Source organism: Lactuca sativa, chromosome 3 (assembly GCF_002870075.4).
Source record: "Lactuca sativa cultivar Salinas chromosome 3, Lsat_Salinas_v11, whole genome shotgun sequence".
NCBI classification, from domain to species: domain Eukaryota; kingdom Viridiplantae; phylum Streptophyta; class Magnoliopsida; order Asterales; family Asteraceae; genus Lactuca; species Lactuca sativa.
Window position 1 is genome coordinate 269259701 of NC_056625.2, and position 72089 is coordinate 269331789.

Genomic DNA, 72089 nt, shown 5'->3' on the forward strand with positions numbered 1-72089 from the left:
ATTTCCTTGGATCCATGGGTACAAATACACCATGGAGCATCCATGGACCATCCTATGGGTTTTAGCCCAACTTGATTATCCATGGAGCATTAGCCCACTATACAAGTATGGATGATTTACACAATCAACCCATATATTTAATTAGTCTTCTTTTGATCACTTAATTAATCCTAGATTAATTCTTGATCAATACTAATTAAATAATCTTATTATTCTTATTATTAATATACTAGAACTTATAATATATTAATAACCATAAGTGTCTTATTTCTCTCATCCAAGTGCATGATGGTATGCAACCCAAATGGACCATGCCGGGTCGGGTCAAGTCTTACCAAATATAGTTATGGACTTAGACATTAATCCAACAGCCGGATCTACTAAAATCCCATTTTGGTTAACAAGGTGCCAAGAAACTGTAACTTGCGCAACCAATAACTCACACTTGGAGAACTTAGCATACAAGTTCTCCCTTCTCAAAGTCTCCAGAACCTCTCGCAGATGCTCCTCCTGCGTCTTGGAATAAACCAATATGTCATCGATGAAAACTATCACAGACTGATCCAACATCGGTCTGCACACACGGTTCATGAGATCCATCAATGCGGCGGGAGCATTGGTGAGCCTGAAAGGCATCACCACGAACTCATAGTGGCCATAGCGCATCCGGAACGCCGTCTTCTGTATATCCTCCTCTATGACCCTCATCTGATGATATCCTAAGCGCAGATCAATCATGGAGAACCAGGATGCTCCCTGTAGTTGGTCAAAGAGGTCATTAATCCTCGGGAGTGGGTAACGGTTCTTCACCGTTACCTTGTTCAGCTCTCGATAATCTATGCACATCTGATGCGACCCGTCCTTCTTCTTCACAAACAGAATCAAGGCTCCCCAGGGAGAACTGCTCGGTCTAATGAATCCCTTGTCTAACAGCTCATGCAGCTGTGTAGACAACTCATGCATCTCAGGAGGAGCCAACCGATATGGTGCCTTGGCTATCGGATCCTCACCAGGGACTAGGTCGATCCTGAACTCCACCTGCCTCTCCGGGGGTATCCCAGGCAACTCCTCAGGGAATACATGTGTAAACTCTCGCACCATGGGTACATCACCCACCGTCGCCTTACCCACCGCTCGGGTGTCCATAACAAAGGTGACATAATCCGCGCATCCCTGTTGTACGTAGCGCCTAGCCCCCACTGCCGAACATAAGGCTGGTCCTCGCTGTGGCCTTTCGCCCTGAACCACCAGTTCTCCCCACTATGGGTCCTAATCCGCACTGACTACTACGCGCAGTCCATCACTGCTCCATTGGGACTCAGCCAATCCATATCAATAATAACCTTGTTCCCCCGCAAACGTATGGGAACCAAGTCCACCAGGTAACGTTCCTCAAACAGCCGCAAAACACAATCCCGGTAGACCTCTAACGCTCGTACAAACCAGTCGTCCTCAATATCGACCTGTAGAGGGCAATCCAACATACCCGAAGACTCAGGAAACTTCTTGCTAAGCGCAAGAGAGACAAATGATCAGGTGGCACCCGAATCAAACAACACCTGAACTGGGATACCGTTCACATGGAATGATCCTAAGCAAGACACATAATATATCAGAATCACAACGACATAACATAAAAGCATAAATAAGAAGTCATACCCGTCACCACATCGGGTGCAGCACGTGCCTCATCCGCTGTCAGCTGAAATACTTGGCTCCGAACCACTGGGAGCCTCCAACTTGACCTTCTAGCCATCCACAACCAATGTTGTGGTTGGAGTCGGCGGCACTACCGGTGCCGCTGCTGCTGTCAATCTAGGGAAACTGGCTTTTTATGGCCCCTCTGATTGCAATGAAAGCAAATCAGGCCTGATGTCTGAATCGTAGGAGTAGGGGCAGTACAATCTCTGCCAAAATTCCTAACCTTGCAACACTTATAGCAGCCTGATCCCGGCCTAGTGCGACAAGCCCCCTCATGTGACGGACCGCATTTCCCATAGCAGTCCCGTCCTGTCTGGCCTTTCAGCCTGCCATCGGATCCCTTGGGCTTCTTCCCCAAAGCCCCCGTCGTCTGCCCCTCCTCTGCCTTCCTCTTCCGGATGTGCTCCAAATCAATCTCCCTCTCCCTATCCCTGGCAATCATGGAATCCAGGGTAGGGGAAGCTGAAAAACTGACATGCTCCCGGATGTCAGCTCGTAACATGTCATGGTAGCGGGTCCTCTTCATGTCCTCATCACCTGCATACTGGGGCGCCAACAAAGCTCTCTCCCGGAACTTGACGGTGATCTACGCCATAGTCTCTATACTATGTCTGATATCCAAGAACTCCCTGGCCAGCTGCTGAAGCTCCACAGCTGGTGCGAACTTGGCCCTGAATCAGGCCACAAAATCTATCCACGTCATAGCCTCAGTGGCTGGGGCTCCCAACATGTCACCAATGTCTGGCTTGGTCCCTCAAACATCCTGCAGCGAAACGGACCTTCGACCCTTCCGGGCAGAAGCTCGTTAGCTGCGCAGACTCAATGTCTGCGATCCATTTCCTAGCATCAATAGGGTCCTCACCCCATGGAAATTTGGGGCACCACTCCCTCTGAAGTCCTTAAAGGACGGTGTACGGGTTCCTGACTGGTTGGTCGCCATGTCACTCCTGAACGCCCTGAGGCGGCCCTCCATCAGTTTAAGGATCCCCTCCTTGATCGAACCGAAGATAACCAGCGTCGCATCAAGGATACCTCTCGTGATCTCAGACGCGATGAACTTGCGTAACCCATCATCCACATGCTCGGATCCTACGCCCGAGCCCGATCCTGACACAGATCACGAACCTCCTACTCCATGTCGCGTGACCACCATTCTGAAAAATAAACACGCGAATGTCAGGCTCACTTATACTTTTTAGAGGTCTCACACACTTTACAAGTTTCCTGGTTGCATCTAGTCCCTCCTTCATTCGAGTATGAATCCTACGCTTTCAGTAGTACGGGCCCATACTACCTTCCACATCTATCCGTACTTTCCTCAATGATTGCTTCGACTTCACCAAGTCCCTTTTACCAATACCCTTTCCACTAACCCCCTCCTAGGCTTTCCTAGGGCACTCTCTGATCCACTCTCCGCATTCATTTGCACTATGAGTTCCCACCACCTCCCCCTAACTAGCTTGTGGATACTGTTGCATATCCGTTCCTTAGTTAGTTGAAGTTGGCCAGAACCCCCATAGCATAAAGCAAGCAGCATTCGTGCATTGAGTAACCAAACTATGCATAACCTACACAGGCCATCCTACTGTTGTGTCACACCCCAAAACCAGGAACGGCGGAAACGTTCTTGGGCGGAGGATGTCATGTACAGTATCACAGCAATGAAAAGTAGTAAACAAGCAACAACATCATACAATGTAATAACAATATAATTTTAATACAAGTGTGTTCTGTCAAATTATGATAACCACTAAAGTATAAATCAAAATGAAATATGAGTCTTGAACGAGCTCCATCTTCTCTAAAACTTATATCGGTACCTATCTACTGTTGACTTGAGGAAACAAGTTATTTTGAAGGAGAGTATCAGCTTTAAAGCTGGTGAGATCATAAGTATTATTGTATCTTAATTTATAAAACTTGTAATGAAAGACTTGAAATTGTTTGGAAAGAAAGCTCGTATAAGTATGAAAATGTTTGTAGAACAATTATAAACGTTTGAAAAACCCTAGAAATCCCTATGATTCCTACTATTATAAAAGGGAGTCTTCTACCAAGACCTAACTGCTCTGAATGTAGCCTTCTACCAAGACCCGACTGTACTACTATTATTATTATTATAAGAAATTGTATCCTTTGGTACTAGGATACTCAAATATAATTCACCTCATCGATTATGTGAATGAGTCACAAGATAAAAGTAATAATATAAATAAGCTAAGTATTACCCTTTGGTACTAGGGTAACAAACGGGTGTTAACTGGAGACATCCGTAGATGTACATTTACCTCTGTTGCTAACAGCTGGGTATAGGAATAGTTATTCCCTTAAATTACACCTGAAATGGTATCAACCGGTTACATCCGTGGATGTGCTTTTACCTCTGTAGCTAACAGGGATTCTAGGAATGGTTAATCCTGCAACGTATCCTATGGTACTAGGATATTAAATCCAATTTATCTCGTCGATTAAGTGATTTTAACACAAACTAAAGATAAGAATGAGGATTATATAACAGAATCTATAGCTATAAAATGTAATGGTAACTCATCATATATTATCTACGTGAAGTTACTCATGTAAGCGTAATCATGTAAACATATCTATGTAACAGTATAATAATGTACGGTAATGTTCTGCATGTGCTAGTTGTAACGTGTTATCTCTCTCTATCTAGCATGTATAGTAATGTATTGTGTGTACTAGTTGTAATGTGTGTTCTCTCTCTATCTAGCAAGTATTGACTCATGAATGAACTGGCTCGTTGGATGATATCGCGTTCTAGTAATAGTTCTAGTATCTTCCTAAACTACCCCTATGGTAGCTCACTAGTAATGAAACTGGTACGTATGAACATGGAAGTATACCCTTGCTACCCAATGGTATTGAATGAACAGGAAGAACCTTTATGACTATATATGTACACATGATATATAACTAATATTTAAACGACCTTCAGACGGATACCCGATACCCCACCAAACCACATCTCAATGGCGAAAAGGAAATAGGGTGGGCAGGCCTTCCTAAGCCTTTTAAACATTGCTAATATAACTATACATACATAGACATGCAATTGATAATATAAAAGCATAATATAAGTTTTGTAAAACCTTTGAACATGATTATTATCTAAGAAAAGATCGACTTGATGTTAGCCTATAAAACGAGTTGAAGGTACTTGTTTGATAAGACAGTTTAAGTATAAAGAACATTTGTTTGAAACACAATTGTAAATGAGTTTGAAATGAAACATACAGTGTAAAATGAACAGTTTAATAAGGAGTTTTTAAACCTATAAAACGTTTATGAAAATCATTTGAAGAAACTGTTTGGTAAAATGGTTAATGAGTAGTAAATCATTTGAATGCTGCTTATTAATCACATGTGATTGATATAATAACTAGCATGATTCTACTTGTATACATTTAAAACATTGATTAAGGGGTATGAACTCACCTGTTGTGAGTGGTACGGATGAACTGAAGAGGTAGGATGGCTAGGTGTCAAGTGAAGTCTTGAACACACTCTATGATCCTAGGTAACGTATAATATCACATATATGTATCAAATTAGTCTAAAAACAACTAATAAACAAAGTCAAGACATCCTAGGACATGTTAAACACCTTTAACAAGTGTTATTAGCCTCTAGGATTGCATCTAGGTGTTGTAGGGACAAGCTAGTGTGTGTAGGGTTCAGGGAAAACTCCCTAATGGAGTTCCCGGCCCTAATGTCACCAACAAATGAGTTTATGGTCGTAAACTCATGAGTTTACGATCGTAAACTCACGATTTTACGGTTGTAATCTCATACTTACTTGGTCATTTGATGTTTTGAGGCTTTACAAGACCCTAAGAAGCAATTCTACTTAATGGCAAGATCTTTGGAAGAGTTTAGGGCATCCTTTAATTCCTTTGATGAGTTCACGGCCCTGGGACCAAACCCCTTGGATATTACAGTCGTAATCTCCCTTGGAAGGGTGTTTTTGGTGATTTCAAGTCCCTAATTCAACTAAAAACGAATCTAGGCTAGTGTCCAAGGCTTTAGGAGAGTTTAAAGCACACTTTGGCCCTTTTGTTTGGAGTTCACGGTCCAAGAACTCCTTGGGCCATGAACAACTTACTCTTGGTGTTCTAGGGGTATTTTCTAGTCCTAAACACATTAGGGTATAAGTCTAAACTAGTTTCATTGCAAGAGGAAGGGACTAGGGCACTTTTTTCCCCTTAAAGAAGGGTTTATGGTCAAAGATGTTCTTGGGCCGTAAACTCTTAAATCTTCTGGTTTTGATATGATTTCTAGGTTATTAAGCACATAATAAGCTTTATAATACAACTAAATAGAGGTACTCACGTTTTGGGACGAAAGTCCGAAGATCCGTGAGAGAGAATTTGGCTTTTCTCTAGTTAGAAATGTAACTAATGAATAATTATGGCTCAAAATCATATATATACTCCTGGGGTTTTTGGCAGAAAATATTTTTATTCAGACGTTGGATTCTAATATCATGAAGCTTTGGAATAACAGTGTTGCACAATACCCTAGTGCATCCACTCTCCTGATATCTCCTTAAGTGTAAATTCTGAAATACTCAAACTTTTACTAAAAGTCTAGAAATTTACTACAACTGTTCTAACTTCTATTGACTTGATATGTTATACAGAATGGAAATTTCGGGTTGTCACATCATCCCCCTGTTAGAGGTAATTTCGTACCGAAAGTAGAATTTATGCAAGGAAGTAGGTAGGAATGATCGAGTCATGAGGTGGGGAACTTCCTAATCGATTGGTTCTCGCGCTCCTAAGTAAATTCGGGTCCTCGGTTGGTATCCTAACGAACCTTCACTAATGGGCGGCGGCGTTGCTTCGTCTTCTTGACCTCTCGGTCGAGGGTCACTATGGTTCTTTCACGAAGGTGAGGATCTCATTAAACTTGATCTCGTCGAGTGGTATTACGAGAGTCCTGACGGAAAGGTATGGTTTCAAGATCGAGACGCAAATGGTAAAATGTACGTTACTACACTCGCGGAGTAGGTCTAGTTTGTGAGATACAGGACCGATTCTGGTAAGAATCTAGGAGGTCCTGACTATCTTGGATTTAGCTTTCCACATGAAGCGAAGCATATTAAGCCATTCCCAGAGTGAGTTTTCCTAAAGAAGTTGGGCTCTTACTTGGAATTTCCAAGGTTTCTTTTCCTTGCTTAACTTCCCAGTCAAAGGCCACCCTCTGCTGGGTCAAAGTCGTACGGGTTTTTGTGATTTGCGAGGAGTTCTGGATGAACTATGACAGTAGGTCTGTAAGACCTAGAATTTGGTGAATTTCTATTGGCGTCTTCGGTGCCGACCAATTCCCAATAGTTTTGGATAAATTGACAGAGTACTCAAGGATTTCCACATCACTAATAGTGTGCCTTCGGAATTTGACTCTCCAATTCCAAAACTCGTGTTCAGAGAACTTTGCGAAAGGTATCTCCGAGGGTAATGTTTCCATGGGTTCCTTCTTACTACGAGGGTAGATAAGTAAGTCATTACAAGGGGAATGACGAACTAATTTATGTAAGAATGGCGTACCCCACTCATCAAGCTCATGAATATTATGGGCGTATTGGTCCTATCCGAGGGGTATCACTATCGACTCGAAGTGTCCGCATCGAGTTCGGAGGGTAGTCTTCAGGACATCCTTCCATAACACTCGAACTGGTGATATTCGGATTTCAGGTCCATTTCTGAAAGTAATTATTTCCTTTCGTGTGCTCAACCGATTCATCTATGCGTGGTAGAGGCAACGATTTCTAATGGAAAATCTTGACGGAGTCCTCGATAGCCGAGCACTACTAGAAAAGATCCCTTTAATGACGTGCAAACAATGACACTCGCTGATAGAGGACGCGCATTCGTGCGTGCCCTGTAAAATAATGTCAGTTTTGCAAAATTTGAAGAATAGAGGACACGCATTTTTGCGTGCCCCTAAAATTATTGTCAAAAAAGAAAAAAAAAAAAAAAAGGAAATGCGGGAGGCGCCTTTATAAAATGTGTGTCGCTTTATAACATTTTAATGAAACACGCGTTTTTAAGGCGGGATTTCACCTGCCTATTGAATCCCAAAAATTAAAATCCCCTGCCTCTTCCAACTAGCAAGAAAAAGTCCTTGGGCCTTCGTCTTCTTCTTCTTCTTCTTCTTCTTCTTCTTCTTCTTTATAGTTATCAATAAAAAATTAAGCAACATTCTCTTCCATTTTGATTTAGATCGATAGTTCACTAAAATGCTGAGTATGAGTTTTTGGATAACGCTTCTGATGATTCCGATGATGTATGAGTTCGTCTGATTGGATGCATATTTACTATTAAATTTGGGGATTTTCTTTTATGCATCACTAACCTCTTCTGTTTCAATCAATCCAAGTTCATCATATAACAAGGCTTTGGTGGTTTTATTAGCTAACACTACTAAAAAAAATCAAAAGACCCGCCTTGTTCTGATCTACCTTCATTTTCATCTTTCTCTTCCTCTTTCTACATGACGAATTCAAGAACACGATTGACTAGTTTGTTAGTCTCAAATCGCAAACCCAACATCAATTTTGACTTATAGAGAACCATATATATATATATATATATATATATATATATATATATATATATATATATATATATATATATATATATATATATATATATATATTTGTTGCTGGATATTGCGCTCTCTCAGTTCTGTATTTTTTAGGGCTCGTTTCATCTGTTCATTGTCGCCCTACCACAGGAGATCTTATAACTCGGACCAATCCACCCCCTTCAATCATCTTTGCTATCAAGATCATATGTGTCCGCCATTTTCTTAAAGGTGCTTTCATTTTCGAGATTTCATTTAGTATCTTGGAGAAATATTACATGATCCTATCGGACTCAGGAAGAGAGCTTTAAAGCGCCGTCAAGATCGCATCCCCCAAAAATAATAGTGCTAGCTGACCTCAACGTTGATCCTCCTACTGATACCGAAGCCCTCGATTGTTTTCCCAGGTCTTTCACATTTCTTTGTTTTCCCTATCTTATATTACCATTTAATCTCTTAAACTCATTTTTTTGTTCTCCAATTTCATGAAAATAGTTAAGTTCAAATGTGTAATCAATTTAATGTTCGGGAAAGTAACTCCATTTTTGTTCCCCAATCTCTTAAACTCATTTTTTTGCTCCCCAACATCAGAGTTATGGACTGGGGAGTTCAGAAGACTATGGTTCAGGGAAAGAACTTGAGGGTAAGGATTATTGGACTGTGAGTAAACCTAAAAAGTTTGTCCAGTCAATTCCTTTTTTATTTGCAAACAAACATGGGAATTGGGATTGGAATGGAGTTGAAGTCCAAATCCCACAAAATCCTATGAACCAATTGCCCCCATAGTTATATTGTAATTTTGTTAGATCTTGATTTATATTATTAGATTATGTATCCATGATGTTGTAGTTTTCCCTTTTATTACTTATATATCGATATGTTTCAGGGGAAAGATTATTGGTTCAAGAAGCAGAGTCCCAACCACCACACAAGCTAGATGAAAACATGTGGAAGAACAGGGAACACATTGAAGAAATTATTTTCTTGCTTCAGAGCTCTCATTGGCCAAAATCTGTGAGATACTAATTCTTTTATTTATTTATATATTTGCAAATCCCATCTCACCTTTTAGTTTTTATATTTTTGTTGCTGTTGGCAGCCTCAAAAACAGTCTACACCAGAAGAAATTGAACTTGGTCAAGTTCTTAGACAACTAAATGATAAATTTGAAGTTGCATTAGAGCTTGTGGAATCCTTCCAAACAAAAAAAATTGTAGTAATGTGTTCAATACAGGTTAGTTTAAGGATGATTAAGGACTGATAAGATATATGATACTGAAATTGAAAACATATGTTGATGAGAATGATCAAGGGTATATTTTTTTTCTTCCAAGAATAGTCAACCATGCATTGACTAGGTCAAAGACCAAAGTCAACTGGACAAAAGTTAAAAATTTTTGTATTGAATGCCCTCAGTAGTCCTAGAAAGCTTGTGTAGTGTAGTTTCCAGTCATGTCATGCGTAACAAAAGACATGAATACCCTCATATGCAGTTGGTATCTTATTAACTATCTGAAACTATAGGTTGTTGTTCCAAGCTCAATACTAGCAGAAGCTATGTGTATTTTCTTTGTTTTTAGTTTCTTCCTCAAGAAAACAAAGATCATTTTTCATTTTCACTCTGAATAAATGTCATACACTGTGTACTAACTTGCAAGAACTCCTTGTTAACAATCAAGTCAGGAAGCTTTTGAAGGATGATCCTGGAAATTCTGAGTATGATGATGTGGATAAAGAGCTTGTGGAGGTGATCTAACATAAATTTGTCACATTTTAACTTTTCTCGAATTTGAATTGTTTGTTGCTTTGACTTGGAATTTAACTTTCCTATACATATGTATCTGTTGTCCTCATAAAAAAGTGATGAGCACACTAAACAGACGAAAAAAATTAGCAACTCTCTTAGGTGGAAAGACATCGGTATTGTAGCGTCTCATGTTTAATTTTTTTGTTTTTGTCATGTTGGTTGTTGATAGATTTATACTTTTTTGTGTAGGACCCACATCTTTTTCCCCTTTCATCGTATGTTTATTGAAGTAAAACTCGGCCCCTTTGACCTAGCTAAGGTTCTGTCTCTTTTTTTTTTACTTAATAGGGACATGAATACTATATATGAGTGTTTCTTTTGACTTAATGCAAATACAATGACTTAATAGAAAAGTCTTTCTTATTAAGTTGTATCAATTTTACAAATTTCCCTCGTTTGGTTTTTACTTGAATTTTCCCCAATTTTGCTGTCCTTTTTTAGATATCGTTTATAGACAACACTTAATGTAAATTAATCTTGGATTTAACTCGTGATTCTAATGCAAATTAATCTTTTCTGCAGGTTTTTATTGCCTACATGATTTCTTCCAGAAGGAGAATATTCACCTTCTTTGCATCACTTTGAAATCTTGAAAAATATTACCAGCCCTAGGAATTTCTTTGAATTGCATTTTCATTTTTGAAACCACAAATATGTTTTGTTTATATCTTTAAATGGGACCACGTTCTCAAGCAAAGCCCTGATAAGGGGTTACCAAAGAAGCTTTAATGGATTTGCTGCCTATCTCTCCCAAGAAGAAAAACGAAAGTTGGCTGGTAAGTATCAATGACTAGATTTTGCTTCATTTAGATTTCCTTCAAGTTTTTAGAATTTATCATGAAACAAAAATACAAGTAACAGACAAAATAATCACATAAAATTGACAAAATAATTATACAAAATTAAGAAACAAGAAAGCAACAAAACAAATGAGAAACATTTTCCAAAACAGTTACAATGGTTCAATGTTAGTATTGATCGTACACAGCCTCTTAATTAATTCAGTGAGAGTGCGTTTGTACGACTACTTTTTTCCATCAATCAAAATTTCTTAACCACACAGAATTTGAGATGCAACAAAAATGACATCATAAACTGTGAAAACAAGAACTCGATACGATCCACATGAACTTTTATATATAATTGACTAATTGAGGATGTAGATACACACACACACACACACATATATATATATATATATATATATATATATATATATATATATATATATATATATATATGTAGTATATGCTTTGCTAAGATTGGCTAAAACCCTAATTAAATGCAGGTTATGAAGGGATCGTCTCCGTATTCCCATGTCAAAAGTTGCACCTCCAGACAACGAGGTCGTGGGACTTCATTGGATTTCCAATAAAAATTGAACGAAGTCCCGTTGGTGAGAGCAACTCGATTATTGGTGTCATAGACAGTGGAATATGGCCAGATTCAGAGAGCTTCAGTGATGAAGGCCTCCGACCAATTCCTGAAAAGTGGAAAGGGGAGTGTTGTGGTGGCACAAATTTCACTTGCAACGGGTACCTTTAAGTTGAGGTGGTCTAGATTTCATAAGAGTAGAGAACTGGATCGAGAACTTATTTGAGGCTGCTGTCCGGACATTTTAAGTTACCTTCAGCACTAAGGACACTCAAATATCTAATCCGTAGATACAAGTATGTATTACCATTCAAGCTTCACTTTTTCATGTCATTTCACATTTTCGTATGTCAATATATCAGTTATTATGCTATTCTGCATTTTAATCAACAGGATTCATGTATACAACATTGATGAATTGAATTTATGTGCTCTACCTTACCATGATACACAGGTTTTTGTCCGGATTGTGCAACTTATTGACACAGGCCAGGTAAGAAAAGGGTATATCCCGTTCTTCTTTTTCTATTTTCTTTTCGGAAATCTACTACAATTTGAGTGTCCACACAACTCATTCAAAGATGGCTCTGCAGGTACTTCTTTTTAATCTTTCTAAAAATTCATGTTTTATATTTTTATTCAAATTTTGACACTTTTTCTGAAAGAATATCATGTCTTACATGAATTTTTATTTTCGGATATTTTGCATTGAATGCAAAATTAACTATATCTTTAAAGATGTGTTTTTTTAATGTAAAGTTGTAAATCTCTTCTGTTGAATTTATAAAATTCCTAAAACAGAGAGAGTAGAGTCTCTTGCACGAGCAGTTTCCATTTGAAGTTCTAATTAGACGATAGATTGCTTGTTTACTAGATCCAAGCCTTCAATGTGCAAGATTCATATAATTGGACACTAAGCTGACTGATTTGTTCATGTTTTAGATGGGCCTTCGATGTATGGTGAATGAGTTACAGAGATTTTCTGTTCTCAGAAAGAGAATGGATGATGTCATAGGGAATTTTTTAAGTGATGGTCTTCAGCCTTCTGAAACCATGATTGGGCACATAGTTGAAATGGAGGTACGTATCATTATCTCTATTTTTTATTTTTATCGTGACATGGCTGAAAATATTGCTTTTTTGGGTAGATGGATTACATAAACACATCACACCCGAATTTTGTGTGTGGGAGTAAAGTTGTGGAGGTTACCTTGCAACAAGTGAAATCTTCTAAGCTTGCAACAATAGTGTCGAGGCAAAAGGTGTGGTTAATATATCGTTAATAGCTATAATATTATGTTTTATTGTAAGTTTTGTGGTTTTGCATGTTTACTTATATATTTTTCTTGATTGATGTTGTATTTTGTAGGATGGAGTTGAGTCTGAAAAAGCTCCACAATCTGAAAGGGGTATAAAGTCACGTGCAATTCTTTCTAGGCCTATTAATGGAATTGTCATAGAACAGGTTCTCTTTTTTGCATTTAACTTGTAAACACGTTTTAGCATTCTTGTTGGATAATATCTTAGAGAAGCATATTCTTTTTCTAAATTTTTTAATTAAAAAGATAACATAGCTTTCCAATGGCAAAATAATATCACGTTCTGTTCTTCTTTCTGCCTTTGAAACTGCAAGAGATGCTGGAGCTAGCCCTTACAGAACCTAAGAACAAAATGGAGAAGTGAGTTGAAGATGGAGAAATGAGTTGAAGATGGAGAAGTGAGTTGAAGAGCTGACATGGAGATTGGACTTTGAAAAGCATTTGAGGGTATTTTTTTGATATTTCTTGTATCTAATTAGTTTGTAAATTTTTGTTACAACTATTGATTTGTTTTATCTTTCCATGAAATGTTACATTTGTCTACTATTGGAAGGATTATTTGTATGACATTAAATTTTGTGCAATGTATTGTATTTTTTGTATATGGTATTTTATTTTTTATTATGAAAATGCAAATTTAATTTGAAAACTAGTATATCTATAAATAATTAAAAAAAAAATAAAAATAACGATACGCAAAAATGTGTGTCGTCTTTATTTATGACATGGCCTTTCTTGACAGGGACTTCCTTGATACGCATTGCGTGTCATAAACATGCGCGTCGTAAGATTACGACACGCAAATGCGTGTCGTCTTCCTTTATGACAGGGCCTTCCTTGATACGCATTGCGTGTCATAACCGTGCGTCGTAAATGCGCGTCATAAATGCGTGTCGTAAATGCGTGTCGTCTATAGACGACACGCAAAAGCGCGTCGTCTCTCTTTATAACAGGGCCTTCCTTGACGCGCATTTGCGTGTCGTCTGAGCGTTTTACGACGCGCAATGAGCGTCGTAAAAGGCTGTTTTTCTAGTAGTGGAGGTACATATGATGCAATCCGTTGACTTCTGGAAGAATAAGACCGGAGCTCTCCAGGGTGAGAAGACTGGTCTTCCAATTCTATTGCTGAATAGTTCGCTAAGTTTTCCGGACTGTTCTTGTATCTCCGTAGGTGTTTATACTGTAGGGCGATCTGTTTACATGAGTCATACTGGGTTCGAAGTTTGTTCACATGACGATGCGATTACTCGTAGTCTTAGGTAGTCTCCGTCTTGAAGTTTATATTAGAATTCATACATGGTTCAATGACCACAATCTCGCGTATACGAGTCGTATATAATTAAGGTTGAAAAGATAGTCGAATAACTGATTCATCTTTACATCCACATCCCAACGAGGAAAGGAAGTTACAGCAAAATCATCAATTTTAAACCTGTAGAACCTTGATTATATATCACCCATATGTATACATTCTTCAGTGATAGATCAACCGTATGAATCTTTGGATTGAACTTGACATACTATACGAGTGGTACTTCGGGGAGGTTAGCTGAGTTTTCTCCAAAAGGATAAGAGACATGAGGTACTCTATGCATGATTACTTCCGAGTTTTGAAATGATGGCTTCGTTAAAAAGATGTTTACCGAGAAAGAGATGTACGTACGAAACTGATTGTTTCTTGATGACGACATGATTCTGTTAACAGAAAGATAAGGATTTTGTGAGCGATTCTGGTTGACCCTAGATGTACTTCGATTTCTCAAGAAAAGAGTAAGAGTATGTTCTCGAAAGTTTCACATACATCCCTATGATGCAGTCCTAGCACGGAATGGAAGTGTGTTCGCGAAGGTTTGACTTACATCCCTATGATGAAGTCCTAGTACTGAGTGGAAGTGAGTTCGTAGAATGGTCTCAAGACGTTTGTCGTTCAAGCCGAGGTATCATTGGTTGGTGAATAACATGATCCAACCACTGAAAGAAACTTGGAAATGTCTCCAGAGCTAAATTACTATAGTCCAATGACTTGACTAAAGCATGTTTCAGATAGACTCCAATGAAAGTATGATAAGAGTACTTGAATAAGGATGACACAGGAGTTAGTTGACTGTCAATATCTTTGATATTCATGACGTACAAGTTCGGGAAAATGACTTTGTACAAAGGTCTTACATCATATCCAGGGAAGATAGTTCTTGACAGCATAAGGACCTAACCAAAAGTACTTACAGTACAAGATAGTTTCATAGAAAATGCCACATCAGGCATAGACCGAAAAACGATTCCTTTATAACAAGGAAAAATAAAGTAAGGCATCTACTACTGGCGACGGTCATCCCACTGGTGAAATCTTAGTTCAGCCAGTTGATGTTCCACATCAAGTAGGTGTCTTTCGTACACCCTCTGGCGTACGCGGAGTTCTATGACTTCGGCTCGTGATTTAGCCAATGCTTGCAGCAGGGTTTCATGGTCTCTTTCAGATCTCTAACAAGCATCTTCTAGCCGAATGGTACGGAGGGTATGCATTCTCACATCGGCGACAACTTCTGTGATCTGATGTAGGGCTGTCCTGCCTTGAATCTCATTCTGGGCCACTCTGCGGACCAAGATTGGCAAGATTCTGTCTGCTGAGCCCCCATTGCTCAGTTCATAAAAGCTTTGGTCACCATTAAATGGCATGGGCTGATCTTGTCCTTGGCTCCATGTTTCCAAGCATTCCACTTACTCAGGCGTCGGGCCATGAAAAGCCGGACGAGGGTTAGGAATTGGAAAGGGAGCTGCCTGGGGTAGGTTCTCAACCTCGGGTTCGGAGTTAGCACCGTCCGAAAGGTCTTCATCATGGTAATCATTCAAAAGGATAGGATGATCATTCTCTGGTTCTTCTCCAAACCAACCAGCAATGACTTCGTTCGGCAGGCTGGTTGCCGTGGGGATGGAGTCCAGCCATGTTATCTACGCGAGAATTGGGGTAAGAAAATAATTATTAGACGAACTATCTAGATAATTATTTAGAAAATCTTCATTAGTTACATCACTATTTGTGAAGAGCATACCAGTTATATGTAATCGAAACAGGATAGACCTCCGAATAAGTGACCTTAACTCCAAATTCACAAAGAATAGGGGTAAAGCAAAATTTCACAGATTCTAAGTCTATAACATCTTAGTTACATATAAATTTAGTGTATCCACTTAGCAATTATCAACTTAGTAATGAAGATCCCATTTTAGTTCTCAAGTATAAAGTACTTATAGTCACACCAAATACTCCTATAGTATTTTAAGTTTAATGTTATGTTCTACTGTTCTCATTCTGGTATTGTTGGTAAGATTTTAGAGTTGTTGCGACCACAAAACTACACTTAGGCACATGCTAGTCAACCCTCAGATAATATAGTTGATCGGGCTATATCTTCCCAGTTTTGACTATATGCCGCTAAGTCTACCTGTGTTGCCCAACAATCGTAATTCTTTTGTACTATCCTAGTGACACTGATTTTAGTATGAATGCAGGCACGTATACTAAATTAAATATTTTACTATTTAAAGTATAAACTCTTGGTCAGAGTATTTTTAATCCCTATGTATTTATAGTTAGTATATCTTTTATGGGTTGATATACTTAATTCACTATAAACAATGCTCTGATACCAATCTATCACACCCCAAAACCATGAACGGCGGAAATGTTCTGGGGTGGAGGACATCATGTATAGTATCATAACAACGAAAAGTAGTAAACAAGCAAGAACATCATCCATTGCATTAATAATATAATTTTAATACAAGTGTGTTCTGTCAAATTATGATAACCACTAAAGTATAAATCAAAATGAAAGATGAGTCTTGAACGAGCTCCATCTTCTCTAAAACTTGCATCGGTACCTGTCTACTGTTGACCAGAGGACACAAGTTATTTTGAAAGAGAGTATCAACTTTAAAGCTGGTGAGATCATAAGTATTATTGTGTCTTAATTTGTAAAACTTGTAATGAAAGACTTGAAATTGTTTGGAAAGAAAGCTCGTATAAGTATGAAAATGTTTGTAGAACAACTATAAGCGTTTGAAAAACCCTAGAAATCCCTATGATTCCTACTATTATAAAAGGGAGTTTTCTACCAAGACCTAACTGCTCTGAATGTAGCCTTCTACCAAGACCCGACTGTACTACTATTATTGTTATTATAAGAAATTGGACCCTTTGGTACTAGGATACTCAAATATAATTCACCTCATCGATTATGTGAATGAGTCACAAGATAAAAGTAATAATATAAATAACCTAAGTATTACCCTTTGGTACTAGGGTAACTAACAGTGTAAACTGGAAACATCCGTAGATGTACATTTACCTCTGTTGCTAACAGTTGGGTATACGAATAGTTATTCCCTTAAAGTATACCTGAAATGGTATCAACTGTTGACATCCGTGGATGTGCTTTTACCTCTGTAGCTAACAGGGATTCTAGGAATGGTTAATCCTGCAACGTATCCTATGGTACTAGGATATTAAATCCAATTTATCTCGTCGATTAAGTGATTTTAACACAAACTAAAGATAAGAATGAGGATTATATAACAAAATCTATAGCTATAAAATGTAATGGTAACTCATCATATATTATCTATGTAAAGTTACTCATGTAAGCGTAATCATGTAAACATATCTATGTAACAGTATAATAATGTACGGTAATGTTCTGCATGTGCTAGTTGTAACGTGTTATCTCTCTTTATCTAGCATGTATAGTAATGTATTGTGTGTACTAGTTGTAATGTGTGTTCTCTCTCTATCTAGCAAGTATTGACTCATGAATGAACTGGCTCGTTGGATGATATCGCGTTCTAGTAATAGTTCTAGTATCTTCCTAAACTACCCCTATGGTAGCTCACTAGTAATGAAACTGGTACGTATGAACATGGAAGTATACCCTTGCTACCCAATGGTATTGAATGAACAGGAAGAACCTTTATGACTATATATGTACACATGATATATAACTAATATTTAAACGACCTTCAGACGGATACCCGATACCCCACCAAACCACATCTCAATGGCGAAAAGGAAATAGGGTGGGCAGGCCTTCCTAAGCCTTTTAAACATTGCTAATATAACTATACATACATAGACATGCAATTGATAATATAAAAGCATAATATAAGTTTTGTAAAACCTTTGAACATGATTATTATCTAAGAAAAGATCGACTTGATGTTAGCCTATAAAACGAGTTGAAGGTACTTGTTTGATAAGACAGTTTAAGTATAAAGAACATTTGTTTGAAACACAATTGTAAATGAGTTTGAAATGAAACATACAGTGTAAAATGAACAGTTTAATAAGGAGTTTTTAAACCTATAAAACGTTTATGAAAATCATTTGAAGAAACTGTTTGGTAAAATGGTTAATGAGTAGTAAATCATTTGAATGCTGCTTATTAATCACATGTGATTGATATAATAACTAGCATGATTCTACTTGTATACATTTAAAACATTGATTAAGGGGTATGAACTCACCTGTTGTGAGTGGTACGGATGAACTGAAGAGGTAGGATGGCTAGGTGTCAAGTGAAGTCTTAAACACACTCTATGATCCTAGGTAATGTATAATATCACATATATGTATCAAATTAGTCTAAAAACAACTAATAAACAAAGTCAAGACATCCTAGGACATGTTAAACACCTTTAACAAGTGTTATTAGCCTCTAGGATTGCATCTAGGTGTTGTAGGGACAAGCTAGTGTGTGTAGGGTTCAGGGAAAACTCCTTAATGGAGTTCACAGCCCTAATGTCACCAACAAATGAGTTTACGGTCGTAAACTCATGATTTTACGGTTGTAAGCTCATACTTACTTGGTCATTTGATGTTTTGAGGCTTTACAAGACCCTAAGAAGCAATTCTACTTAATGGCAAGGTCTTTGGAAGAGTTTAGGGCATCCTTTAATTCCTTTGATGAGTTCACGGCCCTGGGGCCAAACCCCTTGGATATTACGGCCGTAATCTCCCTTGGAAGGGTGTTTTTGGTGATTTCAAGTCCCTAATTCAACTAAAAACGAATCTAGGCTAGTGTCCAAGGCTTTAGGAGAGTTTAAAGCACACTTTGGCCCTTTTGTTTGGAGTTCACGTTCCAAGAACTCATTGGGCCATGAACAACTTACTCTTGGTGTTCTAGGGGTGTTTTCTAGTCCTAAACACATTAGGGTACAAGTCTAAACTAGTTGCATTGCAAGAGGAAGGGACTAGGGCACTTTTTGCCCCTTAAAGAAGGGTTTACGGTCCAAGATGTTCTTGGGCTGTAAACTCTTAATTCTTGTGGTTTTGATATGATTTCTAGGTTATTAAGCACATAATAAGCTTTATAATACAACTAGATAGAGGTACTCATGTTTTGGGACGAAAGTCCGAAGATCTGTGAGAGAGAATTTGGCTTTTCTCTAGTTGGAAATGTAACTAATGAATAATTATGGCTTAGAATCATATATATACTCCTGGGGTTTTTGGAAGAAAATATTTTTATTCAGGCATTGGATTCTAATATCAAGAAGCTTTGCAATAACAGAGTTGCACAATACCCTAGTGCATCCACTTTCCTGATATATCCTTAAGTATAAATCCTGAAATACTCAAACTTATACTAAAAGTCTGGAAATTTTCTGCAACTGTTCTAACTTCTATTGACTTGCTTTGTTATACACAATGGAAATTTTGGGTTGTCACATGTTGACTAAATAGTCCGAGCATACATTTCATACATCAGGCATATACGGCATCCTTCCTAGACCCTTAGCCCTTACTAGCATGCAATTTTCAGAATCATATATCAGGCACACAAGGCATCCTCCTAGATCGTTAGTACTATTCTAGCATGCAGTTCTCTGAATCAAAACCATATAACATTGATGGGTTTTGAGCATTCTAACACTTCCTAAGTGTACATGCAACCCTAATAACGTTGGATCTATGTTTGTCTAATAATCATGCAAAGTTGTTTTCCAAGGTTATGAACGTATCTAGCATACATGGGGTACAATTTTATTTGTATAAAAGATAGAACTACATACCTTGTTGTTGTAAGTGTTCCTTGAAACCTTGTGAGCCTAGCGCCTCAAGTGTGATGCCTCGAATGCTTCACACAACACCAAATGCAAAGTATAAACTTGAGAGAATACTTTAACACACTCAAAATCGGCCAAGCCCTCTTGTTTCTCTTGTGTATCACTAGTGTAACCGATTTTGGGGAGAGACATGGTCCTTATATAGTGTGTTGCATTAGGTAAAACCCTAATGTAAAATGCCTCTTCATTTCTCAATCCATGGGTTAACTCCATGGAGCATCCATGGAGCATCCTATGGGTGGAACCCAACGTGATAATCCATGGAGCCTTTTAGCCCACTATATAAGATGTGGCAGATTTACATATCTACCCATATATTTAATTAGTTATTCTTTTGATCACTTAATTAATTCTAAATTAATTCTTGATCAAAACTAATTAAAAAATATTATTAATATATTAGAACTTATAATATATTAATAAACCATATGTGTTATTTCTCTCATTTAGTTTATCCAATTCCATGGTGGCATGCAACCCAAATGGACCATGCCGGGTCGGGTCAAGTATTTACCAGAAATAGTTATGGACTTAGACACCTTATCCAACAGTCTCCCACTTGGATAAGTCTAATAACTATAACTGCAATACTTTAGGAACCGACTGGCAATCGTAGCTCTTTCAAGGTCTCTCGGAACTAAGAATATGTTGATACGCCATTTAAGATAAGTGATCAGATAATCCTCTGTTCTAGATATCAGCTGGACAAATACATGGAACAAAGTCTTACTTATTGTCTAGCAGTTTGTTTCCCGATTTCCGATTTGTTTGACTAAGAACTTAATTTAACACATCAACTTAGTTCTGACCGGGCCCGATACACAAGTCAAAACAAAATCATCGAGGGGCCCAGATATCAGCTTCTAATCCAAGAAGGGACAGATAAACTTCGACTCATATGTTTGTTCTACCACTCATTGAATTGCACACAAAATCACGTTTTATAACATCGAGTTACCAATGCGTTTTCGTACAATCAATGCATAACCAACTCGTAAGTAACAAATCATATCTCTAGGTTTGAAGACTTATATGATATTACCATCTCACGATCACTCGAGATAAAATTCCATGAAGTGATTCCAGTGAGCGTGGGTTGAGTCCAATGCTCAGAACTTATGAGCACTCATGATTGTTGTAGCCATGTCCAACACCTTAGATCTATGCAACCAATCATGACAGTCTTGATTCATACCTACTTCCGACATATGACCGACTGTGGAGGTTTGAATAATATGATATACCAATCATAATTATTCTGAAAGTCAAAACATGCAAAAGAAATATAGTAAAAGATTGACAAAAAGATAGTAACACTTTACTCATAAATAAACATAACTTTTATTCATCATCAAATGTCAATTACACTTTACAAATTTCATAATTTATCTAACTACTAAAACTTATATCATCCTTCAGCCCTATGCTCCGAGCATGCTGGAGATGCTTAACCCTACTCAGTCCCTTCGTGAGGGGATCTACTGGGTTCTCATCCGATGATACCCTCTTTGCCACGAGAATTCCTTCTTCTATGTGATGTCTGATAAAATGATATTTTCTGTCGATGTGTCTGGTCTACCGTGATCCCTTGGTTCCTTGGCTAAGGCAATAGCACTTTCACTATCACAGAAAATTTCCATGGGCTCCTTTATAGCTGGTACAACTCCAAGGTCTCCAATGAAGTTCTTCAGCCATATTGCCTCCTTTGCTGCCTCGCTCCCTGCTATATACTCTGATTCACAAGTGGAATCAGCCACTGTCTCCTGCTTGGAACTCTTCCAAGTGATTGCTCCTCCGTTTAAGGTAAAGACCCAACCCGACTGAGAGCGGAAATTATCCCTATCAGTTTGGAAGCTAGCATCACTATACCCTACAACTCTCAAGTCATCACTCCCACCGAGGGTAAGGACCCAGTCCTTAGTCCTCCGTAGGTACTTGAGGATATTCTTTACCGCAGTCCAGTGTGCCTTGCCAGGATTCCCCTGATACCTGCTAACCATGCTCAAGGAAAAGGCTACATCAGGTCGAGTACACGTCATAGCATACATGATCGAGACTACTGCTAAAGCATAAGGTACTTGACTCATTTCTACTATCTCAGCCTCGGTACTTGGGCTTTGTGTCTTACTCAATCTAGCGTTACTCTGGATGGGTAATTCTCCTTTCTTGGAGTTCTGCATGTTGCATCTCTTCAACACCTTGTCCAAGTATGTACTTTGAATAAGTCCAATTAGTCTTTTACTCCGGTTTCTCAAAATCCTTATCCCTAGAATATAGGCAGCTTCTCCTAGGTCCTTCATAGAGAAACACTTCCCAAGCTAGGACTTAACTTCTTGCAGAGTTGGGATGTCATTTCCTATGAGTAGTATGTCATCCACATACAATACCAAAAAGCTAACTATACTCCCACTAGCCTTGACATACACACAAGATTCATCTTCACTCCTAGAAAAGCCAAATTCCTTGACTTTTTCATCAAAGCAAAGATTCCATCTGCGAGGTGCTTGCTTTAATCCATAAATGGATTTCTCAAGCTTACACACTCTATTAGGGTACTCGTTACTGAAAAAACCTTCTGGCTGACTCATGTAAATATCTTCAGTCAACATTCCATTAAGGAAAGCGGTTTTGACATCCATTTGCCAAATTTCATAGTCATGAAACGCAGCTATGGCTAACATAACCCTAATAGACTTAATCTTGGCTACTGGAGAAAAGGACTCATCATAATCCACTCCAGGAATTTTAGAGAAGCCCTTTGCAACCAGCCGAGCTTTATAAGTGTGTACATTACCATCCATGTCGGTCTTCTTCTTGAAGATCCATTTGCACGCTACAGTCTTACGACCTGGTACATTCTTAACCAAGTTCCAAACTTGATTGTCATACATGGATTGTATCTCACTGTCCATAGCCTCTTTCCATTTAGCAGAATCAAGGCCTGCCATGGCTTCCGTGTAGCTGTTAGGTTCATCCAGACCTACTAGTGTCTCATCACTAATAAGTGTCTCACCTTCCGCAGTAATATGGAAACCACAGTAATGCTCAGGTGCATTCCTAACTCTCGTGGAATGCCTCAGCGGTACAGACTCGTCAATTGGCTCAACAGGAGTTTCATCCTTAAGTTGAGGGCTAGGGTTTGAAGTTCCTACACCGCTTGACTCTTGAAGTTCTTCAAGGTCAATATGCCTCCCACTGTCTCCTTGGCTTATAAATTCTCTCTCTCGAAAGACTCCTCTTCTTGCTACAAAGACCACATTATCACTAGGTCTGTAGAAGAGGTAACCAAATGATCTTTGTGGGTAGCCGATGAAAATACACCTCTCGCTTCAGGGTTCTAGCTTATCATGAGACTCGCGCCTCATAAAAGCCTCGCAACCCCAAATCTTGATGTGGTCTAGTTTAGGTACTTTACCAATCCACATCTCATGAGGAGTTTTGGCAACTTTATTTGTAGGGACTAGATTAAGAATATGGGCGGTAGTCTCTAAGGTATACCCCCATAATGAAATTGGTAGCGAAGCTCGACTCATCATGCAACGAACCATATCCAACAAGGTTTGATTACGCCTCTCAGCCACACCATTCAACTGCGGTGTCCTGGGAGGTGTCAATTGTGAGACAATCCCACATTCCCTAAGATAGTTGAGGAACTCTGAACTAAGATACTCACCACCTTGATCGGATCGAAGCATCTTAATGTTCCTGCCCAATTGATTCTCGACTTCCTGTTTAAATTCCTTAAACCTTTCGAATGTCTCTGACTTCTGCTTGATCAAGTAGACATATCCATATCTACTGTAATCATCAGTAAAAGTCAAATAATAACGATTAGCATCCCTTGTGGCATGTTTGAATGGTCCACACACATCCGTGTGTACAAGGTCCAACAAACCTTCACCCCTCTCACAAGAACCTGTGAAGGGTGACTTTGTCATTTTCCCAAGTAAGCATGATTCGCAACTATCATCTGACTTTAGGTCAAATGACTCCAAGACTCCATCCTTTTGGAGTTTGCCTATACGTTTCTTGCTTATATGTCCAAGACGACAATGCCATAATGATGCTTTATCCAAGTTATTATTATTAACAGAATCAATACACAATACATTATTTCCTAAGTTATCAACCACAGATACTGTTTCATACATGCCATCACAAGGTAATGCTTTAAAATAAAGAACATTATTAAAGAAAGGATTAATCGAACCAACTTCATTATCAAATGAAAAGGTGAAACCTTGTTTATACAATGCATGAAAGGAAATAATATTTCTTGCCATTTCTGGTGAATAACAACACTTATTCAAATCTAAACTAAACCCACTACTTAGCGATATAGTATAAACTCCAATCTTGGTGACAGGTGAAGCTTTCATGTTTCCCATGATCAAGTTTATTCTTCCTTGCTCCACATTCTCACTTCTTCTTAGTCCCTGTAAATCAGAACAGATATGAATACCACAACCGGTATCAAAGACCCAAGAATTAGATTGGGGTGAGTTATAAGATAAGATAGTGTAAATACCTGCATGGTTGGGTTTAACATTCCCATCCTTCACATCTTGCTAGTACTTTGGGCAGTTCTGCTTCCAATGTGCCTTTTCATGACAATAGAAGCATTCAGCCTCTTTTGGGTCAGAAGAAGGAGTGATGAAACCTTTCTTGGTTCCACTTGAAGAAGAGCCATCAACGGTCCTAACCTTGGTACCCTTCGAAGAACTCTTTCTCTTCTTCCCTCGTCCTTTCCCGATTGCCAAGACAGGGGCGGAGTTGGTAGGAGTAGGAGTAGTAACAACCGCCTTACCCTTAAGACCACTTTCCGCGGTCTTTAAGAGTCCTTGAAGTTTGCTGAGAGTGACCTCTTCCTTGTTCATGTGGTATGTCATGCGGAATTGATCATAACATGAAGGTAAGGAGTGCAAAATGATATATATTGCAAGATCCTCGGGGAAGTTCACATTAAGCTTCAGCAAACGGTCCACAAATCTTTGCATTTTCTGCATGTGGCCCGTGATGGGTTCTCCATCCTTCATGCGAGTTGTTATCATGGAGGAGATGATTTCATACCTCTCTTGTCGTGCACTTTGATGGTATCTTTCCATCAAATCTTGGTGCATCTCAAAAGGGTAGTAGTCCTCATAGGACTTTTGAAGATCGGCTGTTATAGTGGCCATCATGATGCATGCCATCTTGGTGGCATCCCTTTCATGTGCCATAAAGTCAGCGATCTCTTGAGGAGTAGCAACTGTCTCCTCAATCTCCTTAAGCTCCTTATCGATGGCATATTCCATGTCCTCATAGCGAGTAATCATTCTGATGTTTCTGATCCATTCATTAAAGTTGGATCCATCAAAAGTGACTTTCCTACACAAGTTCATAAGAGAAAAGGAGCCACTAGGACTAGAGCCGGAAGCAGCATTGTTTGCAGACATCTGAAAAGAAGAAAAGTTTAGTTTAGAATAGAGATAGTCCTTAATAAAACACCCAAATATAGTATTAAGGCTAGGACCCAATCACAATATATTATACTTAGAAGAGGTATGTCGTAATCTAAGTAATAACATATTTGAAAGGTAGGTGAATGACGATTCACCAATTTCCACCAAAAAACGAAATATTAAATATTAAGTTTTAATTTGGTACATAGAAATTCCTAGATTCTTTTTGAGATTCAATGAACTTTTCAAAGGCATGTTTCAATCTTGAGTGTGCCCTCCAAGTTTTGTGACAGGGATGCCGAGGATCACAAAACGAGGTGTGAAGTAACCATGAAAATTACTTGGTACCCTTAATAAATTACCCCTCAATCGATGTGTCGGTTAACCACACACGCTCCATCGATACAATGATAAATATTAAGTCACCCTTTAGCTACCTTGTAAAGTCCAAGTTAGTGTGCCGGTTAACCACACACGCTCCAATAACGACTTAGACAAAGTGTAAAGTGTAATTTCATGGATTAGCACCTTATTCACATTTTTCCTAAAGTAACTAAGATTGGGAATTTAATAAAACATTTAGTTACTTTATAATATTCTTCATTATTTTAATGAGAATTTATAAGTCCTTGTCTTACCCACTCGGCTAACGACCCTCCACCGGTCAAGCAAGCGGTGGGTGAGAGTGGACACCCATTAAGTTGTCATTTTATAGGCAAAAACCTATACCCACCTTATAGACTGGCTTCGTGAATGAACCGTACTAGCGGTAAGATGACTTTAATCTTATACATATATATATATTATTATTAACTTATAATATTATAAGTATAAGGGTTGAATTTTTACTTTTAAAATTCTAAGGGTTGGAACTAAAGTTTTTAATATGACTTTACTTGTTCCAAAACTTGAGGGCAAGTTTTGTAAACTTTCAAAACTTTTCATTTCTTGTAACTTATGAGTTAAATAGAGTAATAAAAATGAAGACTCTTCATTTTCCTAACTCTTGTGTTCTTTTAATGGTTTTAATTCAAGTGAGACTCTTGGTTTTCCATAACTTGAGGACAAGTTATGGACTCCATTAAAACACATTATGATCAAGAATTAAACTACCACATAGGTTACAAATAATTCCTATGGTCATCTAAACATCATAAGATCAAGAACATGAATATGAACACTTTCATGAATCAAAAATTACAATTAAAAAAACTTGTAATTTTGATAACTTGTTGTTGTAAATGGATTAACATGAACATTACACCAACTAAAACAATTTTTAAAACACCAAAACAGTTAAGGGTAATATTCCTAGTCCATTTCCAGCAACAAGAACCGAAATTCTGAAAACTGCAGCCTCTACTCGTCGAGTGCATGAACTGACTCGACGAGTAGCTTGCATTTGCTCATGGACTCGTCGAGTCCCCCCATGGACTCGCGCGAGTTCATACGGGCAGAAAATAGAAAACTCAATTTTTCAAGCAGTTTGCACAAAAATCAGAGGAGCAAGCCTATGCTCTGATACCACTGATGGGTTTTGAGCATTCTAACACTTCCTAAGTGTATATGCAACCCTAATAACCTTGGATCTATGTTTGTCTAATAATCATGCAAAGTTGTTTTCCAAGGTTATGAACCTATCTAGCATACATGGGGTACAATTTTCTTTGTATAAAAGATAGAACTTGAGAGAATACTTTAACAAACTCAAAATCGGCCAAGCCCTCTTGTTTCTCTTGTGTATCACTAGTGTAACCAATTTTGGGGAGAGACATGGTCCTTATATAGTGTGTATCATTAGGTAAAACCCTAATGTAACATGACTCTTCATTTCTCAATCCATGGGTTAACTCCATGGAGCATCCATGGAGCATCCTATGGGTGGAACCCAACTTGATAATCCATGGAGCCTTTTAGCCCACTAAATAAGATATGGAAGATCTACATAATCTACCCATATATTTAATTAGTTATTCTTTTGATCAATTAATTAATTCTAAATTAATTCTTGATCAAAACTAATTAAATAATATTATTAATATATTAGAACTTATAATATAGTAATAAACCATATGTGTTATTTCTCTCATTTAGTTTATCCAATTGCATGGTGCCATGCAACCCATATGGACCATGCCGGGTCGGGTCAAGTATTTACCAGAAATAGTTATGGACTTAGACACCTTATCCAGCAAACATAACATAGCAAGTATGGGTATCTTGCGGAAAACTTACTTGAGCCCGGCCGATCGCACGCATCACACACTTTGTCTTTCTTAAAATTTCTCAATTTAGATTTTTAGAAAACCATTCTCATTGTAAAAAACAATCTTATAGTCCCTCGGTTTGAGTCCAGACACCCTCGAAGGTGTGTCCGGATCCCTCAAACCAGGGCTCTGATACCAACTTGTAACATCTTAAAATACAAGCCCGAAAATTTCATTTTTGAACTAATTTATTTAATAAATATTTTACCAAAAACAATGTCGATAAAACATCACATTACAAAATCATAATGTTGTGTCTCTAACCATAACATCAAAAGTAATGAAAAATTAGAGTACAGTCCCATAAACTCAATGAGGAAACCATGTGTGTGTGATGCATTGCTACCCCGCCGGCTCCTTCTCCTTCGACGAAGAGGTACTTGAAATCAAAACCGAATCTGTAAGCACAAAGCTTAGTGAGTTCCCCCATTATACCACATACCCTACAATATCATCGGTATCTTTCAACCGGTAACCTTCATCGGTATCTTTCAACCGGTAACCGTCATCCGTATCTTTCAACCGGTAACCTTCATTGGTATCTTTCAACCGGTAACTGTCATCAGTCTCTTTCAACCGGTAAATGGGGACTATTTCACCCTACCACTAGCATGCAACAACGGATATAAGCATACAGTCAGGCATATTTGGATACTGACCTAACCCTGGGTCCTAAGGACCTCTATCAGGGAAACTAATCCCTACTACACACTTAACATGCCATACAGTTATATCTCATAATCAAAACACATAACCAAACCAAGATAACTATCACAAAGACAATCATCTTCTAAATACCCCTTTTTGGTGGGCTGGCATTGTGGCCGTATACCCACCCCTACTGGAAGGTAACTCACCCCAATGTCGTGCAGTGTTTGAATTATCCTCGGCACACAAGTCGACTCCCTTCGACTCCTCGATCCCTATACAACAACCTTCAAGTCAACACACAGCACGTGCAACCCTAAACAGGTTTTGTCCAAGTCTAGTCAAAGTCAACTTCAAGTCGACCCGACTCGCCGAGTTGGGCCGTCAACTCGTTTAGTCCCTAACCCATTACTCATCCTTATCCATGACTCGACTTGTCGAGTTTGGCATCGACTCGACGAGTTCCTCTCTCACATGAACATCATACGAACTCATCTGGATCGTCAAGTTGTATGAACACTCGTCAAGTCCACCTTCATCTGATGAACAAGTCCCGTCCTCGACTCGCCAAGTTGTATGAACAACCCGTCGAGTTCATCTTCAATCTTAAGGAGATTTCCTTGGACTCGCCGAGTCCGTTCTAGTACTCGTCGAGTCCCAAGAACTCCAGGTCTAAAATTACATCCAATGCATTGGGTCACTCTTTCTATCCGGTTACAACCCTTCTAACACTCAATTGAGTTATTTTGACCCTCACCAGATATTGGACTCAAAGCCTTGCACTCGTCGAGTCCCAGGAACGGACTCGCCGAGTCGGTCAGGTCCACACTCTAAATCCTCAATTTCTGATGTACAACCTTTGATCAAAAGATAGATCCAAGCTTCTACAATCGATCTAGCATGTAAAGTTACAAACTTTATGTGCTTGCATGGGACTTTGAGCTCAAAAGACATAAAACAAGCTCTTATGATGCATGGGAGCTTTCATGGGTGCAAAACCAACCCCCAATTGCCTTGTGTTGGGTCAAAACTATTGTTTATACTTTGCTTTTCTGGGAAAATATATTTTTATGTAATGTTGTATGTGTTTGCGGTTTGTGTGTACGGTCGCACACCCTGTGTACGGCCAAACACAGGGTGTGCGGCTATACATATGTGTATAGCTGGAGGTCCATATAAATAGATGAGTGCATGTGGGAGTGTATGGTTAAGAGAAGGCTAGAGAAGAGATAGAATGTTAGAGAGAAGAAGTGTGTGTGAGAGAGAATCTATTGTAAGGAGCATAAATCATATTCATTCAATACATCATTAGATTCATCTTAATTCTTCTTCTCCTTCTCTTCCATATTGATCTGACATCATCCAATTGATTGGGATTCCGCACCATCAATTGGATCTGATTGATACACAAGAATTTTGGGGACTTACAATTGGTATCAGAGATCAAAAAAAAAAATTAGAAAATTAAAAAAAAATCACCCTTAAAATCAATTCCTTTTATTTTTAAATTCCATTTTCAACCCAAAATTTTAGTTTTTAAATTTTAACTTTTATTTTTGATTTTTTACTTAAAATTTTGACTTTGATTTTTAAAAGTTGACCTTTGACTATAAATTTTGACTTTCTCGTTTGACTTTTAATTTTTCAAATTTGGCTTTTCGGTTTGACTTTTCAAGTTTAACTTTTGAGTTTGCTTTTTAAATTTGACTTTTAAGGTTGACTTTCTCGGTTTTTAAGTCAAAGGGCAATTAAAAATAATAATAATAATAATAATAATAAAAGGAAATGAGTTCCACATCAATTCAGGTAAATGAATCCAGTTGCTCTCCAACTTGTGTTAAAACTATTAAATTTTTACGAGAATCAATAGATCTAATCAAAAGGGAAAATGAGGATCTAAAATATGAGAAGTACACCATTAGGAAAGAATAAAAACCCCTGAAAACTCAATTAGAAGCCAAAATCAAGGATTTCCGAAAATTACAAGAAGATTACAGCAACAAGTGTGAAAATTATGATCACATTAAGAAAAAACTTGATGCTGTAACTGAAGAACTTGGCGCTTTGAAAATAAAGTGTGGAAAAACAGATGTTAGTTTCAAAAATTACATTGCGTCAAGTAAGATAGTCGAGTCCTTATATGAAACCCAATTAAAATTCAAAGAAAATCAAAACAAGGGTTTAGAGTATGATAGTGTTCCTCCACCTTTCAATCATAACTACACATCCATCCCTATGACACAGGACGAAATTGACAGGGAGGAACATCTTCGATATGGCAAACCAACTGGATTTGTGTCAGGAGGTATTCAAGTTGAAGATACTAATGCTTCTACTTTATGTGCAGGTAAAGTAGCAGAGGATGAGAACAAGGAGAACACCATTGAACAAACCAACATCTCCTTGAACTCTGAATTTGTTGCTTCGAACTCAACTACTTCTGATCAACCTGTCGTTGAGAAATACAGGCCACCAATTCCAACGCAACAGAGTTCTTGTTACAAGTGTGCATGTGCGAACAACAAGAGACAAGGCATGGATACGCCACCAGGGGAAGGAAGAAACAACCTCACAGTGAAGAAAAACACTTGTTTTCACTGTGGAACACCTGGACACATTGCCAGAAATTGTCCTAATCGAGCATACGTTCCCTACTATGCTCAGGGGTGGCAAAACACGCCAAGAGGGAGATACTTCAAAAAAACCCCTCAAGGTCACCTTCAGACAATGGCGACTGTAATGACTCGAAGGGCAAGAGTTCAACTCCCAAGGCCAAGAAATCAAATCCCAAGGTTAAGAAGGGAATGTCGACCAAGAAGTCAAATCCAAGAGATGCACCCATGAAGGCAAAATCAAAGTCATCTCAACGGCCGACATCAAGTACAAAATCAAGTGCTGAGCCACCCATCTGATCGAAAAAGAAATGGGTTAAACCCAACTACAAATGGGTTCCAAAGGCTCACTCTCCCAAATCTTCTAACACTTCTAATACTTTTACATCTTCTATTTGTGATAAGAAGGACATGTCATGGGATAGAGTATCGTGCAAAGATGACAAAGGTCGACCCAGTTTCAAAATGTACTAGGTTCCAAAGACCAACTAATCTCGCTCTGTGTCGGAGCAGCTATGGAGGCATATCATCAGACTTCAGTTTGTTGGTAGTGGCTATTCCTGGCACTTGATAGGAGACATCTCTCAACTATACAACACTCAGAAAATTGTTTGGGAGAATGTGTCCTTTGAGGGAAGGGAATAAAGGAAGTGATCACTCACGGGGTTTGTGCTTAATGGCATGAAGAATTTTCGGATCTGTTCTGAGATTACGCGTATTGTTCTCAGACCTTCCAGATGCAAATTCAATCGGTGACTTATGGTTTGAGTTTTTCTTCTCTGTACTTCTTAGTTTTTCTTAAGCTGATTCGCTTTAAAGACTAATTTTTGTGTTAGGATAGTTTAAATTTGTGCATTTACTTTCGTTTCTCTCCTATGCACAAAGTTAAGGGGAGAAATAAAAATAAAAAAAAATTAGAAAATTTAAAAAAAAAATCAAAAAAAGTAATAATATGTTGGTTATGGAATGTGCTTCAGGGAGATGTTTTGGGAAGTGATATTATCAAGTGATAACGGGCAATCTGAGTCTGCGTAACATACCCAAAGTTGAAGGGTCTATGCTCTGGTTTGATGTGTCGGTAGGCACGAAAGATTCTAAATGGACATGACTAGGTAGAGTTGAACTTAAGAAATCAAATGACTTGAAAAATCTTGACCTAGTTAGATCCGTTTAGCCTGACAATACGACGCTTGGATAGGTTGAGCTGGGAGATATATATGGGAATCTACTCGTCACATTAAATGAACCCGTATCTGGAACCGTGGTTTCACTTTTCCTCCGTGTGCGGATTCTGTCCTTAATTCTGGTATTGATGGGGCAACTGGTAAATTCCGATAAATTAGATCTGTAGAAAATCATTTTCTTTCTTTCTGTCTGTTAGTCATATGTTACCTCCTATGCATGATTGGAAGAGATCCGACCTGGACTGTAACATATGCAACTCTATTTCACTGCATATTATACATATACATACATACATATATATATATATATATATATATATATATATATATATATATATATATATATATATATATATATATGAAATTCCTTCTTATCTGTTAGCCATATGCTGTCTCCTTTGCGTGACTAACAATCCGACCTGGTACACAGCATATGCACTATAAGTGATAATACTCTGAATCTATCTTCTCCCCCTAATGATGGTCTACTCATCCGATGTAAGGAGTACTCTGGAAGTCGTTGATTACCGGGGCATATCTGGAAGCGGGAAACATGTTCCAGTACAATTAAAATTGAACACTCAAAGATTGTCTATAGATCTCGCTGCTCAATTTAGGTGGACAACAATATCCCTGATTGTCGTCAGCTGAATGGTCCTTAAGATATAGTATCTAGAAACTTAGGATCAGATATAATATCTAGGAACTCAGGATCACATTGTCCTATCACTTATAGTATGTCCTAAAAATTTTTACAATTTTTTGTGTTTAAGTGGACCACAATACCAACGATCGACCAGACAAAGACGTGAAGATGGAAGGTACCGACAAGCGGATAAAGGCTGTCTAAAAAACTTTGATCCCAAATCATTCTTAAAGTTACATATCATTTTATTTTTGTTAAATTTGTTCATAGTTTCTTCTAATTTAAATATTAGGGGGAAAATTAAAAATAATTTAAAAATCAAACAAAAATCAGAAAATTAAAAATCCAAAAAAATAGTGTTATTTCTTTTTCCAGAAAATATCAAAAATCCAAAAATATTTTTTTCTGTGCTAATTTTTCTTTTAGTTTTGTTTTGTCTTGAAAAGTGATTTCAAGCGTAGATGAGACTCATGGAGACTGTATTGAAGATCTTCTGAGCCAAGGCTTCATCCATGAGCATTGAAGAATTCTCATTCGAAGGAACAAGAAATGAAGATTATTCTTTCAACATTTAATTTGTCAACCCCAGAAGCAAGGTGAAGCTGAAATTGAAGATTATGTGATGGATTGCATTGAAGCCTCCTCAATCAGTCTGCTGCTATCTTAAACCTGCTGAAGTGATCCAGTAGATTATTTCTCTTCGTTGTTCTCTCTGAAGATTCTCAAGCTGAAAGCGCAATCTTTCAAGAATCAGTACATCAAGCCTCCTCACCAAATGTGCGTTCAATGTCAAATTTTGAAGAAAAACTCAACCGCTCAAGATGAATTCATTTATTGAAGATTCATATGTTCATCTTGATGCTGTGAAGAAATTTGAAGATTAATGCTAAAGCCAAGCTCCCAATGAAGATTAACAAGAAAAGCCAGCTACTTTTTAGGGGGAGTTTGTTGGGTCAATTAGAAAAGAAAGCTATAAACCAAGGGGAGATTGTTAGGTCAGAAATATGGTTTATGTGACAACCCGATAATTCGAGTCAATGTAATGTAAAACCAATCAAATTTAGGTCAAAATATAACCTTCCTAAAATCTTATTTGGGTTAAATAAAGTAGTAGGAATCATATCAAGGTTTGCGTACATAAAAAGAACGTCCAAATCTGACTTCGGATGAGGAAGTTATGAATTTTTGAAGAAATTCCTTAATCACGTCATTATAATAAATAAATAATAAAAATAATTTCGGAATTTGCCAACGGGATCTAAACGAAAGTTGTAGATCTTGGTCTCACCTTCGCGTGGATATAAAGAACGTCAAAAACGGAGTTCGTATGAGGGAGATATGAATTTTTGATGTTTATTTAAAATAAATATAAATTTAATTATAAACTCCCGGTATTATCCGAAGGGGAGTCATCGGATAGGACCGAAGTACGCCCTGCGTACCTTCGTACGCCCCGCGTACTGAGATCAAGGGCCTCGGATCGTCCACGTCGCCCTATCTGAGGTTTCCGACCCGTCCGAAGTGTCCGACCCGTCCGACCCGCTGTCCCATCCGACCCGCTGTCCCGTCCGACCCGCATCCCCAACAACCCGTCCCATCCGAAGCCGAGGCAGTCGAGGCTTCGGTCATGCATGACGTACGCGTACGCGCTGCGTACGGGCGTACGCCCCGCATACCGAGGCGGTTCAGCCTTCCTATAAATAGAATGCGAGGCTTTCCAGAAATTTTGCTCACTTCTCTCTTTTCTCTCACGATCTTGACTCGATTTCCGTGCCCGTTAAAACCCGAAGCTCTGGTCTTTTTGCTCAAATCCCGAGGGTCGACTTTACTCCCGAGATTCCCGAGAATCCCGAGAAAAATCCGTTTTCCGAGACGAAACTCTGCCCGGTTTTCCATCTCGCTTTCTTCAATCAATCAAGTGAGTTCATACCCCTTAATTTACCTTTTAAATACTTTATAAATTCTTTTATATGCTTTCAAGAGGGGGATACAAGTTAAATACTTATAGTTATTGCTTCAATCACATGTGATTAATAACTAGGGAAACCAGTGATTTTATCACTGTTCAAACTGTCTATCAAACTGATTTACTTCAAAATGTTTTCCAAACCCATTTACCTTTCAAATTTATACTACAACTGTGATTTAAACAAATGTTCCTTATACTTAAACTCTTTTAATCAAATCTATGCCTTCAAATTGTTTTATAGATTGACATCAAGTCGATCTTTCTTTAAAAATAATACTTATGTTTCAAATGTCTTATAAATACTTATTTATGCTTTTATATTATAAATTGCATGCCCATATATGTATAGATGTATAAATAATGTTTAAAGGGCATAGGAAGGCCATCCACCCTATTTCCTTTTTCTCGATTTGGATGTGGTCTGGTGGGATTTCGGGTGACCATCCGAAGGTCGTTTCCATATTAATTATATATCAAATATACATATATAGACATAAAAGTACTTCCATAATCATACGTACTAGACGCACCGTTAGCAAGTTACCATCGGGGTAACACAGAATCATACTATTACAACTACTAGATCAATGAGTCAGTTCATTCATGAGTCTATACTAGGAAGAGAATATATAACTATACTATGAGAGCATATACAACTATACTAGAACGAGAAACATTTCTTCACATATGCAAGAATACGATAACAAATGTGATCCACTGTATCGGAGCATGCCTTAAATGTCATGGCCCGAGTTGTAGCCAGAATTCTCTTGGAGGGAGAGCGTTGAGTTTGTGTATAGATCTATACTGGATTGACTATCCTACACCTTGCTGTTAGCTACAGCCGGACCTGCAGGTCTGCGGGTGCCAAACGTCATTCCGTTATTACGACCGTTCTTTATGTCGTTGTTATCAGTCGATAGTATGGTGCAATTATCACATTATACCTTAATATAAATCCAGTTAAGGTAATTAGTACAGCAGTAGTCATTATAAAACTAAGCTACAGTACTACAATGATTTACCCATTACATATTTTTAGTGATAACTTCACTTGAATTTTAATGTACAAACTATATTTTGTTAAAAGATAGTTGCACTTGGGAAATTACACACTTTTACAACAAGTGATCATTCAAAACAGTTAAAGCCTTGGTAGCAGGCTACTATTTGAGAAAATATAGGTTTTTCTGAGAGATTCAAACTTTTACAAACACTTACATACATGAACTTATACTTAAGACATGTTCAAATTTTTTTGATAACAAACACCAACATTAAAGTACTTATGAACTCACCAGCTTAATGCTGATAAACTCTTTCAAAATAACTTGTATTCTCAGGTCATCAGTAGACAGGTACTGATGCCAGCTTTTGAGATGATGGAGCGCACTCAAGACTCATCATATTATTATTTTGATTTACGTTATATTTTTGGTGTCTAAAACTGTACAGAACACGCTTGTATTAAAAATATATATTTAATGCAATGGATGATGTTGTTTGCTTATTTACATTTACTGTGTTGTGATTACCTTACATGACGTCCTCCGCCCCAGAACGTTTCCGCCGTTCTTGGTTTTGGGGTGTGACAGATTGGTATCAGAGCATTGTTTATAGTGAATTGAGTATATCAACCCATAAAAGATATACTAAACTATAAACCCATTAGGGATTAAACTCTGACAAGAGTCTATACTTTAAATATTAAAATATTTAATTAAGTATACTAGTCTGCATTCATACTAAAACCAGTGTCACAATGACAAGAACAAAAGTATTACGATTGTTAAATATCACAAGTAAGCTCGGGGATGTATGGTCAGTCCTGGGAATGGCATAGCCTGATCAACTATGCTGGTCCTAGGAGTGATTAGCACATGCCCTAGAATGGTTGTGATAGGTTAACAAGTCTAAAAACTTACCAACAATACCACAAGAAGATCAGTAAAACATAAACTTAAAATACTATAGGTGTATTTTGTACTACTAGTTACACGTATACTATATTCATATACCTCTCTTCTCGCGTAGATCTAATGGCTAGATTCCATCACGGCGACCCGTACTTTCCAAATGAAGGCAATGCCGGGTGGATCGATGAAGAGCCCGATGATGAGCATCCAATCCCTTTGGATGATCACCTCGCAGAAGGCTTTTCTGATGGATCCGACTCCGAGCCTGAAGTCAACAACCTACCGCTAGTAGGTCAAGCCCCGAACAACAACCCTCGACCAGCGTTTCCAGGTCCTACTCCCTTGTGGGCAAACAACTTGAATCGCTGGAGTGATGAACAGGGTCAACCCTTACCATACTTTGGGGACCGAAGCTTTCACAACGTCAGCGATGGTGGCTCTACTGACCGAACTCTGCCTGTCTTTATCCACAGAATAGCTTGTGAAGTCGAGCAAGGTCGAGCAGCCATCGACCGGGTCATAGAGTTTGATGCCATCTCAGGTGTCAACACAGTCCGCATCCACCGTCTTGAAGAAGACATGGAACGGACCCGGAGAACAAATAAAACCCTGCAGTAGCAGTTGGCTGCCTCACGAGCTGAAATATTGGAACCCCTGTGGAGTCAACACCGGTTGAAACCCCTGTGCGCTCAAGAGAGTGCTCATACAAGGATTTCACAATTTGCAAACCGAAGCCTTTTTACGGCACCGGCGGAGTCATTGCCCTCTCGCAATGGCTCGAGAAGACTGAATCAGTCTTCGAAATCTGTTCATGTCCTGCGGCGAGTAAAGTCAAGTACGCCACATGCACCTTTGAAGGAAAGGCCCTGACATGGTAGAACGGCCATGTTAAGGCACTAACTCTCGTCGTAGCCAACGACATAGGCTGGGAAACAATGAAAGACCTCATGACTGAGGAATACTGCCCGAGGGGCGAGATCCAGAAACTGGAGCAGGAACTCTGGAACCTGACGATGAAGGGCACCAATGTGGTCGCTTATACTGCCCGATTCAGTGAGCTGGTGGCCCTCTGCCCCAATATGGTTCCCACCGAGGGGAAGAAGATCGAGAGGTACATATGGGGGCTAGTGCCTCCGTATCAGGGGAATGTGCTAGCGTCAAACCCCGCTACCTTCGACAGTGCCAAACGATTGGCACAACGACTCATTGACCATGGAGTCAAAACCCCTGCAACCACAACCACCCTAGCCATCCCATAACCCTCCAAACCCACTGATACTAAGCGGAAATTCTGGGATGAAAAGAAGAAGCAGCAGGCTGCCAAAAAGCAGCAAATGGTGGCAATTCATGTCGCAATAACCCCTACTGCTGCTACTGCTGCTCCGGTGAGTCGGTATGCTGGAAGTTCGCCCAAGTGCAACAAATGCAACTACCACCACAACGGCCCCTGCCGTGAAATGCAGTGGTCTAACTGCAACATGAAAGGACACACCGTCCGATTCTGTAAGTTCCCGGTACAACCTATCAACCAAGTCCCTGGCTCTGGCGCGAGCCCAACCTGCTATGGATGTGGCGAAGCAGGCCACTTTAAGAGGGACTGCCCCAAAGCGAGGAATGCGGGAGGAGCAGGGAGGGTACTAGCTATAGGCCACAGGGAAGCAGTTGCTGACCTGACAATGGTGACTGGTACGTTCCTCCTCGATAACTCCTATGCATGCATCCTGTTCGATAGTGGAGCGGAGCGAAGCTTCGTAAACCATAAAATTGCTCGCATGCTTAATCAACCACCGCACCCACTCAAAGAACTATTCACAGTAGAAATGGCTAATGGAAAAACTGAAAATACGAGTAACATATACTTAGGTTGTACCCTAACTCTAGATAACCATTCATTTCCTATCGACCTCATGCCAGTCTCAATAAAAAGTTTCGACGTTATCATTGGCATGGACTGGTTAAGCCTTCATTGTGCCGACATCATGTGCTTCGAGAAAGCAGTCCGTCTAAACCTTCCGTCTAACGAAACTCTTATAGTCTATGGCGACAAACCCGGTGCAAGTCTTCGCATCATATCAAGTATTCAAGCACAGAAATACCTGCGTAAGGAATACCATGCATTCCTTGCTCACGTCGTCGACACGAGCCTCGAAACGAAAGAACTAAAGAACATCCCAGTAGTGAGCGACTTCCCCGACATTTTCCCAAAAGAACTACCCGGGTTACCTCCGCAACGACAAGTCGAGTTCAGAATCGACTTAGTCCCAGGAGCTACCCCAGTAGCCAAGTCGCCCTACCGCTTAGCACCAGCTAAGATGCAGGAACTCTCTAGTCAACTTAACGAACTGCTCAGCAAGGGCTTTATAAGACCGAGTTTCTCACCTTGGGGAGCACCGGTCTTGTTCGTTAAGAAGAAAGACGGATCCTTCCGTATGTGTATTGACTACAGAGAACTCAACAAACTAACGGTCAAGAATCGTTACCCTCTGCCTCGCATAGATGACATGTTCGACCAACTACAAGGGGCAAACTATTTTTCTAAGATTGATCTGAGATCCGGATATCACCAATTACGAGTGCTAGAGGAGGATGTGCCGAAGACAGCCTTCCGAACTCGTTACGGACATTACGAGTTCGTGGTGATGCCATTCGGATTGACCAATGCGCCCGCAGTCTTCATGGATCTGATGAATAGAGTATGCCGACCCTACTTGGATCAGTTCGTCATTGTTTTCATTGACGACATCCTGATCTACTCCCGAAGTAAGAAAGAGCATGGCGATCATCTGCGACAAATTCTAGAGACTTTACGAAAAGAGAAGCTTTATGAGAAGTTCTCGAAATGTGAATTTTGGATCCGGAGAGTTGAATTCTTAGGACACGTAGTAAGCGAAGAGGGAATCCACGTGGACCCATCCAAAATTAAAGCCATTGAGAACTGGTCAGCACCGAAGACGCCTACAGAAATTCGTCAATTTCAAGGTCTCGCTGGCTACTACCGCAGATTCATTCAGAACTTCTCTCGAATAGCGAAACCTCTTACAACCCTAACCCAGAAAGGCGTGGCCTTTAACTGGGAAGAGAAACAAGAAAGAGCGTTCCAAACGCTCAAACGAGCCTTGTGCACCGCACCAATACTATCCCTTCCCGAAGGAATAGAAGACTTCGTAGTTTATTGCGATGCATCGAATCAAGGGCTCGGATGTGTTCTGATGCAGCGAGGTAAGGTCATCGCCTACGCCTCGAGACAATTGAAGACACACGAGGTTAACTACACGACCCACGATCTTGAACTAGGAGCAGTGGTGTTTGCTCTGAAGATCTGGAGACATTACTTGTATGGAACAAAGAGCACTATCTTCACCGACCACAAGAGTTTACAACACATTTTCGATCAAAAGGAACTCAACATGAGACAACGACGGTGGGTCGAGCTACTCAGTGATTACGAATGCGATATTCGTTATCATCCGGGTAAAGCCAATGTAGTAGCAGACGCCCTAAGTCGGAAGGAATATTCTGGTCGCAAGGTCAAGTCATTGTCAATAACCATCCATTCACACCTGACTAAGCAAATTCAGGCGGCTCAACTTGAGGCCATGAAACCTGAAAATCTGTCAAGTGAATCCCTTAGAGGAATGGACAAGAATTTAGAAGCCAAGGGTGACGGAGCCTTATATTTCATGAACCCGATCTGGACACCGAAACACGGTGGTTTCCGAGACTTGGTCATGACCGAGGCGCACAACACTTGGTATTCTGTCCACCCAGGTTCAGATAAGATGTATCTGGATCTTAAAAAGCTATACTGGTGGCCTAATATGAAAGCAGAGATTGCTACCTTCGTAAGTAAATGCCTTACTTGCGCAAAGGTTAAGGTCGAGTACCAGAAGCCCTCTGGTTTATTGCAACAACCAGAGATCCCGGAATGGAAGTGGGAGCGGATCACTATGGATTTCATAACCAAGTTGCCCAAGACAGCGGGTGGACTTGACACCATATGGGTCATCGTTGATAGATTGACCAAGTCTGCACACTTCCTGCCTATCAAAGAAACTGACAAGATGGAGAAACTTACGAGAACATACATTAGGGAAATCGTACGGCTACATGGTGTACCTATGTCCATTATCTCCGATAGAGATAGTAGGTTCACCTCAAGATTTTGGCAATCACTACAACATTCCCTAGGATCAAGGTTGGACATGAGCACAGCCTATCATCCTCAAACCGACGGACAGAGTGAGAGGACCATCCAAACTCTGGAAGATATGTTGCGAGCCTGCGTGATTGACTTTGGGAAGGCATGGGATACTCATTTACCCCTTGTCGAGTTTTCCTATAATAACAGTTATCACACGAGCATCAAGGCTGCTCCATTTGAAGCTCTCTACGGCCGAAAGTGCAGATCCCCTCTGTGCTGGGCTGAGGTGGGTGATACCCAATTAGCCAGGGGGCAAATTTCCGACAGTACTCTCACTGGTCCGGAGATCATTTGGGAGACGACAGAGAAAATCGTTCAGATCCATGAACGATTGAAAGCCTCTAGAGACCGAAAGAAGAGCTACGCTGATAAACGAAGGAAACCTTTGGAACTTCAGGTGGGAGACTGAGTCCTCCTCAAAGTCTCACCCTGGAAGGGCTTGATACGCTTCGGCAAGCGTGGAAAGCTTAATCCGAGGTACATAGGGCCTTTCGAGATTCTTGCAAGAGTCGGCCCCGTAGCTTACAAACTCGAACTACCAAACGCACTTCGTAACGTACATTCTACATTCCACATATCTAAATTGAAAAAGTGTCTATCCGACGAGACTCTTGTAATCCCACTCGACGAGATCGAAATCAACGAGAGCCTCAACTTTGTGGAAGAACCTGTAGAGATCATGGACCTTGAGGTCAAGCAGACAAAGCAAAGCCGTATCCCTATCGTGAAGGTTCGCTGGAATGCCAAGCGAGGACCGGAATTCACTTGGGAACGTGAGGATCAGATGAAACTGAAATACCCTCACCTTTTTGCTTAGTTGTTTGTAATTTCTAACTTGCTTAAATTCTAATTTCGGGACGAAATTCCTTCTAACGGGGGGATGATGTGACAACCCGATATTTCGAGTCAATGTAATGTAAAACCAATCAAATTTAGGTCAAAATATAACCTTCCTAAAATCTTATTTGGGTTAAATAAAGTAGTAGGAATCATATCAAGGTTTGCGTACATAAAAAGAACGTCCAAATCTGACTTCGGATGAGGAAGATATGAATTTTTGAAGAAATTCCTTAATCACGTCATTATAATAAATAAATAATAAAAATAATTTCGGAATTCGCCAACGGGATCTAAACGAAAGTTGTAGATCTTGGTCTCACCTTCGCGTGGATATAAAGAACGTCAAAAACGGAGTTCGTATGAGGGAGATATGAATTTTTGAAGTTTATTTAAAATAAATATAAATTTAATTATAAACTCCCGGTATTATCCGAAGGGGAGTCATCGGATAGGACCGAAGTACGCCCTGTGTACCTTCGCACGCCCCGCGTACTGAGATCAAGGGCCTCGGATCGTCCACGTCGCCCTATCCGAGGTTTCCGACCCGTCCGACCCGTCCGAAGCGTCCGACCCGTCCGACCCGCTGTCCCATCCGACCCGCTGTCCCGTCCGACCCGCCTCCCCAGCAACCCGTCCCATCTGAAGCCGAGGCAGACGAGGCTTCGGTCATGCATGACGTACGCGTACGCGCTGCGTACGGGCGTACGTCCCGCGTACCGAGGCGGTTCAACCTTCCTATAAATAGAATGCGAGGCTTTCCGGAAATTTTGCTCACTTCTCTCTTTTCTCTCACGATCTTGCCTCGATTTTCGTGCCAGTTAAAACCCGAAGCTCTGGTCTTTTTGCTCAAGTCCCGAGGGTCGATTTTACTCCCGAGATTCTCGAGAATCCCGAGAAAAATCCGTTTTCCAAGACGAAACTCTGCCCGGTTTTCCATCTCGCTTTCTTCAATCAATCAAGTGAGTTCATACCCCTTAATTTACCTTTTAAATACTTTATAAATTCTTTTATATGCTTTCAAGGGGGGGATACAAGTTAAATACTTATAGTTATTGCTTCAATAACATGTGATTGCATTAATCACATGGGATTAATAACTATGGAAACCAGTGATTTTATCACTGTTCAAACTATCTATCAAACTGATTTACTTCAAAATGTTTTCCAAACCCATTTACCTTTCAAATTTATACTACAACTGTGATTTAAACAAATGTTCCTTATACTTAAACTGTTTTAATCAAATCTATGCCTTCAAATTGTTTTATAGATTGACATCAAGTCGATCTTTCTTTAAAAATAATACTTTTGTTTCAAATGTCTTATAAATACTTATTTATGATTTTATATTATAAATTGCATGCCCATATATGTATAGATGTATAAATAATGTTTAAAGGGCTTAGGAAGGCCATCCACCCTATTTCCTTTTTCTCGATTTGGATGTGGTCTGGTGGGATTTCGGGTGACCATCCGAAGGTCGTTTCCATATTAATTATATATCAAATATACATATATAGACATAAAAGTACTTCCATAATCATACGTACTAGACGCACCGTTAGCAAGTTACCATCGGGGTAACACAGAATCATACTATTACAACTACTAGATCAATGAGTCAGTTCATTCATGAGTCTATACTAGGAAGAGAATATATAACTATACTATGAGAGCATATACAACTATACTAGAACGAGAAACATTTCTTCACATATGCAAGAATACGATAACAAATGTGATCCACTGTATCGGAGCATGCCTTAAATGTCATGGCCCGAGTTGTAGCCAGAATTCTCTTGGAGGGAGAGCGTTGAGTTTGCGTATAGATCTATACTGGATTGACTATCCTACACCTTGCTGTTAGCTACAGCCGGACCTGCAGGTCTGCGGGTGCCAAACGTCATTCCGTTATTACGACCGTTCTTTATGTCGTTGTTATCAGTCGATAGTATGGTGCAATTATCACATTATACCTTAATATAAATCCGGTTAAGGTAATTAGTACAGCAGTAGTCACTGTAAAACTAAGCTACAATACTACAATGATTTACCCATTACATATTTTTAGTGATAACTTCACTTGAATTTTAATGTACAAACTATATTTTGTTAAAAGATAGTTGCACTTGGGAAATTACACACTTTTACAACAAGCGATCATTCAAAATAGTTAAAGCCTTGGTAGCAGGCTACTATTTTAGAAAATATAGGTTTTTCTGAGAGATTCAAACTTTTACAAACACTTACATACATGAACTTATACTTAAGACATGTTCAAATGTTTTTGATAACAAACACCAACATTAAAGTACTTATGAACACACCAGCTTAATGCTGATAAACTCTTTCAAAATAACTTGTATTCTCAGGTCATCAGTAGACAGGTACCGATGCCAGCTTTTGAGATGATGGAGCGCACTCAAGACTCATCATATTATTATTTTGATTTACGTTATATTTTTGGTGTCTAAAACTGTACAGAACACGCTTGTATTAAAAATATATATTTAATGCAATGGATGATGTTGTTTGCTTATTTACATTTACTGTGTTGTGATTACCTTACATGACGTCCTCCGCCCCAGAACGTTTCCGCCGTTCTTGGTTTTGGGGTGTGAGAGTTTATACTTTGCTTTTCTAGGAAAATATATTTTTATGTAATGTTGTATGTGTTTGCGGTATGTGTGTACGGCCGCACACCCTGTGTACGGCCGTATACAGGGTGTGCGGCTGTACACATGTGTATGGCTGGAGGTCCATATAAATAGAGGAGTGCATATAGGAGTGTATGGTTAATAGAAGGCTAGAGAAGAGATAGAAAGTTAGAGAGAAGAAGTGTGTGTGAGAGAGAATCTATTGTAAGGAGCATCAATCATATTCATTCAAAACATTATTAGATTCATCTTAATTCTTCTTCTCCTTCTCTTCCATATTGATCTGACATTATCCAATTGATTGGGATTCCGCACCATCAATTGGATCTGATTGATACACAAGCAATTTTGGCGACTTACACCTTGTGACTCCCTTAATGACGTGATTCAGAAGCTCCAACCCCAACCATGTTTTCAATCATGATTGTCCCTAAAAAAAATGGCTTATAAAAGCCCTAAATCTCCCTAAAAAGGGATCTAACGAATGAAAGAGCAAGGTTACAGCTTTTTACCTTCAATAAACTGTAGAAGGTGCACAAACTCGGGCTCCCATGGTCTTTACTTGCTTCCTCAAGCTTTTCTCCTTCCTTTTTAAGACCACAAGCACCAAAGTCCACCAACAAGGCTTAGACTACTGCAATAACGGCTAGGGTTTCAGTGAGAGGTGTTATGGGAGCATAAGGGACGTTGTGGCTGACATAACTTTGTTTAAATAGGGTGCAAACCCTTGGATTAGGGTTTTTGTCCAGACAGAGTCTACTCGTCGAGTCCGAGACCCGACTCGTCGAGTCCATAGCTTAAATTCTGCGTCCCATCCTGCTTCTACTCAGCGAGTTGGTCCTTTAACTCGCCGAGTCCAAGGCCAATAATGCAAAATACTTAGATAAAAATAAAAGAAATACGTACCAAGAACCAGGTGCAACAGTATGTCACATTCCATGATCTATAAAGCAAATATAACCTTTAATTTCCATGCAGTGAAGTAGTGTTCATCAAAAGGAGGAATCATGCTAAAAGTAGACGACTTTGGATTATAGGATGAAGACATGATAACTTGAATGTATCGTAAACCCTCTCCAATACCAATTGAAGGTTTGTATCAATTGGATACACTCAAGTATAAAAAATAAATAACAAACAAAGAACAAAGAACGAGATGATCATAAATATACTTTCAATAAGAAAGACGGTTCTCACAAAGAGAATGACTTCACAAAGACGATATCAAGCTCTATTAGGATTTGACCCTAATAGTACATTACATTTGATTACATTAACGAGACACCACTATTTAGCGGATGTATACTAATCTATGTAAAGGTCTGATCCTAATCATTAAGATTATAAATCATACAGATATTATATATATACAACATATAACTGCCGAATATACATATGGTCACTAGGATGATTTAGCTTACGCTAACGATGATCAATATGATGTTGGTGTTGGCGTTGGTGGTCATCGTATAGCGTTTGACTCATCAGATCATAAGGTGTAACCTTACAATTAGATTTTTTGGTTTCTATAAAGTTGGCAACTTTATGGGTCCTTAGAGTCCCTTGGCGGTTAGTTGCTCTAGATCTGAAGTAGGGTGGAGTTTGTGCTCATGCTCGAGGTTTTGACATTATTTTTCTTCATAAGTAAACTAATTTGAAATCAAGACTTGAATTGGGCATGAAAGACCTAAAAGCATGGATTTTTTGGGCCTTTGGGTTATAGGGAAACCTTCTTGATGAGATGAGATCGTGGCTTAATGGATTAAGAGTTGAATTCATTAATATGCCCATCAGCCAGTTCTCACGACGTGACGAGGTGCCTGTAATGTCATGACGATTGAAGCATCGCGATTATTTAGCCCTTATCTGGTCACAACGTGACCAAAATATTTTCACTTCATGAAGAGTTATTGACCATTAACTTTTGTTGACCATTGACTTTGACCAATTTGGCCTTGGTTCAAACTTTAAGGTTTTGGGCTATCAGTTAAGGTTCTACCATGTTTTTGTGCTACTAGGATCATGGGAGAAATCAGTACATAAAGGGAGCATATCGTGGTGTTTTTGGGTTCTCCAAATTAGCTAAGTTTATACACTGTATCAATGTCTCAAAGGCACCAATGTTTGCCCGCTAGATTTTGTGATGTACCCTTGTGCATAGGATGTTGATGTGTTGTAGTGATCTATTAGATATCTATATCATTGTGTGTTAGGATGTTGGTTAGAATACCAATAGACTGGTTATTATATAATGGGCTGCCCTAGGGGTTGTATGTAGCCATGTAGGATAGCCTGGGAACTCTTTATCTAACCTTTCATGCATGTTCCTTGTTTTGTTGTGGCTCTAGAGTAGGATCATCTATTCGGGTGTCTATCTCACATCTTGTTACATATAGATATGCATTCCATGGAGATTTTTCAATAGTAGACTAGTATGTTGTGAGGATCCTAGAACATGGTAGTGAGTTGTTAGGTAGGTACATTTGTGTAGACAGTTGCTTGTACTTATGTTTATACTTGATTACCTTTTTTATTATAAATGTCAACAGATTGTGGTGGATTAGGTTAAGGCGGTCCTGCTTTGTTTTGTAAGCCAAGATACTAGGTGTGGGTCGGCTATGAGTCGTAGGTATGGAGGCTCAGGGGGAGGGGTTGGGTTGAGGTTGCATGCCAACATACATGGGACAATCCAATCTTTGTGGTTGTAGGCCCAGGCAATCCAGTCTTTGTGTCTTTGGGCCCGTTGTGCATGCTTTTTATGTTTGTTGTGCTGTGTGGTATTTTGGGGGAAGTCAATTAGCTTTGTGCTTACCCAACTGTTTATGTTTTGTTCAGGTATCATTGGTTATCGTGGAAAGGCGAAGGCGTAACTGTACACATTCATCAGCAGCATTGGAGATTTCACGTTATTTTAATACTTTGATTTTTATACAAATTTAATTTTAATCAAATGGTTTTCTTGACTTGCATTTACAAATGTGAAGTCTTATTGTAATTAAAAATGAAAAATTATGGTTGTGAAAATGAGACGTTAGAAGTTGGTATTAGAGCCCTGGTTTGAGAGATTTGGATGAACACTCGTGTGAATCCAAACTTAAACTAGGATCCGAGAAATTTTCACAAAACGTTTTCTAAAAAAGAAATTTTAATAAACGGTTATGTTAGAGACATGGGCTCGCTCTCTTGTAATGTTCTTGTTTGATTGTTGCTTGGCATCAGGAACGTAGACCTCTGACGTAACCTTGGTTTTAAAAGAAGATGAAATGTGTACAATCAGCTAGACCCTAAATAGGAAAGTGATTCCAAAATTACTTATATTGGTTGTATATGTTGAATTTGAACTTGCTAATATCTGAATTGTTCGAAATGCATGCTAGTGGATAAGCTAAGGATTCTTTTAGGAACTGTATGATAGTATTGCTTGATTTATGTGATGCGTTATGGTATAGGGAATTACTTGTTATACGCTATTTAATTGTGTGAATTGCTAAGTGTATGTTGTGTAGTGTGACAACAGTTCATTTTGGTCAAACAAAGTCAACAGAAGTCAACCAGGTCAACTCAACTCGTATTAGGATTTTAGGAGAAATATGATATTTCCTAATGTTTCTAATATACTATTGACAAATTAAAATACAAAGTACCTCTCTGCTTGCCAATTATCGAATATAAACCCTAATTAGGGTTAGTAACGTAACAACTCGATAATTCAATCATATATTATTTGGGTATAAATAATATTTGTAACATAATGTAGTGGAGTTCAAAAACCTTACACTACATGACACCTTCATAACAAAGGTTACACAATTATTTGGGGAATTCGTCATCAAATACGACATATTCTATACCCAGCCTAAACACCCAATTTTAACGGAGAGAATTTAGGAATCAAACTAACTTTTGTGTAACGTAATGTGATTTTTGATAATAACGATTTTCATAATAATTTGAATATCTATAATTAAAATTAAATATTTATACATCATTTATAGCATATTCTTCATAAGAGACAAAAGTGTCTCCTTTTCCCCCACCGTACTCTAACACCCAACATACATATGCACAAACTATAAGGTATTAGTAAATTAGTCTCATCCATGTTCCCCCCCCCCCCATACCCCCTAGTCACCCCACCCCCACTCCTTCCATTCCCTCCTTTATTTACAACCGAATCCCCCCACCCACCCACTCACTTCATCTCCTCAATCTTCTTCATCACTTCATTTCTCTCAAGCACAACTCAATTCTCTCAAGGTTAATTCTCCACAAGTTGGTTCTTGATCTTTTGGTAAGTTTTTCCATATTAATCTAATGATTCTACACATATATTTACTAGTTATCTTACAATTACACACATTAATATGTGTTAATATCTGTAAGGTAATTCAATCTTCAAGTGTTCTTCAAGTGTTCTAAGCTTGAACACCTTCATCTTCACCTCTTTATCCACCAATAAACACACTCAAGGTGAGTTCATACCCCTCATTTTTGTTTTTGTCCAAGCTTTAGGGGGGGGGGGGGGGATACAAGTAAACTTGTATAATAACACTAGTTGTTATGCATGCTTTGTCTCTAAGTTCTGTAAAAGTATTATATACATGAAATAATTTTATTGCCTAGTATTATGATCATTTGTGTGTGATATGTTGTTTAAAATACAAACCTATGAAAAATGAGTATAAACATGCTATATGTTCTTGAGAAAAAGTCACAAAAGCAAAACTATAAAAACTGTGGATTTTATGAAATAATACGACTTTTCTAGCAAAAATGGTTTTAACCAAGTTATTAAGCCATTTTTTTGGGATACAAATCAAAATATATTATTTTGAACATGTGTTACAAAAAGGAATCCCCAAAAAAAACCACCATTTTTATGTAAAAAAAGGGTTTTCTAGCAAAAATGGTCGTGACTAGGCTATGGTACCATTGATTTGATATTTGACCTAAAATATGTTATTTTAAACATATAAGTCTAGTTTGACTTGATCTTTACATAAAGGTAAAAATAAATTTCGACAAGTTTATATCTAAATTTTTACCATTTGGTGACGTAAAAAGGGCCAAAACCATTTTTATATACTTGTGTTAGATGTGAATTATATGTTATTTAGGAACATCTAAAAATGTTAGCTTATATATATATATATATATATATATATATATATATATATATATATATATATATATATATATATATATATATATATATATATATGGGCACAACAAAAGCATTTATAATAAACTATAATAGGTATAGTTTATGAGTCATTGACATTATTTTACCGTTTTGTTACAATACGAATAATTATATAAGAGTATAATTGTTTTTACACTATGTAAATACTATGGAAGGGCGATATTTACACTTACAAAGGTTTACATTACACTATATGTAAACTTGTTGAAACAATTATGTGAGACGCAGTCGTCAGCGGACCTAGCAGAGTACACACTAAAGTCCTAAATTATAACCAGAATCTCGGTAAGAGAGTGTGACAATTGTGTATAGATCTATACAGAACTAACAATCCCGCACCTAAGCTGCTAGCTACAGCTAGACCGGCAGGTATGGGGTGACAAATGTCTAACATTCCGACGCCTGAAGAATACCGTAGCAGGCCAGATTTGGTTTTAGCATGGTTGTAATAACTCACATGGGGAATCAACAATACATTTAGTTTATGGGGTAACAATCATTCAAATGGTTTTATTAAAGAATAAAACTACATAATACTATTTTATGTTTAGAAATACTTATACATTTTTGGTCTTAGGGTCTTAAGATTGCAGCTAATTTTTATGAAGATATTATATTTTCTGGGAATGTACACTATCAGTTTTACGATGAAAAAGTTACATATTTTTCACACAAAAAACTCTTATGGACTCAACAACTTAATTGTTGGCACTTTTCAAAACTACTTTTATTCTCAGGAAATCGTTAAACAGGTAACCATAAGGCTTTTGAGGATGGGATGTTACGACATCATATTATTCATTTTTGTCATCATAATGTAATTGTTGTAAAACATACAATATATGGTAACAATGTAACCCTTTAAATTATAATTATGATGGTTTTGTTTGCTTTGATTCACTAGTGTACGTTATGTTGTGATATTGTTCATGAAAGTCATCCACCCCCAAACTTTTCTGCAAGTCAAACAATGACTATCCATTCACATTTGTCCACCCGAATCTAGGAGGCGCAAGCGAAGCCTTGCGAGTAATGGATAAAAACCTTGAGGTCAAGGATGACGGAGTTCGTTACCTCATGAATCAAATTTGGACACCGAGATTTGGCACGTACAGGGACATTATCATGAACAAAGCTTACAAGACCAAGTACTTTGTTCATCCCGGGTCAAACAAGATGTATCTAGACTTTATTTTTATTATATTATTTTTAGCAGACCGGGACCGGAAAACTCTATTAGAAATTCATAACTTCTTCATCCGACGTCCGTTTTCTTCGTTCTTTTCACTGTTGGACTACTATCGAGGAGATCTTCGATTCTCGTTTAGATTGTTTCGGCCAAATATCACTCTATCTCTATTTCGAGATTTGGGCTGCATACTGCTAAGTCGAAACTTCGAAAAATCATAACTTCCTAATACGAAGTCAGATTTAGACGTTCTTCTTATGCACGCTCTCGGTTTAACTTATTCTTCGACTTCCATTTAGATCACTAAACCTAAATATCGGTATATTGTAAATTCACTATTTACGTCATGTAGTGTCGCGCCGGTTCTATCATGAAAGTTCGACAGGTCATAACTTTCTTGTTATAACTCGGATTTCGGCATTCTTTATATATTCAGAAACCTTGCCACGACCACTACCACATCCTTCATGGATATCGGGTTTATCTAACATTTCATTTTGACGCTTATTTTTAACCTTAATTCATTTAAGTCACATAATTAAGAACAAAACACATGATACTCAAATAATACATCTTTATTATTTCAAGACGTGTTACAAAGGTTAAACTAGACTATTGCATCATCATTAATTCCTAGCCTAGAAACATGGGTGTTACAATTCTCTCTACCTTAGGATGATTCCGTCCTCGGAATCACACATCAACAAACAAATGCGGATAGCGACTCATCATATCACTCTCTGTCTTCCAGGTGAGATTTGGCCCATTCATATGTTTCCAACGGACAAGCACTAACTCGACCATCTTGCGTCGCAAATTCTTAGTCTTTCGGTCGACTATTGCCTCTGGTTCTTCAATTAACCTCTTGTTCACATCAATTCTCAACTCCGAAAGTGGAATCATGTCGGGAACTTCTCCCGTGAACTTCCTCAAATAACACACATGGAAAGTGTTAAGAGCTCCATTCAGTTCTTCGGGTAATTCGAGCTTGTAAGCTTGGTTGCCAACCCTATGAAGAACTTTTTAAATAGTCCAATAAACGTTGGACTTAACTTTCCCCTTTTGCCAAACCTTATAAGTCTCTTCCACGACGAGACTTTAAGTAAAACCGAATCCCCAACATCAAAAGTCATCGGTCTTCTTCTTTTGTCAGCATAGCTCTTTTGACGATCCTAAGCTATTAACATTCTCTCCCTGATTATTTTCAGCTTTTCAGCAGTTAGATGGACTATCTCAGGTCCCATAAACTGCTTTTCCCCAGCCACAAGCCAACAAGACGGCGTACAACATTTTTGTCTGTACATAGCTTGATAAGGTTCCATCTTTATGCTTGAGTGGAATCTATTATTGTAGGAGAATTCTACCAAAGGTAAATGTTCATCCCAGTTACCTTGGAATTTTAGGGTACATGCTCTCAGCATATCTTCAAGCGTTTATATCATTCGTTCGCTCTGACCATCAGTCTGCGGATGGTAAGTTGTACTCAAACACAACTTGGTACCCAATTCCTCTTGTAGACTTTTCCAAAATCGCGAGGTGAAACAACTGTTACAATCTGACGCAATCGTTAACGGAACACCGTGAAGCCGCACAATTTCCTTCACGTAAGAATTCGTAAGCTTATCCACAGACCATTTCTTAGTGGCTGCTATGAAATGTGCACTCTTAGTGAAGTGATCAATGACCACCCAAATCATGTAGTGACCATTCTTTGTTCTGGGCACTTTAGTGACAAAATCCATAGCAATGTCTTCCCATTAACCCATAGGCACATGTAAAGGTTCTAAACTCCCGTATGGTATCTGATGTTGTGCCTTCACCCTTGCACATGTCATACACTTGGCCACATACTTTGCAATATCAAGCTTCATCGTCCACCACCAGTGGTAGGGTTTCAGGTTCCTATACATTTTAGTGTTGCCACAATGAATTGAGTACATGGTTTTAAGAGCTTCTTCCATCAGAAGATCTCTTATTCCTCCTGACATAGGTAACCAAATACGATCTTGGAATACCTTCATTCCATGACTGTTTGTACCGAACACCAACGTTTTGCCCAAACGTTCTCCCTTTCAGTCATCCTTCTCAGAAGCTTCATCTTGAGCTTTCTTTATACTTTCCACAATTGTCGAGACAACTTCAATTTACAAAGCTCTTGGCCTTTTTCTCTCAAGATTGACTTTCCGACTGAGAGCATCAGTGACAACATTTGCTTTACCGGGGTGGTAAAGTATCTTACATTCGTAGTCCTTAAGTAACTCTAGCCAGCGTCGGTGCCTCATATTCAATTCCTTATGATTAAAGAGATATTAGAGACTCTTATGATCAGTGAAAAGTTTTCACTTCGAGTCATAGAGGTAACGGCCCCATATTTTTAGAGCGAAAACTACTGTTGCCAACTCCAGATCGAGAGTGGGGTAATTCTTTTCATGCTCCTTCAGTTGTCGAGACGCATATGCTATTACCTTTTCCCTTTTGGTCAAAACACAACCAAACCCAACACCATACGCATCTCTATAGACAGCAAATTCTTCGATTCCATCGGGTAAAGAAAGAATCGATGCTTCACATAGCTTCTTCTTTAGCAACTCAAATGGTTCTTTGTGTTTGTCACTCCAAGCATAAGTAGCTATTTTGTGAGTCAAAGTTGTTAATGGAGTAGCAATCGAAGAAAAGCCTTGGATAAACCTTCGGTAATATCTGGCTAATCCCAGAAAGCTTCGGATCTTCGTGGGACTTTTCGGTTGTTCCCATTTCATCGCAGCTTCAATTTTTGTTGGATCAACCATTATCCCTTCTTGGTTGACCATGTGACCCAAGAATTGGACTTCTCGAATCCAAAAATCACATTTGGAGAACTTAGCATACAACTTATCCTTCTTCAAGACTTCCAGCAGTTCTCGCAAGTGTCCGCCATGCTCCTCTTGGCTTTTCAAGTGAATCAGAATGTCATCTATAAAAACTATCACAAATTTATCAAGGAACGGATTACAAAATATGTTCATTAAATCCATGAATGTTGTTGGAGCATTGGTTAGTCCAAACGACATATCCAAAAACTCGTAGTGTCCATATCATGTTCTGATTCTCGATATCCTGCTCTCTTACTTTCAGCTGATGATATCCTGACCTTAGGTCGGTCTTCGAAAAATAACTTAAACCTTGTAGTTGGTCGAACTGGTCATCAATCCTCGGCAACGTATATCTATTCTTTATTGGTACCTTGTTCAGCTCTCTGTAATCGATGCACATTCTAATACTTCTGTCCTTTTTCATTACGAATAACACCGGATCTCCCTAGGGCGATGAACTAGGTCTAATGAAACCTTTGTCCAATACCTCCTGAATTTGCATCATCAGCTCTGTCATCTCTGTCGGTGCTAATCGGTAACGTGCTTTTGCTATTGGCGTTGTGCCTGGCAACAAGTCAATACGGAATTCTACTTATCGATCAGGCGGTAATTCAGGAAGATCTTAGGGAAATACTTTCGAATAATCACACACCACAGGAATGCTCTGCATCTCCTTTTTCTCCTTCTTAGCATCGATCATGAATGCCAAATATGATGTACATCCTTTGGCCAAACACTTTCTGGCTTTCATTAGCGAAATGATTCCAGAATTGACTCTGCGTTTATCCCCATACACCATAAAAGCCTATGTCCCTGGTGGGTTTACTTTTACTATTTTCTTCTTGCACAGTATTTCGGCATCATTAGCGTTGAGCCAATCCATCCCTAGCACGATATCGAAACCATTTAGTTCGATAGGCAACAATTCCTCGTGGAACTTATTCCCATTCAAGTCAATTAAGATGTTTTTCATACGATGGCTAAGAAGGTATAAACTTTCCACTAGCAACTTCGACTAATAAAGCATTATATAGTCTATCGACAGGCAAAACTATTTTCTACCAAATTCATGTGAAGTAAAGGAGTAGTTGGCTCCAGAATCAAATAAAATTTGGGCTGGCAATTTGTTTACGAGAAAGGTACCTGAAGCGACATCAGCTTCATCTTTCGCAGCTTCCAGTGTCATCTGGAAGGCTCTCGCCTTTGGCTTTGGTGGAATATTGGGCTTTGTTGCCTCATTCTTTTTGGACAATCCCTCGATATGTGCCCCTCCTCACCACACCCATAGCATACTTTCTTCGTAAGGGTGCATTCGTTAGCATAGTTCCCTGGCTTTCCACATTTGAAGCATATGGTTTCCCCGCCACATTTCCCATGATGCTTCTTCTTCATTTGTCGCACCAGTTTGCTTTGCCTCCTCCACCTCCTCTTGAACTACACTTCGAGAATTTACCCTTTTTGCTGGACCCTGAGGGTCCGTCGAACTTCCTCTTCTCTCCAACCTCTGACATCTCCTGACCTTTCTCCCTGATCTGTGTCTCAACATTTCTAGCAGCCCAGATGGCAGCTTTCAATGTGGTTGCTTGCTTAACCATTGGACCATAGTCCGCTGGTAGTCCGAGGGAAAACTTGTTGACCTTAGAGAGTTCAGTTGAAACTAAATATGGGATAAGCTTCATCTTTTCTGTGAAACTACCAGCGTATTCAGTAACGCTCAACTTTCCATTCTTCAAATTCTAAAACTTATTATTGATTTCCTGAAGGTCTAGCTCGGAGAAATATTGCAATTTTAGTTGCACCACAAAGTATTCCCAAGACATCTTACTCGCTTCTCCCTTGGGCATCGAGTCAGCTAACAACTTCCACCAACTTAACATGCCAGATTTTAACAGAGGGATCGCCAGAGCGGTCTACTGTCTGTTGCTGCATTCGCAACTCTCAAACATTATCTCCATTTCGGAGATCCAGTTTATAACTTCTATCGGCGTCAGGCTTCCGGATAGACATGGTGGCTTGCATGCCATGAAGTCCTTGTACTTGCACCCATGCCCATCATTTCCTCCATCCTGGTTGACTCGCCTAAGAATCGGTGGGTTGGCTTGACCAACAGTTCCACTGAAGTTTCCTCCTTCCGAATGCCCTTCATTTAATTCGGGTTGTTCAATTGGAATTGAAGGTTCTTCCCAATTCTACTGAAGCAGATGCCTATTTTCTTCCATTTGACGATCCAACATCATTTGGATCATCGCTTGTACCCCAACCATTGTCATTGGCTCAGGTGCTGCTGCTACAACAGGTACTCGCTTAATCACAGGTGGTTGATTCCAGTTTTCATCTGCGTTTCCAACACCACTTCTGGTTCTGACAATTTTTTTATCTACACAACAAACAAGGTGACTTTAGATCCTCAATCACGATAGATAATTAAATCATCCTTATCACTCCGAAATGTTTACCTGGTAGTTCTATTACCATCGTCATACTCTTAGAATCCTAAACACATAAGGTTTCTCGATCCGGTTGGCAACAAACCATAGATCTGAACAAATAATATCACAGATGGCAAACATATAACATTTAGCACATAAAAGCATTTTAGGCGGCTTTCCTAAAATAAACTAGTGCTCGTGTCTAAAATATGACAGACACTCATCTCATAATCTTCACTTAGCATTCTAAGTTTAAGTCTAGAAATCCTAATTATTCCTAGTTCGCTTAAACTAATGCTCTGATACCAACTGTGACATCCCCAAAATCATGACCAGAAAAGACCAGTTTCATTTACACTTTTAAAATAATTTTAGAGTAAATCCATTGATTTAAAAAGAGTTGCGGAATTTGTCCCCAAAACATTACATGATAAAATAAGATTTATCAAAGCATTTTTTAAAGAAATGTATTTTCATTATATATCAAAACTTGGGATGTCATGTTCCGATACAGACACAAAAGCATAAACAATAAAACATAGACCTTACATAGTTATATACAACTACTGGTCTATAACAAAAATATCTTCACAAGTTCCCGAACTTATGCTCTCGCACCACTACCAATAATACAAGCAAACTAAGTGGGTCAAGATTGGGAGCCTGGTAAGCATATAGGGTTTTCAACCCACAATAAATAATTATATCTAATTTCACCAACCAACAATAACCCGATTATCCAATCCCGTTATCCTCACTTTACGTCCCTAGAACATCTATTACCAGAGACCTAATCTAGGATTTTCATCGGGATGGACATCACTGCAAAGGGGTTTCCTTGACAATAGATTTCCTAAAGGCAACCATGAGGGGGATAGAGTACACTGGTGAACACATCGTTCACAACACCTACAGGTTATGAACCTGCCAGCGCTCCACTGGACAGTCTAGAAAGAGTCTGTGGTCGTCATCCATACTCAGCTAGATAACTAGATTAACAACATCAACATCGAGGCCTCTCATCATTTTATTTCATCTCACATCCACTATCTACCCATGTTCTACCCAACATCTTCGTAGATAAATATATATATATATATATATATATATATATATATATATATATACACACACAACATAACACATGTATAAAACATTCAATCAATACTCATTTCAAATAACACATAACATATAAACACACAACACATATTTTATAGAGGATACTTCGTATTTATATGTTAGAAGAAAGTAACTACACACTCACTTGATCAGAAGATGATCGGACAACACTTCGGCTCTAAAAGCAGTATTCTTCGGTGAAACCGACAGATATTCACAAAAACCGGGCTTCTCGTGGGCAGAGTTTAGGTTCGGGATCTTTGGGGCTTCGGGACTCACTTCGGGTCTCGGGATTGATATCGAGGCTTCAGGGATATAAATTGCCAAGAAGAAAGAAATATAAGGGGGAGAGAAGAAATTTTGGGCAACAAACCCAGAGGTCTCGTATCATATTTATATGGCTGAACTTCGGGGTTACGCTGGGCGTAACCAAAGATTACGCGCAGCATAACCTGTTGTCGACATGTAAGCGGGGCGTACACCTAGGTACGTTGGGTGTACCCTTCGGTTCAGATCGGACGAGTCACCAATTCGGATATTATCCGAATATATAATAAAATTTATATATTTTAATTATTTAAAAAATTTCAGAAAATCATATCTTCCTCATACGAGCTCCGTTTTCGACGTTTTTCTTATCCACGTGTAGGTGAGACTAAGCTATACTACTTTCGTTTAGACTCTGTCGACTAATTTTGAATTTATTTTTATTATATTATTTTTAGTAGGCCGGCACAAGAAAACTCCATTAGAAATTCATAACTTCTTCATCTGACATCTGTTTTTGTCTGTGTTTTCACTGTTGGACAACTATCGACGAGATCTTCGATTCTCGTTTAGATTGTTTCAGCCAAATATCAGTTGATCTCTATTTCGTGATTTGGGCTGCATATTGTTAAGTCGAAACTTCGAAAAATCATAACTTCCTCATACGAAGTCAGATTTAAACGTTCTTCTTATGCATGCTCTCGGTTTAACTTATTCTACGACTTCCATTTAGATCACTAAGGTTAAATATTGCTCTATCATAAATTCACTATTTACGTCACGTAGTGTCGCGCCGGTTCGGTCACGAAACTTCGACAGGTCATAACTTCTTCGTTATAACTCGTATTTTGGTATTTTTTATAATATATATTCGGAAACCTTGCCACGACCACTACCAGATCCTTCATAGATATCGGGTTTATATAACATTTCATTTTGACGCTTATTTTTTTCCTTAATTCATTTAAGTCACACAATGAAGCACAAAGCACATAATACTCAAATAATATATTTGTATTATATCAAGACGGGTTACAAAGGTTAACCTGGACTATTACATCATTATTAATGTCTAGCCTAGAAACATGGGCATTACACTAACAGCACTCTTACTATCCCTAAAATCATACAGGAAACGACAAAGATGATCATTCAGATCTGTGAACGACTAAAGGCATCTCGGGACCGACAAAAGAGCAATGTGGATAAACATTGCAAACCCTTGGATTTCTAGGTTGGTGATCGCATTTTGTTGAAAGTCTCACCCTCGAAGGGAATGATACGTTTTGGAAAACATAGGAAACTAAATCCAATGTATATAAGGACATTCAAGATCCTTTCCCGGATTGTCCCGGTAGCTTACAGACTTCGGCTACCGTAGGAACTCAGCAACATACACCCACTTTCCATGTGTCCAACTTAAAGAAGTGTCTGTATGATGAGACTCTTTTCATTCCACTTGACGAGATAAAGGTAAACGAGAGTCTCCACTTTGTCGAGTAACCTATGGAAATCATGGACAAGGAAGTCAAGAGAACAAAGCAAAGTCACATAACACTAGTAAAGGTCCGTTGGAATGCCAAGCGAGGACTTGAATTCACCTGGGAACACGAGGATCAAATGAAACAGAAATACCCACATTTTTCCCAGACTCTTGAGAATCCACTCAGAGTGCTAATTTTGGGACGAAATTCCTTCTAACGAGGGGATGATGTGACAACAGTCAATTTTGGTCAAACAAAGTCAACATAAGTCAACTAGGTAAACTCTACTCGTATTAGGATTTTAGGAGAAATGTGATATTTCCTAATGTTTCTAATGTACTATTGAAAAATTATAATACAAAGTATCTCTCTAGTCGCCAATTAACGAATATAAACCCTAATTAGGGTTAGTAATGTAACAACTCGATAATTCAATTATATATTATTTGGGTATAAATAGTATTCGTAACACAATGTAGTGGAGTTTATAAACCTTACACTCCATGACACATTAATAACAAAGGTTACACATATAATTTTTTGTTGAATTTGTCATCAAATGCGACAGATTCTATACCCGGCTTAAACACCCAATTTTAACAGAAAGAATTTAGGAATCAACCTAACTTTCATGTAACGTATTATTATTTTTGATGATAATGATTTTCATAATAATTTGAATCTTTATAATTCAAATTAAATATTTGTACATCTTTTATACCATATTTTTTATAAAAATGCCAAGTTTTTATAAAAGAGTTGACTATTTTTTTATAAAACTCATAAGAGAAAAAAGTGTCTCCTCTTTCCAGACCATACTCTAACACCCAACATACATATGCACAACCCATAAAGTATTAGTTAATTAGTCTCATCCATGTACCCCCATACCCCTACCGATCCCACCCCTCCCCCTCCATCCTTTATTTGCGGCCGAATCCCCCCCCCCCCCTTCTTACTTTATCTTATCTATCTTCTTCATCACTTCATGTCGCTCAAGAACAACTCAATTCTTTCAAGGTTAATTCCCCACAAGTTGATTTTTAATCTTTTGGTATGTTTTTTCTTATTAATCTAGTGATTCTACACACATATATACTAGTTTTGTTACAATTAAACACATTAATATGTGGTAATATCCGTAGTGTAATTCAATCTTCAAGTGTTCTTCAAATGTCTTCAAGTGTTTTAAGTTTGAAAACCTTCATCTTCACCACTTTATCCACCAATAAACACACTCAAGGTGAGTTCATGCCCCTCATTTTCGTTTTTATCCAAGTTTTAGGTGTGTGTGTGTGTGTGGGGGGGGGGGATACAAGTAAACTTGTATAATAACAGTAGTTGTTATGCATGCTTTGTCTTCGAGTTGTGTAAAAGTATTATTTACATGAAATAATGTTATTAGCTATTATTATGAACATTTATGTGTGGTATGTTGTTTAAAATGCAAATCTATGAAAAATGAGTATAAACATGATATATATGTTCTTGAGAAAATGTCACAAAAGCTAAACTATAAAAACTATGGATTTTATGAAATAATATGACATTGTCTAGCAAAAATGGTTTTAACCAAGTGATTACATCATTTTTGTGGGATACAAATCAAAATATGTTATTTTAAATATGTGTTATGAAACTAATTAAAAACACCAAGGATTTTGTTTTACAAAAAGGAAACCCCAAAAACCCACCATTTTTATGTAAAAGAAGGGGTTCTAGCAAAAATGGTCATGACTAGGTTATGGTACCGTTTTTGTGAGATTTGACCTAAAATATGAAGTTTTAAACATATAAGGCTAGTTTGATGTGATCTTCACAAAAAGGGAAACATAATTTTCACCAAGTTTATAACTAAACTTTTACCATTTAGTGACTTAAAAAAGGGCCACAACTAGAAAATTGGCTTCACCATACTAAATGTTCATATACTTGTTTTAGATGTAAATTATATGTTATTTAGGAACATCTAAATATGTTAAATTTGATATATATGTGATTATATATGGGCACAACAAAACATTTATAATTAACTATAATAGGTATAGTTTATCGGTCATTGACACTATTTTACCATTTTGATACAATACGAATAATTATATAAAAGTATAATTATTTTTACACTATGTAAATACTATGGAAGTTTGATATTTACACTTATAAGGGTTTTCATTACACTCTACGTAAACATGTTGAAACAATTATGTGAGACATAGTCTTCACCCTACCTACCAGAGTACACACTAAAGTCCTGAATTATAACTAGGCTCTCGGTAAGAGAGTGTGGCACTTGTGCATATATCTATACGGGACTGGCAATCCCACACCTACGCTGCTTGCTACAGCTAGTCCGACAGGTCTGGGGGGACGCATGTCTAACATTCCAACGCCTGAAGAATGTCGTAGCAAGCCAACTTCGGTTTTAGCATGGTTGTAATAACTCACAATCCTTGTGTAGTCATCAACAATCACAAGAATATACTCTTTGTGATGCAGACTTTCTACGGTGGAAAGTCCACAGAGATCAATCAGAAGAAGCTCTAATGGTTCCAAAATTGACTTTTCAATGACTACATGATGAAATTTCTTGGATTTCTTCCCACATTTACATGCAGTATAGAGATGATCATTTTTGAATTTGAGGAGTGGCAGACCTCAGACCATTTCACCAGAAACAATATCATTCATGTATCGAAAGTTAAGATGAGCGAGCCTCTGATGCCATAGCCAACTTATGTCAGGAATGGCCTTTGAAAGAAGACAGAGTTGAGGCTTTCTGATGATCATGTTAAAGTCTAATGGATACATGTTTTTTATGTGATCAGATTTAATTAGACATTCTTTCTAATCTTCTATCAAAATGTAGCTATGCTTTTTGCAGAATTCAACTCTTCGGTTTGTATTAATGATTTAAGCCTCAATGAACAAGTTGTGCTTGCGATCAACTACATACGCCACATTAGAGACATATAAACTGCCATTGATCAAGACACCATAAACTCGAATGTGTGAATTTGAATTGTTTCCATATGTCATGTAACCAGCATTAGGAGTGCGCTTTACATCATGCAGAAAGTCTGTATACCCAGTCATGTGCATGGAACAACCACTATCAATATACCATATCGTATCTTGTTCTGAAGCACAGAGTGCCTGCAAAATAAGTGGGTTTTGGAGTTTTTAGGCTCCGAGTTAGACTTAGGGACTTTAACATGGGATCTGCACTTGGATTTGTTCCGAGATTCTTTTGGAAAGAAGAAGAATGTCAAGGTCTTTTCAGTTATCCAAAAATCGTATTCAACCAAAGGTTGTTTGGATTATGCTTTTCTCGGACCAACAGTTTTTCGAGATGCTGTAGCAATCAATGTGTTTGACAGACGTCACAGATGTGTTTTCAAAATTTTTTACTTTCCATTTAAACTTTTTTTTGAATCTTTTGAAAATTTCTGAACAACAGTGTTCATAGCAACTTGTCCTTTGTTTGCTGCTTTTGACGGCACATTTGGTTTCGAAAATTATTTTGGTTTAAAAGTCGTGACATGGGATTTAGCAATAAACATAGAAGAAACTATCGTAGGAGAGTCAGTTTTCACAGATGGAGTCTTAACGGTGACCTTTTTTGGACTATTAGTGTAAAATTTATTTTGAAAAACCGAACAAGGAGGATTAGATGGCCTCTTAATGATTCTACCATGCATAAAGTTGTTGTGGTTCCAAGTGGCTGGACTAACTGATCGAGACAATTTCTTCTCGGATTTCTCAATGAATCTGGAATCTTGCCTAGACCTAATTTCTTTCTTAACGGCATTCTTAGCTTCGGTATTGGAGCGAACAATGTCTTTCTAATTCAGCCAAAGTTTCCTCCGAGAGTCAGATGATGAATTGGAAGTTTATCTAGACAATGGATTGTTTAACCTAGGCTTAATTGGCACTAGAGCTGATTTCGAAATCACATCAGAGTTAGAGATACAAGATTCGGATGAAACGTCAGACACAATTTCTTCATCTATATTACTATTAAATGATGCCGAAACAAAGTTGGATTTGTTAGAGTCATGTCCATTTATCACTGGAATGATTTCCTCAACAACAAAATTTTTTGGAGGGCCGAAGTTCGGAATCTAAACTCCAGTATAGTTGGTGTCAGGGAATGAATCTGAAGACTGATTCGGGTCCAGGGATATTAGCGGTGGAAGAAGCGTGGAATCAGGACATTTAACAATGATAGGTTTGAACTCAGGAATCAGATATTAGAACTAGTCTAAAGTCTCAAGAAGGGCCAACAATGATGAGACAGGGGTATCTGACTGAGTGCAGTTCGAAATGTCTCCCATAAAGGTTAGATTTTGAAGTTCCTTCAAGGGACGAACAACGGTTTTTGAAAATTCGATTCCGAGACTTCGTGCTTTGGACCGTGGGTGACGAAAATTATATTTCATTCGTTCATTTGCTTCAAGAATATCAATAGAGTTATTCAAAGCATCAATCTTGGCATTAATACATTTTTTTTATCATAAACTAAGATATCCATTTCACATAAAGTGATTTCACATTGTCTTTTAAAATCATACATTCATTCTTAGATATTACAAGCTCTCTCTCTCTCTCTAGTGATTCTATCTTTAGCTTGTGATCTTCAAAGCATAATCTAAGATGAATCAATTCACTATCCAACTTCTCACTAACTACTAGGGTAGACTTATAGGCTATATGAATAACTATCATATCTGATTGGATCTAAGCTAGATAGGGTTCACAAACAGATAAATCAAAATTGTTGTCAATGATCATGGATTTTACCTGCTATATAATGCTTCTATCGGGTGGATCATTTGTTGCCATGTAGTAAAGGTTCGTGTCATCATCGTCATCGTCTTCTTCTAAACATGAACACCAGTAGCCTTCATCACACTCGATCGACTGTCTTGCCTTAAGACACATGTTCCTTCTGGATCTCACTTCATCCTCATCTCCAGAAGACCAGTACCCATCAACATTTCTTGACATAGTGGTAACAAAAGCTTTTTCACTTTCTGCAAGTTCTTGTGCTCTACGAGTATAGTAGGCAGAATCTTTTACCTTCGGTATTTGAGAAGATTCAGCCAAACAGTCTTTTGAAAAGTGGTTAACGAGACCACATTTATGACAAACTATCTTGGATTTGACTGATTTTGGAATTCCATGGGATTCCAAGGAGTGATATGGGATGTTGGTTCGGTATGTAAGTGGATTTTCTAAAGGTTTAGGGAAGGGTTGAGGATTGCTTTGATGTGAGGCGTGAAATCGAATTTGATAAAGTTTCTGACTGGGATTCCAAGGATGTTTTTACTTCGTAGGCAGTAGTGCGAATTTTTGTTGGTAACAAAACTCAAACTCAGCTGGATCGAGGTCAAGATTTTCTTCAAATGAATGATTCGGAACAGGTGGAGTAGATGGGGTAGGAATTTTTAGTTGAGTAGATGAAACAGGTGGCATAGTTCTTAAAGGATCTGACACAGATGAGCCCGGAATTAGTGGGTTAACACAACTTACAAAGGCAAGAGGATCGTCGGACAGTTCTCTTAACATTTGAGCAACGTTAGACTCATAGCCTTGCAACTTATCAAATAGTTGATAGAGCTTCAGTTTCTTCAGAGATCGAATACCCTAAAGACATGACTTGACGTTCCCCCATCCTTTTCTAAGGTTGTTGATGAACATGAGATTGTACTCGAGAGGATTTCTGACTATACCATGTATATTCATGTTGTTCACAATGATTCTGTACCGATTAGAATAAGACGCTATGGATTCACCGAGAGTTATGGTGAAGATATCAATGTCGTTGATGACAGAAGTCAAATGCTTATCCTTCATGTTCTCAGACCCTTTGAACAAGTCTTGGAGAGTGTCCCAAATCTCTTTGGAAGGTTTGCACAGCTTAATGTGCTCAAAGAGAGAAGGAGGAACACCAAACACCACATTTGAGAATGAAATCTAGTATGTATAAAGCTTTTTGATATCTAATACAGTAAGAGGTGTTGTACGTTGTTCTTTTTGAACTATGAGAGTAGCAATAGCATCTCTGACCATTTGTCTTACTGGAACATGAGGACCTTCTTTCACAGATCTCGAAATCTTTTCACCTTTTTCCTTACCAAGTAAAAATCTCTCCATTCTAACTTTCCAGTGATCATACTGTTCAACAGCTAGCAATGAGGCACGCATTTGGGCAACCCACACTATTTGTTATTTGCATAGAATACATTTGTTGAGTTTGATTAGGAGCAGTCACTGAAGTTAAAGTGTTGGAGCAGAAGCAGTATATCGAAGAACTTTTATCTTAAACACATAAATGATTGAGATATCATGGTAATCTCATATCAATAATAATTTGTTCTTATAGATTCAAAGGTCAACAACTTACACTCTGATACCAGTTGAAAGTGCAAGATCTAGTGCTCGGACAAGGTTTGATAACTCAAACATTTAATTAACTTAAGATCAATCTATGTTGCTAATATTTGGGTTCAGATAAGTGTGGTAAATGATGGGTTTTGGTCCTAAGAACATCCTATGTGCTCATACAAACCCTAATGCTTGGATCTAGGTTTCTCTATTGTACATGCAAGTTATCCAAGACTATAAACCCTAATTCTAGCATACAAGTAATCATATTAACATAAGAATAGGTTTAAGATGTTACCTTGATTATTATGTAGCAATAACAATCCCAAATCTCCTTGTTTTGACTTTAGAAAGCATAGAGTCACAATTGTCACTCCTCTAATGGCTCACAAACACCATAAGCAAGAGGATGAAGAGGAGAGAGGATGGAGGCTGCCCAAAAACGTCTACAAACCCTAGAGGAGTCTTAGCCACGTTTTTGGTCATCAGGGATCTCTTTATATAGGAGGCAATTAGGGTTATCTAACAAGGAAAACCTAATTTGGATGCTTAAGCCCTAAGCAACCCATGGAGCCCTTTCCTTAAGGCCTTGGAAGATTTCATATGGGCTTCCCCCATAGAATTCGTCCACCTTATAATAAAAGGCAATCCATGGCCCAAATTGCAATTATCTTATAATTACAATTCCAGTCCCTTAAGTCTAATTAATCTCTTTTAGTCACAAAACTAATTACCAATTAATTATTGACTAATATTAATTAAACAATATGATTTCTCCTTTAATATATTATTCCTATAATATATTAATAAATCATATTTAATCCTTTCTCTCCATAATTCATCCTATCAAGTTGCTTTGGTGAAGGAAACCCAAAAGGACCATGCACCATCGGGTCAAGTACATACCAAAATAGTTATGGACTTAGACACTAATCCAACAGTCTCCCACTTGGATAAGTCTAATAACTATTATGCGTATGACTTCAGATCTTGATCTGCAATCGTAGCTTTCCAAAGCCGCTGTCAACTGTGATCCTATCAGATACACATGTCCTTAGATAAGGGATCATATATTCGTCCATTCTAGATATCGTAAGACATGATTTCTAATCATTCTCTTTGTAATATTTCTTGATTTCTGATTTATGACGACTGACTAATTGAACAAATCAAATTAGCCCTAGCCCGGCCCAGCATTTACGTTTGTCATCACTAAATCATCGAGGGGCCCAAAGATATCGCTTTTATCCTACTGTGGATAAAAGGAACGGATAAACTCTGATACAATGTTTGCTTGCACTCACTCACCGAATCACACACAACAATATGTTTTATAACACCAAGTTACTAGTGCGTTTACATATTATCAATGTGCAACCGATTTGCAAGATACAACTCACACATCTCGGTTTCAAGAATATAAGATGTTATCGTCTCACCAATCACTCGTGATACAATTCATGGAGTGATCCAAGTGAGTGTGGGTTTAATCCAATGCTCAAATTCATATTCATAAGCACTCATGAACATTGCAACAAACCTTTTCTATGTCTAATACGCTCTAGACAATCTACAAACCAATTCATGACAGTCTTCATTCATACTTACTTCCAACGTGTGACTAACTGTGGTCCGTTTGAATAATTCGATTATTCTTAATAAACTCAATTATTCTTGAAGTCAAAACATGCAAAGTGAAACACAAGAATAATACTAATCCCATATGGCCTCAAACCTTTGAGTATAAATAAAACTCCTTTTATTTATCACTATATCGATTACTCATTATTTGTCGTTTCGGGTAATCAACTTCTTACTTGAATTATTACACTTGTCCCATGCTCCTAGCATGCACACAATGTTTACCTATGGTTCTTACTTTGTGAAATAGATCAAATTGAGTACATTTCCAATCATTCTCATTTCACAAATCCAAATCCTTTTTCATAAGTGTAAGAATATCAAATTCTTGCTACTTATAGAATATGCTAGATTCTAACACTTTATGCAATGATCCTTTCATAATGTCACTGCACCAAAGTCACAAAGACTATTGCCAATGATATTACAAACTCTTCTATCAGAGATTGTTACAAGACAATTCCTTAGATATGATGTTTCTCACTCAAGGTACATTCCTTTGAACATCCTTTTGCATAAAAGTTTCTAATCTTAGACATAGATTTTTCAATATTCAATTCCCAATATGGACACGCTTCCATATTTTCCATATGACAACTCATTCCTAATAGAATCTTATCTATTCGTAATAAAGTCGATATGATCCATCCAATATGGAAACATTTCCATATTTTCCATATGACAACTCATCCTTAATAGAATCTTTTCTATTCATAATAATGTCGATATGGTCCATCCAATACCATGCTTCCAACTACTCACAAGCGACCAATCCTTGTCAAACTTTGGATTGTCCTTTGATAGTTGTTTAATTATTTTAGTCGAAACCAATTCTAGTCCGTTTTCCCTCTAAATGCGCTATACATTTGTAAAATTTTAGAATGGTCAAATATTAAAGCATTTGCAATCGATCCTATACCCGAAGCGTATGAGACACGATGCATAATGTTTTATTTGCTATGTTCTCAAAAATCGAATTGTGAAGAGGAATTTCGTAATCATAATCAAAATTTTAAGAACACGCTATGTACCCTTGACTGAATTTATTAACATTTCTCAACCTAATCCTTTAGATTTGAAATGAAACATAATATTCTCTCCCTTAATTATAGCAAAACAACTTTACAACCCTTACGACTTTGCAAGGTATAACTCTTGTTTTCTATAATTAATATTGTCAACTTGCAATACGTGCCTTAATAATCATACAATCATAACATTTATGCTCCCACTATCATGATGATTATTATAAAACATAACACTTATGCTCCCACTAGCTTTGACATGTATTCAGAAACAGCTTAACTTTCAGAAAAAAACAATGCTTATTGAATTTCTTAAGTTCATGTTTCTAATACTTAGTGCTTTGATAATCTTTTATCAAGGCTTCTTGAACTTATACACCTTTGCCTTAGATAGTTCATATGTGTGTGTAAACAATTGCCAAACCTCACAATTCAAATCATGGAAAAGGATACCGTAACCATAATCGAATTCGAGAATGCAATTTTACAATCACTATCTTCTTAAAATCTTTCTTAGTGAAATCATTTCCTCACAATCATTTTCATGAAGGAGGAAATCTTATGACACCTAGATTTAAACGGTGTATTTGTTCCTATCCATATGAATTTGTCAAAACCAAAGTTTACGACGAATTCAAACTTATATGGATCGAACTTTCTTAATCTTGATTTCTTGCCTTATGGTAGCATAGCTACCTACCATGTCTTCCAAGTAGTTAAGCAGCTCACCTTTTCTTATCAATGTACTTTCCATTGATCAAGGTCCTTGCCTTTTATACATTCAAATGAGAACTCATAGGACTCATATGCATAATTAACTCAAGTGGAACGACACAGAAACAAAATAATGTCAACGCGATAGGTTGTAAACCTCAACTCTTGTGCTAGTGATGATCGATAAGGTCTATTTGATTTGTTCTTGAAACCTTTCAAGACCATTAAGACTCCCACTGACTCCTTGACATATAAGATTCTTTTGTCAATAAACATTTCTTGAAAAACAAATATTCAACAGTTAGTGTAGTTTTTATCATAACATTTCATAAAATGGTCCTAGTTGGTCTTTGTCTTATTCAAGACATCACAACTTTCCACATTTGATGAATTTTATAAACCTTTCTAATTCTTGTCACTCAATGTCACAATCTTAACTCTAAGACTCGTTTTGGAACGAAGTATGATTGACCTCTTGATTTAAACATTTCTTCAATTCTTGATTCCTCTTCTTAAACATACAATTGTACTAAGACTCACTTAGAAGATCAATTGAGATATGGTTCTTAATCATTAAGACCTATCATAAAGCATAAAAGCTACTCTCCCTTCTTCTTAGAATGGAGAAACTTTTATCTTTCTGCCTACTTGATTCTTCTTATTCGTTCTACTATTGATTTAAACTTTTTCAATCAATTCAGAATTACACTTAATCTTGTAAGTATAATCATATTTACTAAACCTTTAGTAAATCATGACTAATATCTTTATTACTCTTATGGTGGACTTGATCAACACGCAACTTTGTGTATTCGATCTCCTAGTCCTTCACTTGACACTTTGTCAATGAATTAGTCTAATTTCCAAATATGAAATTTCTCATTCATCGTGCAACCAAGTTGCATGATTCCAAATTTCTGTCCAATTGAAACTTGGGCGATGAGAAACTCTCCCTATTTGGTAAATTCTCGACTTTCCATAAATAACATAAATAAGAACCAAATCCATTATTGCTAAAAATAGAAACATTGAAACATCAATTTTTCATATACGCCATTGCAAGGATAAATAAATAATATAAAAATCAAAATTTATTTTACTGCGGAAAAATTTGTCCTTACAATGCAATTCATTGAAAAACTATGCTAATACAGCAATCTAATTCTAACTCTAAGTAGTAGCTCAAGAATCTAATCTTCGAGAAATGTGATCCATTCCTTCATGGTTAGATTCTGCTCACTTCTTCCCTTAAGCTTTCTTTCTTTTCTTCGATCCTACAAAACATCAATTGAAATCCTATCACATTATGTATTAAGAATCTAGAATAGAAGCTTAAAAGAGTTAGTTAATGGATTTTACCTAAAGCAAAGTCATACGTTTTGACTCTCCCATCTCTTAGATCTCTTAGGTAAATGGGGCATCTTCGTCTCCAATGCCCTTTCTCTTGGCAATAAAAGCAAATTGACTCTTTTGGAACATGATATGGAACTACTTCAGACATTGCCTTTCTCTTATGATCAAACTTTTCGATCATAGCATGTCTTTCGTTGCCATTGTCCATATCCATATAGGTCTTGAAGGCAGATTCACCAATCAACTTTGCTTTTCTATTGCACCAAAACATTGTTGATTCAGCAGCAATAAGCATATAGGTGAGATCTATAAGGGTCACGTCGCGGTTCATCATATAGTACTCTCTTACGAACTCACTATATGAGTTAGGAAGTGAATGAAGAACCCAATCAACAGCCATTTCCTCACAAACAACGGATCCCAACATTCTTAACCTATCAATGTGTGACTTCATCCCTAGGACGTGTGCACATATCGACTTTCTTTCTTTATGTTTACTTGCCAAAAGGGCTTGAGTGAGTTTGAACTTTTCAAGCCTTCGAACTTGTGAGTTAGGGAGAATAATTGGAGGAGGTGGAGGAAGTGAAGCATGATCTCTTGTTCCTCGATCGAATCATGGAATATCATCTTCATGTGGAATGCTTGTTCCACGGGATTTGAGAAGACCATAGTTGTCAAACTTTGACATCTACAAAATGGGAGAAAACGAATTCAAGTTAGTTGATTGATTGAGTCCTTAGTAAATCACCCAAATGAGATACTAAGGCTAGGACCCAACACAATATTCTACAACTCGGGAGAGGGATGTCGTAACGCAAATCGCAGAACATTTGAAGGTAAGTGAATGACGATTCACTAATTTCCACCATGAAAAACAAAAAAGAAATTTAAGTTTTAAATCTATGAAAACTCCTAGATCCTTTGAGATTCATTGAACTTTCAATGGCATGTTTAAATCTCGATATGCCCCTCTTATTTGTGACTGGGATGCCGAGGATCACAAAGCGGGTGTGAATAACCATGCAAACTAACAAGGTGCCCTCACATGTTACAGTCACCTATTCGATGTGCCGGTAAACCACACACGCTCCACCGAACTATGACAAACATTGAGTCACCCTTTGCTACCTTTGCTTAGAACCATTTAGTGTGCCGGTAAACCACACACGCTCCACTAACGTCTTCGCAAGGGTACAAAGTGTAATTTCATGGAATTGCATCAATTCAGTTTTTCCTAAGTAACTAAGATTGGGAATTTTATGAAAACATTTAGTTACTTTAATAATTCATTATACTTATAAATGAAGGTTTCTTCCTATCCTACCCGTTCGGCTAACGACCCTCCACTAGTCAAGAGTGCGGTAGGTAAGAGTGGATACCCATTAAATCGTTATTTTATAGGCAATTTCCTTAAACACCCCTTATAGACCAGCTTCGTGAATGAGGCCTACTAACGGTAAGACTGACTTTTACTCATACATGTATATAATGTTAGACTTTTAATGTTATATATATAGTATAGGGTGTATTTTACACTTTTAAAATACTATGTGGTCAAATTTAATAATTACACTTTTAATTCAATTAAATTGTTAACCTAAACTTTTATGGATTTATTAAACATCTTTTAATTATACACCTTAATTAATTAATAAAACCATAAGGGTGTGATTTGAACCTTTTCAAACAATACTAGGGTTTTAGAATTTAACATTCCTAAATTAAACTTTTAATCAACTTTTAAATTCCAAAACTTGAGGGCAAATTTTGAAACATTTCAAAACATTAGGGTTTAGAATTTAAATATACATCTAATTAAACAATTAATCAAAATTTAAATTCCAAAACTTGAGGGCAATTTTTGAAACCTTTTTCAAAACATTAGGGTTTTAACTATTTAAATTTCAAAACAACAAAACTTTTGGGTTCAAATTTAAACTATAAAACCTAAAGGGGAAAATATGAAACTTTTCATAACACAAGGATCAAATAACAAATAATCTTAATTAACATTTAATCATATAATTATCCATATTTGATTTATTTAATGATTTCTTGCAAAACAATTTACCAATTTAATCAAAATAATTAATCAATTATCACATAAGGAAAC